The sequence below is a fragment of the Xenopus laevis genome, chromosome 2L (assembly GCF_017654675.1).
Source record: "Xenopus laevis strain J_2021 chromosome 2L, Xenopus_laevis_v10.1, whole genome shotgun sequence".
Classification (NCBI taxonomy): Eukaryota; Metazoa; Chordata; class Amphibia; order Anura; family Pipidae; genus Xenopus; species Xenopus laevis.
In genome coordinates, this window is record NC_054373.1 from 89,681,806 (window position 1) to 89,738,995 (window position 57,190).

Consider the following 57,190-nt stretch of genomic DNA (forward strand, 5'->3'; position numbering starts at 1 on the left):
TAAAATGGATGCAAAATAAATCATGTATACACTGTTTAGAAACAGACAGAATTAGTTTCCATAAATTCTCCTTTGCAATTAGCAGCAAGGGCCAGTGTGTCATTTTAACATGCTCCAATCAATTATGTACCCTACAATTAATGCTAGCCTGGAAATTCTAGTAATTCAAGGGTGTCTTTAGTGGTTTGCATCAATAAACACAAGTGAATCATTGCTGAAAGTGATGAAAGTGATTACATTCAAATACAAAGCGGGAAAAACAGTGTACTGCAACTTGAGGGTAAAGTACCAAAACATTAATTAATTTGTGTCCATATTGGTGCACTGTGCAGAAGTTTGTATGGATGCATGTTAGAGTGTGCACACAATTAGACTGCAATTCTGGGCTGCAGGTAATAAAAAATGATGTTTTGCATCTGATTATTGCACTTGGCATATTGCACTGCGTTTGCAAATGAGCCACTACTACTGGATTACAGTCAGTCTGAATGAAAGTCTGATCTGCTCATTCCACTATTAGAGAGACATCTGATGTACTACAAGTCATAGATGTTACTGGGTCCTATAGAAAGCTATCCTTGGGGCTCGAAAAACATTGTAAAGATGATGTTTTTGTTAACAGTGTTTTGAAATTGCAAATGGGCAATTGCCCCACAAACTTCTAGGCCCAGTAGAATGTCATATACCTTGCCACATATCGGTGTGGAAAGCAATATGTGGGCAAGACTTAAAGGAGACTTAAGGATAGAGTTCTTGAACACCTAGCCTGCCTAAATAGAAAGGACATGTCATCAGCAATTGCAGCACATATATTGGATGAACATGGAGCTAATGAAAATTTTGTCTCATTTCAGGTTATAGAGAATGTGAGAATGGGAAAGAGAAAAGGAGACTTTGATAAAGTATTGTCTTAAAGGGAAATCAAATGGATGTCCACACTGGAAACAGTTATACCACAAGGTTTAAATAAGGAGTGTGAAATCAAATATTATATAGATTAAACAGACTTATTACCATAAAAAATAAAGAATAAAAAATAAACAATATAAATATATTATATAGTCTGGAGAGAGATATATACCTGTACATGTGCCCGAGAATAAATTTACAATAAGTTTACAAAATTATATAAAAAATAAATGCTAATGATTCAACTGATTAATTGCAGCAAATAAATGGTTAATTACTATAACCCGATGAACTTAGTTACTGTACATCTTAGTAGAAGTACTATACTCACGTGTTAAAAATGTATATTGTTGGGACAACTTGACAATATGTACATAACGTATACAGAGTTATATGCTTAGCCTTTTAACAGTAATATTATAAAGATGTTATCACAATTTATAAAATCACTTTTATGGAATTAATGTAACTTTTAATTAATTAACTGTCACTTTTAATGAATTTTACACATAACAATTATGAGCTATAACACTAACCTTCACTTTTGTTCCCATAACACTAATGAATTACATATATAGTGTGACATTATGTGTTTTATGTTTCTTTGATTGCACATATTATAAAAATATATATATGGAATTGCATAGCACAATATATACCAATTAATTGATTAATATGTAACACTTGTGTTTTAAGCTATTTAAGTGAATTCTGACGTCACTCTCACTGAACTCTGAGGAAGTGCCCAGTTTGTGGGGCACGAAATGCGTTAGTTCTTCACACTCCCACTCTTTATATACCACGGTGTATGTTTAAATAAAGCCGCTTATTGATATTAATCCTACCGCCTCCCGTGGATATGTCCGCCTGCGCTGCCAGTGGGTATCTTTCTGAATGCATTCAAGTACTTGGCTGGAAGTTACCGAGATCCCGCGATAGCTGCGGCGGACGAGGGTGAGAGGAAGGAGTGGGGAGAGCTCCGCCATCGACTCCTCTTCTATTACCGGTTCTAGGCCCAGTAGGCCCAGTATCTGTTGCCTCTGTTACAGTGGTAGACATTGAATAGAACAGGGCTGCTGCTCATTTCACTTCTGTTCAGATCTGCTAAGAATAATCAGATCAGTGCTATTCGACCATTGATTTGCCCTTTCATTAGTTAACTCCATGTAGAATATTTTGGAGTTACTGAGAGAAAAGCCTCTGAGGCAGTACTAGCTGCTAATAAAGTGTTTTTTTTCCACATGTTTCGGGGCTCAAGACATTTACAGACTACTAACAGTAATCAGTGAAAACACAAACATTTACATGTAGTGTGAATGAGACCGCCCACAATGGGGGTTGTAAAATGTCCATTTTAGTTCATTGGTCCATTAGTTCATCTGTGCCTGTACCCAGTGAACTCCATGTAGAGCTATCTATTTCAGTGTAAAACTAAAAACTGGATAAATAGATAGATAGAAAATGTTTCTAATATAGTTAGTTAGCCAAAATGGTAATGTATAAAGGTTGGAGAGACTGGATGTCTAACAAGACATAACACTACTTCCTGGTTTTTCAGCTCTCTAACTCTAAGTTAGTCAGCGACTTGAAGGGGGGCCACATGGGACATAACTGTTCAGTGAGTTTGCTATTGATCCTTAGCATTCAGCTCAGATTCAAAAGAAACAGGTATGACCCATGTGGCCCCCTTAAGTCACTGATTGGTTACTGCTTGTTAACCAGGGTAACCAGTCAGTGGAAGGCAAGAGAGCTGAAAAGCAAGAAGTAGTGTTCTGGCTATTATGTTAGACATCCAGTCACTCCAGCCTTTATACATTACATTTTTGCCTTAATAACTGTATTAGAAACATTATTTTGCACAGCCTATGTAACCAGTTTTCATCTTTATACTGAACAATTCCTTTAACATTCATTATTATTATGAACGATAATACAGAAAACAACAGTTAACAAGAATGCAGTTGGGCCAGAAATGTAGAAAAAAGGAAATATAGAGAATGCTTCACTTTTATAATAATCTTCAGTAGTCAGCTGTGAACCTGAGATGGTACAGTGGCCCACAGTCACACTCCCAAAGACCTGAAGCAACATCACAGGCAAATCCATCACTGTTCATCATAAGCCAACTTTGGGCCCCTGGCCAGATAAACAACTGTGTCGACAGAATGACATTCTTAGAACCAATGCAAAGCAGATGCTTCCACATTTAAGGACAGCTTAAAGGGGAAAATGTTTTAACATCTAAACCATTGCTACAATATTGGTAGCACTTTGCTTATCTTGAATCTTATCTTGAAGTGCAGGTGCTAATTATTCTGGGCTCTCTGCCAAAAGCCTCTTATTTAATTACATTTCAGAAACATTGTATCTTTTTCTGGCTGGAGTGCAGGAGATCAAAGAGAAGCTCTGTACATTTCAGTAACAATTCAGGACTGTGGGCTGAGCTGTCAAAATCAGGACTGTTCCACGAAAAACGGGACAGTTGGGAGGTATCAATATTCCCTCTAATTTTTTCTTGGCTGTGTGCGCAAATAAATTCTTGTGCTCTCACTTTTTAATCCTGTGTGAGCACTTTTAAAAAACAATGTGCGCATGTCAAAAAATCACACCATTTTTTGTACACACCACAATTTATTGTAAATTAAACCCAAATGTGGCTATTTGGGGGGCTTCTGTGTCCTAAATGTTATAAACAGTTTACCATACTTCTAAGAAACAGTGGTTTGTAAGATCAAATGCCTTGTGCTTTCATCCAAAAAATTCCCTGGCCTGTAGCACACAGATTCCTTTCTCTAATGATGTGTTATATAAGGGGTTGATAACGCAGAAGCATATTGAGAGTAAACTGAGCTGTAATAAGTTTTTCATTTACACAATGTTGTTGGGCAGTGGGAAATACAAACATTGTCATGCAAACAGATAGAAAAAAAACAGTAGGTACTGCTGACCACTCCTTTCAGCTGGTATACATTACTCTTCCTCGTTTTCCTCTAGCCTGCTTCAGCTCTCCTTTGGTGTCTCTGTTGTTGTATTCTGAGGTTCTGTCTGAAGGAAACCCCTTTTTCCTGTTTATATAGACTGGCATCAAAGAGTGGGCTCATACACAGGTGTGAGCTTGTATCCAAAATTGAGGAGCACAATGCCCTGTTACTCCCATTCCTTTAATGCCAGGTGGCACTCAACTTCTCAGGGGCTCATTTATTAAAACAGCATTATGCGCTACCTAAATACAGTAGAACTAGTTCTACTGATATTTTGTTTCCAGGTTTGTTAGGCATTTTAGCCCAGCATTTCACATAAATAATTTTATAAGTCAGTGTCTGTCCCAATGGAGCAGTCTCCATCTAATTTACCTAATAAATGTATCTTTCATTTGGTGATAAATGATGATGATGATTTGGTGGCAATTAACATTAAATATTCTTGAGAGAAAACCAGAACACCCAAACAATGGGAGGGCATATACTGTATTCTCTTGCATTGAACCCAAGAAACCAGCAGTGAAAGGCAACAACTTTGTCACCATGCCATGTACATATGAGCACATAAGTATGGTACACCAAATTGTGTGTATACTACTGTGCTGCAAGACATTGGTGGTATTCTATAGAGTTCCAAAGACAGACATCTCAGCACATACAAAGCAGTAAATGTGTAAGTTTATCCTGGATGATAAATTGCTGTTCTAGCAGCTAGTTAATGGCAGGTTTGTTTCTCTTGATATTTTTTGGAACTAGATCAGGCTGCCTGAATCTGTATTCATTTTGGCAAGCTTCTGATGCAGTAAAGGGACTCTGCCCATATGTTTAAAGGGAAGAATGTGATTGTGTTAAATATAAAGACTATAACGACAAATGTTTTAAGGGTCCAGACCTTAGCCCCTGCCTCATGAAATTCAGGAATTACTGCCTTATATATGGTATAGGTGCTTGTTATAAATCCCTGAGGAGGAAAGCTATCAATAGTGGTTAGCACTCTATTTGTTAATAGAGTTATGCCCATGTCAATAACATGTATAGTAAGTATCCTATAGGGGGCATAATTGTGCACCAACTGTACATGGCCGCTAAAGCTAAATATGTCAGAGACTTTTGGATCATATGTCCTAAATTATGTGCAAAAACATTCTTTTCCCACACTATAAACACAGCATTCATGCACTTCCTCATGTCAGCTGTTCTGGGTGTTATTGGCCAGGCTACTGCTGCCATCTCGCATTTAACATAAACACTTCTGTTAAAGTACAGGTATTGAATCGATTATCTGAAAACCCATTACAGAGAAAGCTTCAGAAAGCCAACTTATCCAAACAGTTCCTATTTTTTACTAATTTCATTTTACTATGCAACAATAAAATAGTAGCTTGTATGTGATGATAACTAAACTGCATTAATACATATTGGTAGAAAACAATCCTACGGAAAGACCCCTTATCTGGAAAATCCCAGGTCCCAAGAATTTTGGATGACAGATGCTGTACCTAAACTATTTTTTATCTTTTCCTGCCTGGACTATGAAAACCTACTTCAGAAACTTCCAGATGAAGGCTCACAATCCAGATGTAGCCATTAGATTGTTAACTAAGATCCCCAGCTTATATTTACAACATCATTTTAATTGAATCTGGCCCTTTAACATATGTTATAATATAATCACCAAATGACACTGAAAGTTGGACATCACTGTACCACGTCACCTTCACCTTTTAGTCCATATTGCTATTCATTCCTAATCCTCTGCCTTCCTTTCATCAAAACATTCCCTTGTTATCCTGTTCCACATTTATTCTATTTATTCTGAAATTCCTTTATTTATCCCCGCCACTCTTTTGAACCATTACATCAGAGGATCAAAACCCTGTGAGTTACATTATCCTAGACATGCATACAGTTTAAACATAATCATAAGATTCTATAACCAGAAGAAGAATGAAAGGGACATTATAATCCAAATAAAAAGGCCTTGTTTGTCAGTAAATATAGTGTCATGTTGCTCAAAAGAGCAATTCAGTTCTTAACGTGTTTAATATTTAAATAATGTTTTTATCACTTGTCCTGCTGACATATTGCACGTAGTGTTAAAACTTCTTCAAAGGGTGAATAAGTGTATAGAGAGTGGTGAAATTTCCCTCTGGTTGACCTTGGTGACCTCTATTTTCAGCCTTGCTTTTATAGAAAGACTATGGGGTATATTTATTAAAAAGTAAACTAGAGCTCACCACAGCCTTCCAGATGTGAAATTGCTGCTCTCTTTTCATATAAGCCATATGTTTAGGGGCATACAGTAGTTATCAAAATGTCTGATTTTTACTATTTGATAAATATGTCTCATACAAATGAAAAGAGGCAGAATTTCATCTCTGACAGACTATGGGGGGGGGGACTCTAGCTTCAATATTCAATTACTATGTCCCAGGATTCTCTATAAGGCCTGTTACTGGGACATTTTCTGGGCTCATTCCCATGTAGGGGGTTATTTACTAAAACTCAAATTTATCTCATGTTTTTATTAAACCAAACCCGACCAAACTCCTATCCACGATTAGTAAAAATCAAGCAGAAACTCGAATCGTACACATTTTTCGAATCTGACATCCAAATTGCTCGATTTTTTCAGGTTGTCGCCCGAAAACCCCAATTTTTTAGATTACCGGACAAAACCCAGAGCAGTATCTTCAAATTGTAGAAAGGACATCTGCCATTCACTTCTAAATGACCTCGGCAGGATTAAGATGGTGGATTTTCGGACTGTGACTTTTAGAAGCTTCAGGTTAAAAAAAATTGCGTTTTTCCCTGGAATAAACTTGACCAGAAAAAAAAATCAGGGTTTAGTAAATAACCCCCTTAAGGTGGCCAAACACGGAGAGATCCGCTCGTTTGGCGATGTCGCCAAACGAGCGGATCTCTCCCCGATATGCCCACCTTGAGGAGGGCAATATCGGGCTGATCCGATCGTGGGCCCTAGGGTCCAGCGAACGGATCCTAACGGTGGCTTTACGGGCGGTGGGATCACGGGACCGCATCAACAAACAGATGTGGCCGCGATCCGACAGGATTTTTAGTCCCATCCGATCAAGATCTGCCCAACTTTCGACCAGATCTCGATCGGGGAAGCCCGTCGGGGGGCCCCATACACGGGCAATAAGCTGCCGACTCGGTCTGTCGGCAGCTTTTATCGCCTCGTGTATGGCCACCTTAAGGTATCACAGACTGTTTGTTGTGCAAATTGGAAGTGAAAGCTTGGATAAGTAAATAAGCACTACATTCAATAAAGATATATAGTGTGACAATTATATGAATTTGAAATCATACATTTGGAACTTGCGTGCAAGTATCAGTTGTTGTTTAACTACAAATGTCAGAATTCCTGTGGGAGCTGAAGGTTTTCAGGGGGGTGGCAACACCCTCCAGATGGAAATAAACTACAGTTTGGTTTTTTTTTTAATTGAAAAAACTTACTATATATAGTGTAAAAAATATTTAAAAAAAAAAAAAATTATACAATGATCTTTGTATTGCAATGCATTTTCACTAAACAATAATCTAGATATAAATAAAGCTACAAAGAGATGGGGGGAGGTGACTGGGCTAAGAGTAGTGGAGTTCACCAGCCTGAAGTTTATTTTACAACAAAACACACAATAAGGGAAGGATGGGGGGGGGGAAGTAGAGGGGTTTTAGTCTTCCTCAACAGGGCAGTCACAGATGGAGTAGTCAGCCTGAAATTGTCCTCCTCAGAATGAGGGTTCCTGCACAGGTTACAGGTTTGCATGAAGGTTCTAAAGTCCACATTGGATAGTCATCAATTGTGCTTGTTAAGGTGGCCATACACGATAAGATCCACTCGCTTGGTGCCAAACAAGCAGATCTTTCCCCAATATGCCCACCAACGGCAAGCAGATATCGGGTTAATCCAAATGTTTGGCCCTAGGGCTTTACAAAGATGAGACTGGGCACCGACAGGACGAGGATTTTATAAACTAGCCGATACAGTCCTCGATCGCCAAAAAAATCAAACCTCGCCGATCAATATCTTGGCCAGATATTGATCGGGGAGACCTGTCAGAAGCCCCCATTCACTGGCAGATAAGCGAATCGGTCTAAAAGACAGATATTGGCAGCTTTTATCTACCCGTGTATAGCCACCTTCGTCAGCCAATCTGAAGAAACATTTTCCCATTCAGACTTTGCAGTGACTGAGGCGAGCCCTGGAATCCTTGGCTCAGATCAACATGTGGATTGTCTTTGGTTTCCTGACTCCCTCCAGTTTGTATTCCCTCGCAAAGTTTGTAACATCCAGGTAGAACCAAGGGGTGTTGCAGTTCTAAGGATAGGAACTGTCCCACTTGTTCCAGATTTCAATGGGGGTCTCTGACCACAGTATCAAAAAACCTATTTCTATATCTATGTGTTTATATAGTGAATAAAGTACCCCCTCTTGTAAAATATAAGGATATTATAAGCTACCGAGGAGTTTCATGACCATATAAAAACACGAGGCCGAAGGCCGAGTGTTTTTATACAGGTCATGGAACTCCGAGGTAACTTCTAATATCCTCATATTTTACAACTGGGGGTACTTTATTTATTATAATACACACATTTCAGTGAGTCATGTGACGGAAATGACATCAGAACTCACCGTTTATAACTGATGACATCAGAACTCACCGTTTATAAGGATATAATTTACAAGATATTCATGGCTTTTGTGTATTATAATACTTTTTATTACGTATCTTTCCTAAGGCTCATTCATGTTACAGTCATTCAAACCACTGCCTGGTTGCTGGACTCTAGCAATCCTATAGTTGATAAAGCAATCCCATAGTTGATAAACTTCAAAACCAGAGTGCTGGTGCTAAACAAGCTGCTAAATAATTCAAAATCACAAAACATAAAAAATGAAGACCAGTTGCAGATTCTCTAAGAATATCACTACATCATACCAAAAGTTCATATAAAGGTGAACTACCCCTGCAAAATTATATTTTCAAATTGACTGAGGCTTAAGTTCTTATCAATGTTCATATGTCCTTTTAAAGTGGTGTGCTAACCCAGGGTACCAAGCAGCTGGTGGTCCCCAAGTTGACTTTACTCTTGGTATAAGTCAATTTAGCATAGTACAGGATACCTATGCTTTTCTGAAGCTGGACATATATTAATAGTTCCACTCAGACAAGCTAATCTTTGCAGAATTTGGCCACAATATGAACGCCTATGTGGATTCATTGGAATCCATATTCTTGTACAGCACTCAAACAACATGATTTTCAAACCTGGATGATAGATATCTAACTGATTTTTGACCACATACATTTTTTATTTTACACAGTCTATCTATTTACCCAGGTTTTATTTTTACACTGAACTGTTCCTTTAAAATCAGCAGGATAAGGTAAAGCTGACCATACACAAGCACATTTAAGAAACCAATTCTGCCCATTCAGACCAAGTTGGCAGCATATCTGGCCAAAAATTGTGCAGATTTATACTGGACAGGTTTAAAAAACCCCGTTGGGATGAGGTCTGCATCAGCTAGTTGATGCCAAATCCATTCTGTAAAATATCTGCTTGTTTGGCAACCTCGCCAGATGAGTGAATCTTTACTTATGGCCACAATAAGAATGGTGTGTGTGCTTCTTGGCCACAAGGAGTTTAGTGCAAGGAGAAAAGATCAAAAGCAATTGAGAAATGCTTTTCTGTTCAGGCCCTTAGGGGTTAGTTCCCACAGTTGTTTTTCATTCTGTGTGGCTATTCTTAATTGTGTGTGTGTTTGTGTAGATCTGCTCTTTATTATCATAAATGGTGGAAACAGTCTTTCTGCTACTTGCTTGCAGGAATCTATTATTTTGTAAATTCCAGCAAACATAACTGATTAGATGCCGTTTCCACTTTGAATGAATGACAAAAAAGCCTAGATAATAATAAAAACAAAACTGTTTCATTACAGAAATTATTTTTGGTTTCTTAGCAAACACACAGGCATAATTACAAAAAGGGAATGAAATTGGCAAACTCTGCCTTAATCCCATCTATCTCTTTGGTGGCTCTAGCACACAGTCATCATCTCTTAATCTTGTTACCACATACCCATTTGCTTCCTACCCCCACAAACAGAAACAAACCAACAAGTTTAATTGGGATAAGAGGTATGCAGGATAGCGCCTTGTGCCTTTTATTCCCTATTGACATGCAAGTGTGCCTATTGTGTGCTGTTTGGCAGTAAAAACCTTACAGATATTATAATAGGTAAGCTGTGAGCACAAATGGAACTTCTGAGACATGATTAGCAGCAGTTTATAACTTTTAACCCAGACCAGACATGAAAATCTAATTGATAAACACCATGATTTGTGTGCTCACACAAACTCCAGTGCATGCTCCTGGCATTAGACCAGACTTTAAGTGAACTGGGATTGAAACTGCATGTCAGACATTAACGATTTATAGGTCTGGTGCCTTCTGAATGAGTTACTCAGGAATATTAATAAACACTTTATTTTAATTCTTAATTATCCTTTTTGGATATTGTGACAATCTACTGTATGCAGTGCTTTTCCCCCCTTTTCCACAAGAGTAAAAAAAAAATAGGGCCTGTGCTGAATATGCTTTTGTGTATTTTAATTCTGAAAAATCTCAATGTTTTTGTTATTTGAGCTAATCAGGACAAACAGGGAGATTAAAGCTACTGCATGTTTGATCCCAGCAAGGTACATAATAATGGTACCAGCAAGCAACATTCACCCTGTATTGTGACTATTATGTTGGAGTAAATATGCAGGGGGGTTATTTGGACACTGACACTGATCTAATTGTCTACTTTGCATGGACCAAAGACAGTGTAGCTTCAATTTCACAGTTTGCCGTGCATTTACAAATTGCAATTAATTAAAAATTACAAAATAAATTTTTTTAGCGATTAAAACAATAGGTAAAAGTATGTTTGAAACAAGCCTTATTCACTAAAGTGATGTTGAACTAGGGGTTATTCTGCCCCTTTAATACATTCATTGCTCATCATTCATATCAGTCCCTGCTACAACTAATCTTACAATCTAAGATTCCTATTGCATTCATAGAATACACTCACACTAAGGGCATTGTCATTAGAATTCAGTATGTATGCGTGGAATGTGGGAGGAAACCAGAGTACCCAGGGGAAACAAATACACACATATGGGGAGAACAAAGACTTGCAAATGATGCTCTGGTCAGATTGAACTCAAGACCACATCACTGCAAGGCAGCAGTGCTAACCAGTAAGCCTTTGTGCAACCTAAATTGGCAAAGTGCCTATTATCTATGTTCCATAACAAGTACAGAAGCAGCAGACTCCCCCTCATTTGAGTCAGCTATAGATGTTCTACCACATACTACAGTAAAGTCCATAATAATTTCAGGGAGATTCTACTGGGACCTCCTGTTGTCACACTGAGTGGTTCCTTAGCCAAAGTATATGTGTGAGTGAAAGATGGATTTTGGTTTGAAAATGCACATATGTGCATGCCCAGTGAATTGGTGGTTCCTCTGTACAGTATTTAGAGTGGCAGTGATATCCCAACATTCTGCATGACATTAGCCTTATACCATTTGCATACCTCCAAACATTTTGGAAATAGAAAAAGGGACAAAAAGATTTGCTGTGTGGAGTGCGGCAACATTTTTTTGACCACGCCCATTTTTGTGGCCATACTCCCTTATTACATTTTATAAAATTTGGCAGGTTATGAAAGTTTGAACACATTTTTGTGTTTTTTTATGTGTTGTTAGAGTTTTGCCAGGCTGGTGGCACAAGATTTGGGGGGGGGGGGATTAGTCACCCAGTGACAAATCTCCTCTTCTTCGAGCGACTAATCTCCCCGAAATGCATTCGTGCCGGCAAGAATGTGAATCGTCTGTGGGATGGCATATGCAGCGCTTCGGTTTTCCGAAGTTGCCTGAAGTTTCCTTGAGAGGCAACTTTGGGCAACTTCAGAAAATGAAGCACTAGGTATGCCATCCTGCCGGCGATTCGAATTCTTGCTGGCGGGAAGGCATTTAGGGAGATTAGTCGCCCAAAGAAGAGGAGATTTTTCACTAGGTGACTAATCTCCCCCGAATCTTACCGTGTGCCACCAGCCTAAATTCTCCCAACAGACCTATTTTAAATAGTGTATATTCTGGACTCCCTGCCAAAAACAATTAAGTAAGAGACATTGTATCTTTTTCTGGCTGTGCAGGAGATCAAAGAGAAAGTCGGGACATTTCATTAACAAACCTGGGACTGTGGGTTGAGCTGTCAAAATCTGGACTGTCACAGTTGGGAGGTATGTTAGTACTATTGTTGCAACAAGATATTTCTTTGCACCTTCACTAGTGGAACTTTCCCCACTACAGGCTCACATGCAAACACTAGTGCCAAATGACTAGAGGTGACAGAAAAAATCAGCAGGCCTGTTGTTAGGGTGAGGAAAGTGAAACTATATGAAAATATTCAGGGGCCAGTTTTGGGTTCTAGTGGTGCTGACTAAAGGTACTCAAGGGGAATCAACATAACAAACCAAGATACAATTAAACAGAATTAACCATGCATTTGGAGTGTGGGAGGAATTCAGAACACCTGAAAGAAACCTACGCAAACAAGAAGAACATGAAAACATTATGAACATATTGCACTAGGGATTAACTCATTTCTGATATATGTGTGTAATAATTAAAGTGTGGCCATACTGCCACTTTGTTTATTGATGGGGGGAGGGCTAAAGAATACACAAGTATAAAATCTTAGCTTAGAGCCCACCAGCACCCTAAAGGGGCCCTATGTTAAAGACAGTGGAAAGGCCAGGCTGCAAACAAAGTACGAGGAGATTTTAAGGTGAACCCCTAGGCCATGGGCACACGGAGCCTAGAGATCATAGAGATTTATACCCAACATGGCCCCGCCCTTATATTATTAAAACCAATTAAACATTGCCACATCATACTCAGTTGTCAGAGTAGGTTTATACAAATACATTGTTAGGGTTCTATTCCTTGATCTGTCTATATCCAGCATAGATAATAACTATAATTATAAAAAAAATAATAAAAAAACTCGTTAAGAAAATTACACAAAGGTAAGTACCATAAAAATATATTAAACAAGGTTAATGCTCCAATTAATCTATACTATACTATTTATTTATTCCCAGCTGCATTACTTTCCAGTCTAATTGGGGTTTTTACTATAGTGTATTTGCAAATATAGACTCCTGAAGACTCGCTTTACATTAAATAAAACACATTACATCAAATTTGTAGTTAAGACCAAGTGGTAAACGAGTATGTTCGTAAAAAATCCAATGAACCTCCCTTTCGCTAAAAGGCCTATTAAGTCCCCTCCTCTCATACCTAGCCTCACTCTTTCAATCCCTTGTACTGAGAAAAAAAGTTATGTTACTACCGTTACATTGTGAAAAATGTTTAGTTATGTTTCTTTTTTCAACTGCTTTTGGATTTTAAATTTGACTGAGGTTCTAGCATCCCATTATAATTAGATTTTCTGTTAAGACATGGCCTTACGCATTTTGTATCACAGCAGATACTTAATCATAGGCTACGATTAAGGCTATGATTAAGTATCTGCTGTGATATGAAATGCATAAGGTCACGCATTAAAAGAACAAAATAAATATACTTAAGTCTGTGTGGAGGAATGGTCCTCTGAGTGCCTGCTCAACTACATAACGGTTTGGATCAGCTCCCTTAGCTGAAGGTTCAGGGCACTGCACCTGAACCTCGTCCTATACTCGGTGAGTTAACTTGGTGACCTTTTTCTAATTAATTTTGCAAAAATACACAGGATGAGAGCAGCAGAGTCTATATGCTATGTGCCCTAGCCCATAGTCTTAAGCCACATGGCTTGTTTCTCTTATATAATATATTGAATAATCATGTAACAATTACAAGTTAACTTTATTAGTGAACTTTTATCAGCCTTGAGGGGCATGGCCACACTCTCGGCTGTAAAAGAAAGACTTATAATATCTATAAATCTTTACAGCAAGTGTTTATTATGAAACATGCACAGAAATCTTTTCTCCATGCATTTCATCTTTGTGTTTTTGCTTATCAGTAGTTTTACAAGATCAGACAAAAAAAGAGACAATTTACAACTTAAAAATAAATGCATATTACATACAGAAACGTTATATCTACAAAGCGCTACGCATTTTAACAGATCCCCTATCTATATTATACTGCATGAATGCAAAAAGTACATGAGCAGTAACCCAAATGTACACAAACACTCGGAGGGGCATACATGATGTTGTGGAAGGTTTGAAAAATACAGTTGGGATGTTTTTAAAGGCAGCATTTATAACCCAATTTTTCTATTGATAAAAAATGTACTGTATTATATATAAAATATATATTAAAAAAACAAAAAATTTGCCAATGTACAATAGTAGATATGAATAAAGATACATGGGGGGGTATATAACCCAGCAGTGTTGTAATAAAAAGCACTCATCCTAGTGGTCCAGTGGTGCGATGGGGACGCTCACTACGCCGCTCCTCTTCAGCCGCCATCTTGGATTCTTAGGGCGCGTGTCTCGTTGTTTATATGGACGCACTGGCGTAATGACGCAGGCGCAATGGCGTGAAAAAGACCCATTTGGGCTTTCAGACCTTGCCGGTTATAGGTTTATCCTGGTGGTGTTTAAGCTTTGAGCTATCTGATTCTGATCTGATCCCTGTTTTGACCCCTGCCTAGCTTTTGATGATTCTACCTTCTCTATCATGACCCTTGCCTGTTAACCGACTACCTCTTCTGCCTAATCCTTCTGATTGACTTCCTGGTTTGACCCTTGCCTGCCTCTGCCTGCCCCGACCCTGCCTGATCTGACTACGATTATGTCTAAACGCCTTCTACCACAACCTTCTGCCCAAAGACTTTGCTTTATAGTTGTGCCCCTCTGCCTGTCCAGAACCTCTCGCCTTGCACCTCTCGTTATAAGACCTGGCGGCATCTGAGCAGCTGAGGGCTCCTCCCGAGGCAAAAGGCGGCTGCTACAGGCAGAACCACAAGCTGAGACCAGGGTGCTTGGCATCGATTCTAGATTTAGGCTGCCAACCTTTACATGTGTTTAATAAAAAAAAAAACCATTTATACTAGCTAAAGAGTGCTAAATTGACAAAAGGTGCCAAAGCACAGTCTTTCTCTAATCGCATGGTGTAACCAGCACCTTAGCGTTAAATATGTTGATGACCTTATTCAAGGCTTTCAGGATGAAAGACAAGTGTGAGTCAAAGCTTCATAATTAAGTCACAACCTTTAAGTACAAGCACCTCATGGATAAATACCCCCACCAGCATATATATATGGACCTGCTGAGGAAGTACAAACACTAACAGATGCTGATTTATATATGAACAATGCTATACGCCAATTAGCACAAACACAAATGTGCTAATGAACATAATTTTTAAAAACACATTTACAGGAAAACCAAGTGTCATAAGCACAACGCAACTACCCAGTGCAAATAAACTGCCATTCACAAGAAACATTTTTTTTTAAACAGGGCAGTTGCATTTGCAAGTCTGGTATGTCCACACACACACATCCACTGTCTGAGAGGGTGCATCTCTAACAGTAAGCATAGCACTATAGTTACCATGGAGACAGACACGAATCCTGCAGTGCACAGAATGGCTGGCCTAGGAAAGGGCTGTGTGTATGTATATTAATCTACATGATAGCAGCAAAACTGGTGCAGGCAATCTCCCCCACAACAACCAGCTAACCATGTTAGTTGTTAAACAGAGACAATAGCATCTAGGAATAAAGTAAATTACGCAGCTTTGAATGATGGTTTCTATCGGCAGCAACAACAAAGCTTATATCTAGAAATTAAATGTTCGGAAAATATAATATTTGTATTGCCACATTATATGATTGTAAAGAATGTATAAACAATCCATAGATTTATATATCAAGCTGAACTACAGTTCACAACCCCCCCCCCCGAGTTACTGTATTTCAGCTTCATCAGGCAGTGCACCCAGGACATCCGAGTAATAAATCAATAGCCTCATGCTGCTTTATTGTACCTCAAGCAATGATTATTGACTGAGGCAAATTTTAGTAACACATACCAACTAATCAGCAACTAGCTTTGACTGTATGTTGGCTAAACTTAGACATTAAAAGAAAGGAAATATTTCATTGGTTGCTATGGGTTACTGAATTGGTACAAATCTGAGCCCAGATGTGTTCCTATTCAAAGTTCACGTAATAGATAAGCGCTCGCACACACTTCTTCTAATATTCACAGATACGCTTGGTGCCCAGTGTTTGGAGGATACGGCAACCTCCCAATCCAGTAGAAATCCAAAACCCTGTGTGCCAGTGTGCTTCTTTTCCCATTCAAAGTTCCCAGATCCAATCTATAGGATTGCAGCTAAATGATTATCTTCCTGTACTGAATACATTTATTGCATTGCAACTTCAAGGGAGTCATAAATCTCTAAACAGTTAATCTACTTAATAATTAGAGTAATGGCCAATTGGGAGATAAGTCACCCCTGCAATGAATTTGCACTACTGAGGGCAACAAATCTCCCAAAAATGTTTCTTCAACAGCAATAATTTAAATCCCTGGTGGTAAAACCTACGTGTAGCAAAGTTCGCCTGAAGTTTCCTAGCGATGCAACTTTGGAAAAATAAAACAATGTGTAGGTTTTGCCACAGGCAATTTCAATAATTGCTGGTGGAGAAGAATTTTCAGGAGATATGTCGTCCAAAGTAGCGCAAATTGATCATGGGGGACAAATCTCCCCATAGGCCATAAACCTCATTAAAGGGATCCTGTCATCGGAAAACATGTTTTTTTCAAAACACATCAGTTAATAGTGCTACTCCAGCAGAATTCTGCACTGAAATCCATTTCTCAAAAGAGCAAACAGATTTTTTTATATTCAATTTTGAAATCTGACATGGTGCTAGACATTTTGTCAATTTCCCAGCTGCCCCTGGTCATGTGACTTGTGCCTGCACTTTAGGAGAGAAATGCTTTCTGGCAGGCTGCTGTTTTTCCTTCTCAATGTAACTGAATGTGTCTCAGTGGGACATGGGTTTTTACTATTGAGTGCTGTTCTTAGATCTACCAGGGTGCTGTTATCTTGTGTAAAGCTGGCCATAGATGTTGAGATTTTTAAAAGATCAGATCCTGATCGTGAGACCACGATCTTCTCAGAACGATCGTACGATCGTACGAATTTACCATCAACTAAAAAGACCAATTTACCAGGAAAACAAAGGGGAGCTGCCTGCTTGGCCCTGCAAACATAGAGAGATTGCACTGGGACCGACAAAGATTTTTTGACCTGGCCGATCAATCCTGACAGATGTCGGCCGAAAAATCGTAAGATGTACGATCGTTCGAATACCACTAACCACACGATAATTGGTCGGGCTTCCCTAAAATCGGTCGTTCGGCAAGAAGAATCGTCGCGTCTATGGGGAGCTTTAGGGAGCTGTTATATGGTTACCTTCCCATTGTTCTTTTGTTTGGCTGCTGGGGGGGAAAAGGGAGGGGGGTGATATCACTCCAACTTGCAGTACAGCAGTAAAGAGTGATTGAAAATTTATCAGAGCACAAGTCACACGACTTGGGGCAGCTGGGAAATTGACAATATGTCTAGCCCCATGTCAGATTTCAAAATTGAATATAAAAAAATCTGTTTGCTCTTTTGAGAAATGGATTTCAGTGCAGAATTCTGCTGGAGCAGCACTATTAACTGATTCCTGCAGATCAGAATGACAAAGGTGTCATGAGAGACATAAAACACAGGCTAAAGGAACTAACAATAAGCATGATATGGCACAATGATGAATTCTCATGTCACAATCCAGACAACTGTAAGCAGATAACTAGCTGTATGTACACTGCATATATCTCACCTGCTCTGGGCATTGATAAAGATTTGTTGATGTGTATAAGTATCCACTCAGTTGCTGAACAAACCTCACCCTGTAATATGCTTCCTATGTATCTCCTTTGATAATGCATTTCTCCCCCATCAACCAAGTTTGTCTGAATTCAAAATGGCCTAAAGTGTTGTTGGGTTATTAACCTATGTGGGGACATGGGCCAGTAGGTATTTTAAGATTTGCTTGGTTACTTGGGTTTTGCAGTGCAAGTGCTGCCAATATGGAGAATGTTTTGCAAGAGGCTGGTTGAAGGGGTCAGAAAACTCATGCACAGGATTAAAGGAACAGTAACATAAATTTATTTTAATAAAAAATTTGTTTCTACATAATGAATAAAACCCACCAAGACACATTTAACTTTAAATTCGCAAAGTCGAAATTCGCAAAGTCCTATACAACGCAGGGAGAAGATATTGAGCGTCGCACGATGGACTACAAAGACAAATTATGGCAAATACAAGACAACTTGTTTCAGTGTGTAAGGACTGACCACAGGTGTGTGGTTGGCAGGTAGGAGCCTATGTGCTGTATAACAAGGGTAATGCAGGAATGGAGCATGATAATAGGCAGATGACGTTATAAATGAAGAGGATTTATTATTGAAAATAAAGAACAATGTAGCCAGTTAAAAATAATAAATAGCAAGCCAGGGGTCAGAGGCAGATGGCAAGTAATCAGAGTCCATTAAACAGGCCAAGTTCTGGACAGGGAGCAAGCAAGTGAAATCCGGGAGGCAGGCCAAGGTCAGCGGCAGGTTGCAGACAAAGGATAAACCAGGGAACTGGCCAAAGTCAGTACCAGGAGATCAGTCGAAAACAGGCAGGGCTCAGGAACAAGGATAAGGACTCAGATCAGGAATCAGGCAAGGAACAAAACAGGAATCAGGCAGGGAACAAGCAGGACCAGCGTAACAGGTTTGTGGGATACAATGATCAAGCAACTGGGAGATGCAGGAAACAGGCTTATAAAGGCCCCAGATTGCTTGATCAAGAACAGATGAATCAAACGAGTCGGAAGGAGGGCACTGTGTAGAAAGGAATGTAAAAGACCCATTATAGAAACTAGTCAGTGCAAGTAGTATATGCTTCCAGTGGCTCACTGAGGTAATGCAGGTGAGTGGAAAGACAGTGACTAGAGTTCAATTACCAGCAGATCCTGACACAGTGTGCTATAAAACTAAAATTAATTCCTGATTCTTTTTTGTTATCAAGCCTGAACCTGGTACTGCCTGTTTACAATGTTGAAGGCTCTTCTTGAAAATGTGTTTTTGCATTCCCATTTGCCTGAAGGGTTGCCTACAAATGATTGCATAAAAAAGAACACTAACTAGACTAGCTGGCCCTCGGCCTACATAGAAATGCAGGCAGAGAATCTGCTCCTCTGCTGCTGTTGTCCTGATCGTTGTGCCTGGACCTGAAAACATTGCCTCCGCTCAGGTACAGGCAGATAAATCGGATCCCCCCCCCAGGAGATTCTGCATTTCGTGCCAAAATCTGCTGCATCTGCACCCAAGCAGAGGCAATGTTTTCAGGTATAGGCAAACCGATCAGGACAGCAGCAGCAGAGAGAATTCTTGAGAGATGCACCTAGTCTGGCACTAGTCTAAGGCCAAAGTCGCATAGGTGGCTTTCTGTGTGTGTGAGAATAACCCAACATGTGATCTGTGGTGTTTATACAAATGGCCTGTAGATGTCACCGTGTTCAGACATACTGTGCATACTTCCTGGGAGCTTAAAATTAAAAGTGAAAGCTTACTGTTGTGTAATGCCTGCATGAGTCTCTGCTAATAAAGCACTGTTATACTCTACTCATCCTCGGCTACCCAAAACATAACATGATCAATAAGCCCTTTATGGGTATAGGCACAACTGAGACATATATATATATATATTACGGATACAAAAAATCTAGTATTTGGATCAGGATTCAGTCAAATCCTAGCCATTTTAGGATTGGGAATTCAAATTATAAGGTTTCTGCTGAACCAAATCTGAACTTTAGTAAAATGAGGAGGATGATGACTATCAAACCTCAAAAGGGGACAGTTCTGTCTGCCTTAAATAAAAGGATCAGCAGCATCCTCCAATACACTATACAAAAGTTGTATATTCTGTTTCCAATATGTAAAATCTAGTTTACTCATTTGTTGAGATAATTAACTCTTTTCATCTATTAATTACATTAGATTTGTAAAAAAAAAGCAGGCAATGCATGTGGAAATTGGATGCCTGGCTGTACATTGTTTCAAAATCCAGAACCAGCAGTGGAGAAAACACAAGCAAATTCGAATTTCAAAACATTAACTGATTACAGTTACATTTAAAACCACTTCAGCTTTTTCATTAATATACTCCTTAATTCCTCATAATGACATTTTCTTTCATTTTCTAAGTTGTGTTATAGTCAGAACTTGTATTCAACTTAAGTTCATGTCCATGTTTGTGAATCTGACCACTCCTCCTCGTTCTGACATAATTGGAAAAGGTCACATTAATTACCAATGGTCTTAAAGGGGTGGTTCACTTTTAAGGTAACTTTTATTATGTTATAGAACAATAAATTCTAAGCAATTTTTCAATTGGTTTTCACTGTTTGCACCTTTTTCTTCTGATTCTGTGCAACTTTCAAATGGGCGTCGCTGACTCCCTTCTAAAAAACAAAGGCTACAAATGTATTGTTATTGTTACTTTTATTACTGTCCTTCTATTCAGGTCCTCTCCTATTCGCATTCCAGTCTCTTATTCAAATCAATGCATGGTTGCTAGGGTAATTTGGACCATAGTTACCAGATTGCTTAAGATGCAAATTGAAGAGCTGTTGAATAAAAAGCAAAATACCTCAAAAACCACAAATAATAAAAAATGAAAACAAATTGCACATTGTCTCAGAATATCACTCTCTACATCATAATAAAAGTATTTCAAAGGTGAACAACCCCTTTAAGCATTAAATGAAAAACACTTTCAATGACCCTATAACCTGTTCACAGACCTTTTATTTATATTCAGATCTCTTAAGGCTCTTACTCACTTGCGTTCTGACCTGCGCTCCCCTGCGTTCCGTTTTTTGGCGTTCAGCCGCAGGGGAGCACAGGAATAGACGCATGTCATTATTTCAAATGGGGCTGTACTCACTCAGGCGCGTGTAGGCGCCGAACGCAGGTTGAGACGCAACATGCTGCATTTTTCCTGTGTTCGGCGCCTACACGCACCTGAGTGAGTACCGCCCCATTTGAAATAATGACATGCGTCTATTCCTGCGCTCCCCTGCGGCTGAACGCCAAAAAACGGAACGCAGGGGAGCGCAGGTCAGAACGCAAGTAAGAGCACTAATGCTGGACACTGGGCATACACTTGCCAATTACCTTGTGACTCCACAGATCAAACAAATGGAATGTACTGTATGTGGTCTGGCAGCACATGTGGATGACCTGATTACCCTTATTCAGCCTGCAGGCCAAATATGAATGTAGAGTACATATAAAGGGCAGGTAGCCTTAAGCAATGTGGCTGTTTCAGACATTCAGGGTCCAGTAAACTCCATTGCTTGTATAGCCTGACAGTGTGGGAGAATGTCGGCAAATGTAGATATGCAAAATCTGGAGAAAAATCTGTTACCTCAAGGGCTTAAAAATAGATAGCGTCTGCTCCCTCTATTAAGTCCCTGATGGTGATCATGAAATAGATTTGCCTGTTGGTCCAAGAGACCAAACATTATGCTTCTGCTTTACCACATATATATTAATTATTTCAAAGCACTTATGCACACAGTTGGATATTTATTAAAGAGTGAAAACAGAGTTCACTGCAGTTTGTATTGGGATAATTTCACAGCTCTATGTTCACTTGCACAGGATTTTTAGAGGATATTTAACAAAGAATGATAGAACAAACTCTAATTTCCTGTTTGGCTATGCCCCTTTAAAAGCCTATACAAATGAATAGAAAGCTGGGAAGTTCCCTTCTGGTAAACTACAGTGAACTCTATTTTTACAATTTGCTTACTATGCTCTGTAATGTTATTTAAACAGCAACACAAGATCTCCATGCAATACAATGAACTGGAAACAGAAAGTTATTAGGGACTCTGAAAGTAAACCAGCCCTTTATAAGAATTGCTCATCTCTTCCACTTTCAGTTGTAACCATTCAGTAAGGGAACTTCCAAAATTCCCATGCCAACTGCATAGATCAAATTGGCTGAAAGTGAAGGGCTTTAAACTGCCTTGTTTACAAAGCATTTTTTTTTTATATAATTATCTTGATCTGTTACTTTGCCCTAGTCATCACTTTCACTTTCAAATTCATGGGGATTTCTATCAGCACTTTAGGTAAGGGGATCTCCACTTGGTTGATTCCCCTACCACTGTACAGTTTGATCCTGGTGAAAATATTCAGGTTATTTTTTTTCTTTAAAGGAGACATATAGGATAAATGAAACCCCCCTAATTGTGTAGGTAATAATGTATACTATATGGTGCTGGTTTTACTTTTGGCTTTAAATTAATATTGTCTTCAAAATTAGCCCCTTTATTGGAGCTCCCCATAAATGTTCTCTGGTCCCTGTTTCAAATCAGAGGTGGGCGTCTTAATGGTCCCTGCCAGAAGCACAGTAGGAGGGGGACAGCCAATCACAGCCTTGCAGTCACACAAGCTTCAGTTCCCTATCAGGTCAGCCTAGCTGCTGATTGGTTCCTATCCTACAGTGCAGTGTCCCGATTGCCACCGGCTCCCCTGCACTGCCTGGGAAAGGAAGCAGCAGGAAGTGGAACAGATTGGCGGGTTTTTGCAGAAATTTTCAATAAAGTAACCAGAAACACAAGTTTTTAAAGCACATATCTTCTATATCTAAAATAATTGAATGCACTGGTACATTCTTGTTTTTTATATAATATGTGCCCTTTAAGTCCAGCATGTTCTTTTGCAAATAATGTCATTATGCTTATGTGTTGTGGGGATAGTTATGAACTTTAATAAACCACAAACACATTGCACATAAAGAAATGCAAATTGCTTGGTTATCTGTCCCACTCTCACACCTTCTTTCGACTGGTGTCTGTGTTTGGTTTGTCAGACTGAGTCACACGATAATAAAGGTGCTTATCACTTTGGACTCAGACACACACATATGCATACCAATACAGTCACACAGCCCAGCAAATACACATACTGTACATGCTAATATACACACTGCATGACAGGAAGTGTCTCCATCTGTGGAATGTATCCCATAACCTCCAACACTGACCCCAGGCTGAGACATGCTGTTTATAGACTGTGCATAATGGGACTAAACTGAGCATAGTAGATCACTTGCAGTACATAATTTACTGATAAATTCACAGCATGTTCTACATTTAGAAGCCTTGGATTATTATTTTAATATTTCTTTAACAGAAAAATCTTTCTTTTGAGGGGGCTGGGGGGCGTACAATGGCAGCGTGCAAAGCTCAATGTAAAGCAAAAGTTGCAGCAGGATGCCAACAGGAAAAAAGGAGCTGTCACTCATTTACAGTCAGACTCCAGACCATATTTTCTAGAAGGGGTTTATTTTTTTCTAAATCCCTCAGCCTGTTGGATACACTGGCCATCAAACCTCCCGACAGAATCAAGCAGCAGTTTATTGGCCCCTGTATGGGCCCACCGATGGGCTTCCCCGACAGATAACTGGATAAAAAAAAACCCAGTTGTTAAAATTGCCACCACTTTTAAATACTTAGGCTTACACATTCATAAAGACCCATCCTTGTTTCTCTTACACAATCTACAGACGCTTTTAGCCATATTTAAAACGACCTTAGACCACTGGACACAGTTACCTCTCACACTCATCGGTAGAATCAATATATGTAAAATGGTCTTTCTGCCCAAGTTTTTATATATTTTAAGCAACACACCATGTCATATGCCAAAAAAAAAACTTTGTTGGATATAGACTGTACCCAGTCCTCCTTTATATGGGCAACAAAACACCTACACTTTCCCGTGCTTTCTCTAAATGCTTCACCGGAGCAGCTAGGCCTAGCATCTCCTAACTATGAGTTATATTACTTAGCCTCACAAAGCACACACATAGCTAACTGGTGGATATTTGACACTGAAAATCCAGCATCAACCTTGGAAGCACTCTACTTTACCTCAATAGAAAGCCTTAAAAATGCTTTATATAGAAGCAGGAAAGATGTAAGTCCTAAGTCCTCTACTGCCGGTACTTGATGCTACTAAGAGAGCCTGGGATGCCATGCTGCACCTAACCAACAAAACAGGGTCCATTTCCCCAGACATGCCACTATGGGGCAATAGTACTCTTCTGCATTTTTCCGTTCATAGAGGCAGGGTTATGGGCTAAGTTGGGTGTAAAATGTGTAAAACACCTGTACACAAATACTATTCTGCATACTCTCCCGCTTCTACAAAAGGCTATCTCTCGCCCCAACTTGTCTGAGTTTCGGCACATGCAGATATCACATTTGTGCTCTACCCAATTCCCCACACCACCGCTGATACAGAGTCCAGACATAGAGAACCTGATATCTCAACCTACCAAGACCAAACTCCAATCAAAAACATACAAATTGCTGCTTACCAGGAAATATGACCCACGACCTAGGGTAAAATGTAAGTGGGAAATTAGCGGGATCCAACTGGATCCAGATGACTGGTAAGAAGTTATTGACTCTTTGTACCAACCTCTTGTAAGCACTAGGGATAAACTTATACAGTTTAAAATTATCCACCAGACATATCTTACCCCACAAAAATTACATGCCATGGGTAAGCGGGACTTACCAAACTGCCCGACATGTAGTGCGCAGTTAGCTGACTTTATACATTTGATGTGGAGCTGCCCTATGGTGCAGAGGTTCTGGCAACAGGTCACTCAATTTATGGGCGCAGAACTAGCCTTACCACAGGTACTCAACCCTACCACATGTTTGCTGGGATTAGTAGATTCCATGGTACCCAGAGTAAGAACTAGACACTTAATGAAACTGCTTTTGTTCTACGGGAAAAAAACTATAGCATTACACTGGATGGGACCATAACCACCAACCTTGCAGAAATGTATTGCTCTTGTTAACTCTCAGTTGGAACTTTACAAACGCACTTATATGGCAAGAGGTTGTCCGGGAAAATTCGAAGACTTATGGTCTCCATGGACAGAATCACCTGCAACTTCGATATGATTGACTTTCACCACTCCAGCCCCCTTATTGCTGTCTATTATTTCCTTTTCCTTCCTTTCTATCTCTATACCCTTTTATTTTTTTGTTGAAAATCAATAAAAAGCATTCTTTAAAAAAAACAAAAAAAAAATTAGTTGAAGATAGGACCACAATGATTTGTTTATGAGGTCCTCGCTCCGACCATATGTATTCCCATTGTTGTGATCTGTGATCCTTGGGCCCAACAATTGCATCAGTTCAATATCGCCAACCTCAAGATGGGCATATTGGGGAAAGATCAGCTCGTTTAGAAATCTCACCAAACAATCTTCAAGTGTATGGCCAGCTTTACTCTGAAAACCATCATCAGAGCCTCCCGGTTGGAGGATGTTGTCTTCTCTGATCCAATTGGAGCATGTGCAAAAGTCTAAGTGCATGCACTAACTTGATCGGAGAGGAAGAAATTTGGTTCTGGAGAGCTCTAAGGAAGTGTGGGGACCTATGCACTTATATGGCCATGCCTCAGATCCACTCACACCCTGCTACCCTGGCTGGAAAGCCTCGCCATTTTCACAGCACTTTAGGGTCCCCAGTTTGATTGGGCCCCTGACATGAATTCTGCCTTTCCTCCCCTGATTCCAGGTCCTCTTTACATTGGGGTAATGTATAGTAACCCCTTTGCTGCTTGTTCCAGCTTCCAGAGCAAGACTGGCCTTCCCTAATACCAAAGATTCTTCTTGTGGACCCAGACCCTATTTGGCCCCAGCCTAAGAGAATTCCCATTACCCCAACCTTGTTTCCACAATGGACCTATATAAAACTTATACCATGTAACATTATCTATATCAAATTGCTTTGAGAGTAAACCTAGAAAGTCAAGTTCTTTAGTAGGCCATAGACAGGCCCAGGCTGTGAATCTTTATATTCTGGTTAGGGGCTGCAGTAAGATATCACTATTATTGGGCTGGTGGGGGCTGTTTGGGTCTCTGTGTACTTGAAATGCCAAGGCCTATTTTGAATCCCTCTCCAGACCTGGCCCTAGGTGATCCAGGCCAACACTGCCAGCTAGGAAGAAGCGAGTCCCACTGGTCTACATGTACTAATTTCTAACTCTTTACAAGGCACGTTTTCAGTCTCTTGTTCTACAAACTAATACCAGATGTCAATAGTGATCCTCCCAAATCTATGCTATTGCCTATTATGATAAAGGGCAAGAAAATGCAGAGTGAAGCTGCAATGCATTATGCCTGGGATTGCCAACAAAGGTGCCACATAAGGAAAAACGTGTTATATATATATTGTTCAGGCTGCTGGGAGTTGTGCTTGAGCAACAGGAAGGGTCGCACATCCCTGTTTTTATTGGGCCGTACTTTCCTGCTTCTGCTTCTCCAGTCAGATACACGGTTGTACCTAATGCCTCTCGCCTTTGAATCTTGCATTTTCATAACCATCCAGTATAACAAACGGCAGCTCCCTCAGTTTATTAAACAAATAACAATAATATTCGCGTTTTATTGACGTTTCTCTATTTCTCCCCCCCCAGATATCAATTCTCTTAACTTGCCCACGCACCGCTTTTTTCACTCACTATCTGTCTATGTCGCCTCAGCGAAAGGGAATATTTATAATGTAATATTTTGCAACTCGGTGACATTTTTCAAAAAACCAAATGCAATTATCAACTACTGCGCCGCTAATCTGTGAATTACGACACCCCTCCCCAATCTACTTCTTTGGTAAACCCCTCAATACCACATAGCGGGTTAGAAACCTTGGCCCCACCCCCACAGTCCGTATGCGTTTTATTGGCTGAGCTAGTCTTCTCAATCGCATTCTGCTTTTCCAATTGGTTGGGCTACTCCCAGTGAGCCGACATAAACCTATAAAACAAAGGAGCGGCTTCATATAGATACAGCTGTGCCGAGCGCTCAGTGAGGTGAAAGAAGTGTGTTAGAACGGTGTGTTATCGGTTCACATTTGCATCCCTGTGTGGAAATCAACAGCGCGGAAAATGGGTAGTATAGAATCCAAATCCAAGAGTGTAGATATCAGCACCGCCAACAAGCAGCCAGAACAACAGGTAAGACTCGGGTGACTACTGAATGGAACCCCATGGGCGTTGTGAAATAGAGGCCCGTGCTGAAAGTTTAGGGAGACAGGGTGGGGTTGTTGGGCGCTGTCTGTGTGAACGGCACGTACTTACCCTTGTGTTTCCCCCCAAAGGAAAATGGGCATGTGAAAACCAATGGCGACGCCCCCACTAAGCAGAATGGCGAAGCAGCCCCAACCAATGGCTCCGCTGAGCCCCCTGCAGAAGCTGCCGAATCGGGAGAAACCATCGAATCCGCACCCCCCGCCAACGGGGACCCCAAGCCTGAGGATCCACCAGGAAAGCAGGCGAAGAAAAAGAAGCGGTTTTCCTTCAAGAATCTGAAGTTCGGCAACAACCCCTTCCGCAAAACCAAAAAAGAGCAGGCGCCAGAAGAAGAGACCCCTGTAGATGAAAGTGCAACAGGGTCCCCCCAGGAACCCGAGACCAAGGATGGAGCCGCGGAAACATCTCCCGAAGCAGCTCCAGAGAATGGTGAATGTGACACAGCAGCGCCCTCTAGTGATAATACAGAGGAAGTACAGCCTGAGCCTGCTGCCCTCCCTCCTACTGAAGATTCCCCTAAACCTGTAGAGAGTGAAGCCAACACAGAAGCCCCCAGCGAACCCCAGAAACAGGAGGAATAGGAGCGATGCGGGCTCCTCTTTAAAAGACTTTAATGCATCGAGCCTTCCCTCTCACGCACCCCCTGCCCTGTCACCCTTGGAGGGAAAATATACTCTGTATGTAGGTATGGGGCGGTTTACATTTCCTTGGACAAAGTGTAGTTGTCTGTGTCAGAATTAGTCCTCCCTGCATATAAATGTGTATCAGTAGAAACCAATGCTTCTTTTGGCAGTGGCATTTACACATTTATACAAGAGCCCTACACCAGTCAGACCCAGAGTGTATTATATTCGGTGATGTGGCTGCTCCCATTTATGTAACAGTGGAATTCTGTAGGGAAGGAATGTTCTGTGCACACAGCAATCTATGGACCTATTCTCTGTCTAAGGAAAGATAAATGAAACAGGGTATGATCCTCTAAACACAGTGGGTGGGGGCAGACCTATATTGTGCCAAACGCTGCCTTCCTCCACCCTTCCAAAAAAGTTCCTTCTCTGTACCACTTGTAGTCCCTAGAGCAGAAACTCTTGTGTAGGGTGGGATCACTTCCTGTGGGGGCTGGCATTGCACATCATCTGTGCCACCACTTATTCTCTTGGGTAAGCCTGTCACAGCTTTAATCAGGGATGGATGTGTCCTATACAATAGATTCTGCTTTTTAATATCTGGGCTCCGAATCCCAGACAGATTCCCATATTCTATGTCCCCCCCTTGCACATTTCTCTACCCGAGTGTTTGTCTCCAGACTGGAACTCATAGAACTAACTGTGTAAATAAGCTGAAATGGCAGTTTCAGTCTGGCGTGGGATGTGTGACTTGTGAGAGTGGGTTTATTTCTGTAAATACTTTATTTTTATTTTTTAATGGTCTGTTGATGTGGTGACTTTTCTAACTCGAAAGTTGTATGTTTTCATTGTGATATTTTAAAAAGAAATAAATCTTAACCCCCTTTATTCCATAGTTTGTGATCTGGCTTCATTGTGTTATTGCTGCTCATGTTAACGGGTTAGTGTTTAAATGTTGCCCCTCAAAGATTCTATTACATGTAAAAACAAATGCTATTTAAAAAAAAAAAAAAGCTGTCCTGTGATTTTGGCATAGCAACAATACAGATAAATCTAGTAACAACAAATCCATTCTGTTTCATCTTTAATAAAGCTTCCCTGTGTATCTTTGTTTCCCATTTTCATATGTATAAATATGGTGGGGGATGGTATCTACTTCCTCTCTATAGTGTGTTAGACAGCCATTTTCAAGGCAAACATTGCTGCCTGCCTTTCTACCCCCACTGTCTGTTATAATTGCTTCAGACGGTGTTGTTTGCAGCAGTATTAATCACCCACTGATTCTTCCCCACTATTAAAGCTGGGGGATGGGAGTTGGGAATAATTTGGGTATGGTGATCCCATGTTTCTCGTGCATTGGCTACCTAAACCAAACTTTGCATAAGTTAATTCTCCGTCAATAAAGGGAATACATAATCACACAGTGAAATTGCTGGTTGTGAAAATGTACAATATACACCAAGAAAATCAATGAGGGCCTTAAAGGTTCAGCAGAAGTAGGACTAATTGTTTACAATGTGCCTTCTGGACCCCTCAAACACTGGGAGATTCATATCACTACAGCTTGTGATAGTCCACCATTTGCTCTGCTGAAAGGGGCATCATATCCCAATATACACCTTGTTCAGAAACAAAATTAAATAGGGCTTGGCTGAAAACGTATTTCTTTCTAATCTCTATGTAATGATAAACCTATGGGTAGTTTTATATTTAGGGGCATTTTTATTATGTTGAGTTTAAAAAAAAAAAAGTGAAGTTTTAAAGTTGCTCAGTGTTAAGTTGCCCTCTTTGCCTAGAGTGGTAACAAAATAATATTGATGCCAAAACACTTGAGCCCTGCCTAAGAGCAGTGGTGGACAAGTGGCCTAAGTGTAAAAATAATAGATTAAAATGGGCAATATTAGCTTCAGCTGGTACCTTGCCAGGGGAGGCAACAAACTGCCCATTGAAATTCTTATAAACTAGCACTAGTCCAAGCACACACATGTAGGGTGGAGCTAGCTGGCGGTGATTGGTTATCTAGAGAAACTTGTGATCCATAATTCAGTACAAGCCAGGATGAACGCAAAGCTTTGTGAACACTTATCAGTCATAGGCTGAAGGCTTTTTATTTTCCACCAGGTAGGGATGCAGTGAATCCACTATTTTAGGATTCGGCTGAATCCTTTGTGAAAGTTTCAGGCAAACTGAATCGGAGCCCTAATTTGCATATGTAAATGAGGGAAAGAGAACCACCTGATTTTTTGGCCAGGCACTATGATTTGGCACATTCCTACCTCCAGGTTGCTGATGGCAATCAACAATAGCTGACACATGGTTGTTTACTTGCACCTAGCTGTCACTGTGCAGAGGAGATTTTGGCTAAAAAACAATCCACATGCAGTGACAAGTGGATGCAAGTAAGCTGAATGGCAGGAGGCGAGACAGTATTGGGCTGGCACTATGGTTTCCCTGCCAGTAGAGGATCCATGACCCTTGCCAATACCATATATATTAGGGAAGAGCGTATGTTTGAGCCAGAGACACTGCCGCCTACATATAAATCTGTTCTCTAATTATACTGTTTCATCTAAGTATTTTATCAATATTGTAATGCAGAAATTGCAGCCCCACCCCAAGACACTTCTGCATGAGAAAAGGTTAGAAACTCACCCAAGAATAAAAGGCAGGCAGGCCCATGGAGCACCCCCCCCCCTCTTTAAATGACATTTCTGTAATATGGTCAGATTTTCTAAATAATTAGTTAAACTGCACTTTGATTTCAGGGTAGTTTTGTCCTCCGTCTTTATCAAAGGGAAAAACCTGGAATGAGTTCAGGGCAAAAAAAAAAAAAAAAATTATATATTTATATATAGGTGCTTTCCCATAAGCAAAGGTGTTTCACTGTTCATACCATGGGATTTCCGGACAACAGACGTGGTAATGAGTGATTCACACATTTATAATGCTTTACAAAGCATAATACTGATAACTGTAAGCGTGCATTAAGTACTCCCTCTTAAAATATAAGGATATTAGACAGTAAATTACAGAGGAGTTCTATGACCATATAAAAAAAATATACAGGCAGCCCCCTGGTTACATACCAGATAGGGTCTGTAGGCTTGTCCTTAAGTTGAATTTGTGTGTAAGTTAAAACATATACATTTACTTATTAAATGCAACTTAGATGTCGGTCTTAACATAGTATTTATTTTTACCTTTCTGTGCTCTGCAGTGGACAACACATACCAGAGGGGATTGGGGCAGGTGGTTGGTTTATTGCTAAATGCAAATAAAAGTCAAGCAAACCATAGTATGTTATGTAACAGCCCCATCTGCAAGTGTGAGTTGTATGTAAGTCGGGTGTATGTAACTTGCGGACTCCCAGTATATGCGCCGCTTATAACCAATGACATCATCAGGCACAGCTTATAAGGATATCATTTACAGGATATGTATGGCTCGTGTATTATCATATAATACACAAAAGCCATGAATATCCTGTAAATTATATCCTTATAAACGGTGAGTTCTGATGTCATCAGTTATAAACGGTGAGTTCTGATGTCATTTCAGTCACATGACTCACTGAAACTTCTGTATTATAATAAATAAAGTACCCCCACTTGTAAAATATGAGGATATTAGAAGTTACCTCGGAGTTCCATGACCTGTATAAAAACACTCGGCCTTCGGCCTCGTGTTTTTATATGGTCATGAAACTCCTCGGTAACTTATAATATCCTTATATTTTACAAGTGGGGGTACTTTATTCACTATATAAACACACAATATCCAAATCCCTTATCCAGCCCATTTGTTTGTAACCCAATCACTCTGTCCCTTGTAATTTTGCAAAGTGACAATACACAGATCAGCATTTTTAAGCCAAAAATGTAGGCCACCATGTGCTATGATACAATTCTAGTTCATTAACCCTCTTTTTTTCCCCCCAATAAGAAAAACATGTTTGTATAAATGTATTAGCATACTCCCATACTAGGTAACATTCGAGGGGCAGATTTATCAAGGGTCGAATTAAAAATTCAAAGTAAAAAAAAATTAGAATTTCGAGCCATTTTTGTGTACTTCGACTAGGGAATAGTCCAAATTCGATTTGAATTAAAAAAAAAAAAAAAACGCAAATAAAAATTCAACTTCGACCATCCGCCATCGGATATTTGGTGTAAATTGTTGGACTGATAAATCTGCCCCTCAGTATTCATTTGAAGAAATGCTTTCAGTGGAAGTGACAGAGCGTGGGTGATCTTCCTTGCTGACTACCACCGATCTCTATCTCCTTCCTCTGTATTTAAAAGATAGTAAAACATCCTACAGCAGGAAGAGTGGACAGGACACATCATAGCTAGGGTTTCAAAGAGGTGCTAATGACTTGCTGCAACAGGCTTACATATATTAATCTACTATTCTGATCTGAAAGGAATAAATACTGCTTATCTGTCCAAGACATTAAAGGGATCCTGTCATCGGAAAACATGTTTTTTTTCATAACGCATCAGTTAATAGTGCTACTCCAGCAGAATTCTGCACTGAAATCCATTTCTCAAAAGAGCAAAGATTTTTTATATTCAATTTTGAAATCGGACATGGGGCTAGACATTGTCAATTTCCCAGCTGCCCCCAGTCATGTGACTGGAGAGAAATGCTTTCTGGCAGGCTGCTGTTTTTCCTTCTCAATGTAACTGAATGTGTCTCAGTGGGACATGGGTTTTTACTATTGAGTGTTGTTCTTAGATTTACCAGGCAGCTGTTATCTTGCGTTAGGGAGCTGCTATCTGGTTACCTTCCCATTGTTCTTTTGTTTGGCTGCTGGGGGGGGAAAGGGAGGGGGGGTGATATCACTCCAACTTGCAGTACAGCAGTAAAGAGTGACTGAAGTTTTATCACAGCACAAGTCACAGGACTTGGGACAGCTGAGAAATTGACAATATGTCTAGCCCCATGTCGGATTTCAAAATTGAATATAAAAAAAATCTGTTTGCTCTTTTGATAAATGGCTTTCAGTGCAGAATTCTGCTGGATCAGCACTATTAACCGATTAGTTTTGAAAACATTTTTTTTCCCATGAAAGTATCCCTTTAAAGAGGTACATCACCTTTAAATTAACTTTTAGTATGCTACAGAATGGCTAATTCCAAGTAATTTAAAATTGGCCTTCATTTTTTTTTTTTTTTTAGTTTTTCAATTATTTCCATTCACCTTCTTCTGACTCTTTCCAGCTTTCAAATGCTTTGCAAGGCTACAAATATAGAATAACTTTCTATTCAGGCCTTCTGTAATTCATATTCCAGTCTCTTATTCAAATCAATGCCTGGTTGCTAGGAGAATTTGGACCCTAAGAACCAGATTTCCAATATTGCAAACTGGAGAGCTGCTGAATAAAACACTAAACTCAAAAATAAAACAAAATGATAAGAATTAAAACCAATTAGAAGTGTCTCACGCTCCACATCATACTAAAAGTCAACTCAAAAATGAACAACGCTTTTTAAGGGTTATAATCTATTTTAAAAAGAAACCAGCATGTTTATGTGAAAAATTGCCTCCTTTAGCAGCAATCATAAAGATAAGATGGCATAAACTATTCAACATGTATTTAGGCCAACATATTCTGCTGTGATGAATGTAAATGGCAACAGAAATTTCACAACACAGAAGCATACACTGCCCTGTGTGCTTTAAGGGAACAGCTGACAGTTTTAAGTAGCTGTTTTTTCTAATTTTAAGAGATACATACAGGAGAGATCTAGCATTTACGTCACTCACCCTAAAGGGAACCAGCTTCCATATTTTGGGGTTATTTTTGGTGATGGAGGGCATTTGCCAGTTATAAAACATCAGCATTACAATACCCAGCAAAAATGGAGACACATGCTCCTCCTGTGGAAAGTATTGAAAACTTTGACAGGAAGTGCAATCAGAAAAAACAAACTGTAAGGTATAAGTACCAGATTTTATTACAAAGCTTTTCTACAACTCAACCATAAAAAAAAAAAAAAAGAAATTTCCCATCACAAAAATTGGACATAAAAATTCTCCATTTTCTTCACTCCATGAATCCAGACACTCTCCAACCCACTAAGATTAAAGGCAGAAACCCAAATTGCAAATCCCCACAATCCCCATTATAAGGTAACTGTGGACCAGGTTTCCACACATCTAAAAATCTGCTTCATGAACTAATCTGGAGGAGGGTTAGCAGCATTAAGAGTACAGGGAATCCCTGAATAGTTTAGTTTAAGAGGAGCTTCAGCTTCCCCCTCCATCCCTCAAGGTAACCCTCTCAAATTCATTTGGAAGACGGCTGGAACCCACCTCCTTCTCACTGCCTGATCCTGAGCATAAGGTGTACATATTTCCAATGTACTGTAGCAAAAAAGTCTTGTAGTCTGACAGCAAAAGTGTGTATAGAAGGGAGCAGGGAAATAAATCCGTAATGCATTGCACCACCGAAGATTACAGAGGCACAGGAAAACATGGAAAGTTTTTGGTCAAAAAAAAAAAAAAAAAGCCAAAGAGCTGGAAACATCTGGTAAAAAGGTAACAGATGTGAATCTTAAAAAAAGGTAACAGATGTGAAGCTTAATCCACTACAGCGACCACTTCACCCCCCCTCAACCAGTGGGACAGAAATAATTTAGAATGTGTGGACTTATATTTCATAGTAGGGCTCTGTACAGGGCATATACAAAATATAAAACCATGAGAATTAGTTTGGTCTTCGGATTTTCTCCCCATAGTTGAAGGATCAGACTGATTTGGTCTCTTCTTTTACCCTGTGAAAAGATTCAAGAAAACACACGGTCATTATTAGCATAAGGAAAATGCACCAAATACACTGTAAACCAGTTAGTTCATCATCATACAAATCAGCCATTTCACTGCAAGTCTGATTCAGGCCCCCTGACGCCACCTAATTATGAATGGGCTTTATAATTTATTATTCGTTCACGAGCTGTGGCACAGCAGCTGCCATATCTGGTAAAGTGTTTCAATAAACTTTAATGGAAACAGAACCTTCTCACTCTTGATCACCCAAGATGCTTTTACATTGTAACCTACTAAGCAATATGCCTCTGCTAAGTCTTCATCTGAGGAAGGGAGGTAGGATGTCCCCAAAATATTGTACATGGCATACACTGTGTCTAACTTACAACAAAATATTTGAAATGTCATGATTTTTATGATATCTTACACTGTGTATATTGCAAGTAATTCACTAGCGGTTAAAGTTTTATTCTTGAACCAATAAATGTGTATTTATTTAGTTGTAATGATGGTGTGTAGGCAGCCATCTCAGGTCATTGTGCCTGACCATGTGCTTTCAGAAAGAGCTAGCACTTCAAAATGGAACTGCTTTCAGACAGACTATAGTTTCTTCTACTTAATGTAACCAAGGAGTAGCAACTTGGGTTCTTGTTCTGTTAATAGGATGCTGGGGGGTAAAGGGAGTAGGGTAATTCAATTACCGTTTGCTATCCGTCTTCTCATCTTTAGCTTTCTCCTCTTCTTTAACATCTGTTAAAATAAATGTTACACAGTTATAACACACGACATGAGACTGTCTCGACCTAGTTTCATACAAAGGTTTTTCTTCATGTCATACACTACACAGGCAAAAGTATCCAGACAACTCCGCTTCCAGAGGCATTTTGGAACTAAGCAGTGAATGTTAAAACAGAGGTGAAGAATTTGTTATGTTTGTTTACAGAGGATCAGCTACACAAAATCTTCACATTTCCATGTACAATGAGCGAGTGGTCTTTGCTCCAGATCCTTTTGTCCATATAGTGTGTCTATATTCTAGTACAGTGCTGTCCAACTTCTGTGGTACCAAGGGCTGGATTTTTTCTGGTCTACGTAGTGAAGGGGAGCTAATGAAAACCAGTGTTCACCATTAACAGTTTTTAAACCACAATCATGTTACCACAAGAACTTTTAAGACCATGTCCACATTAATGGTGGTAGCTGGGGCTGACATCATAAATTGCAGGGCCCCATACGAAAAAAAAAAATTTCCTGGGCCCCCTGGGCTGCGCCCACCACAAGCCTCACCTACAGGTCTGCCCTCCCCACACTAAAAATAAATAAATAAAACACATTTGTTGCTATGGTTCCCACATGTTAAAATATTGGTGGCCAGGCCCCCCCCCCATTGAAAAAGAACATTTGTGGTCAGGGCTCCCCCCCATTAAAAAATATTGGTAGCTAGGAGCCCCCCCCCCCGGTATAATAAAAAGTAAAAAAAATAAAAAAAATAAAAAAAAATCACCCCCCCCAGAAGTTAAAAAAAAAAAAAAAAAAAAAAAATTGGTGCCCAGGGCCCCACCACACAACAGGGACCACAAAGGGTTACCTTTAGGGGGGCCCTGCCATGTTGTACTTCATTAGTGTGGCCCACATGCTGTCAGTGAGCTGCCAACTACAGAAGGGAGGAGGGGAGCACAGATGGCTGCATCTTCTTGCAGTGACAGCATTTTCTTCCCTTATTGGTCACAGAATTTCAAGTCCTGGTAAAGCTGCATGGTGATTAGATGAGCTGGAGGAGAAGTTCAAACCTCAGCTATCTAATCCCTGAGAAGCTCAACCGGGACTTAAACTCAGTGACCAATAAGGGGAAGTAATGGACAGAAGATACCTCCCCTTGTGCTCCCTTCCCGAAATCAGCAGCTCTCAGAAAGCAGGGGGCCCGGCTAATCAAGTTCGGTGTGGCCGGGCCCCCCTTACCCTGGTGGCCCCCCCTACAACTCTCCCCTCTGTCCCCCCCCCCCGATGGTAGCACACCAAAAAACAATGGTTGGTGCTCACTGCAGGGATATCAGTAATATGTGAAACACATTTATTAAGTCATGTCCTATGGATAGCAGAGCACCCCCAGCACATTATTAAACATCTTGGGGGTCCCCTAATAAGTATTTCCAAATACCAACAAACCCCCACCCGTATGGCACAGACAGGGCGCACAGGGCAGGCAGAATATAGCAGGAGACCGGGAAACCCATCGGGATCACTCAAAGATGAACAGTTCATACGGTGTTACATACAGTGAACACTTTCAGTCTGGTTCGGAGGTGTAAAAAATACAGGGATTTAGGGCAGCCAGTTGGACAGCACTGTTCTAGAATGGACAGTTTCTAATGGGTTACAAGCAGAGGCTTTTCTTTTATTTACCTTTCTTGTCCTCTCCTTCCTTTTCCTCTTCAGTTTTAACCCGTTTTACTTTTTTGAAATTGGCCACGTTTTTGCGACCTCCCTCCCCTTCATCCTCAGAATCTGAGAACTCCTCATCACAGGCAATCCTTTTATCTGATGACCGAACTGTAGGACAGGAGCAAATGCCAATGAGAACCAATGATGTATAAGAGCTGTAAGGAAAAGTTAACGGTAGTTGTTGCTTACTTGAAATACGCTTGTCGGGATCATCTTCATCTTCTTCACCACTGTCATCGTGTATGGAGTCCTCTGCAACGGCTTGCATCTGAACTCCAGGAGCATGGGGGAGCATGCGCAAGTTCTCAAAGAGGCGCTGCCTGCAAAACAAGTTTCTTGTTTCATACACAGCTTGACACTTACCCAACTGCTGCACATACATTCTCTTTCACTTACTTAATTTTCTCCAGATATTCATTAGTGTTCTGATTAGTCATGTTGGATGGGCTGATGTGAAGCTTGAAGTCCGGACCAAAATATTCAAAATAATCATTATATGGAAGCTCTGAGGGTAGAAGACACACCCATTAGGAACACACAGCTAATTGCTTGAAGCAAGAATACTACTTAAGATAATGAGAATTATGTATATTGTTAAAAAAAACAAAAAAAAAAAAACAAAGACATAGCTCAGGGACAGGCAACCTACAGAGCAGCAAGACATGTTACAAATATGAAGGTTAACATTTTGCAACAGGTAGTGGGCATTCAAGACCTTCAACTTCTGCATTTTTACACATAAAATGCCAAAATTATTTTAAGACGACTGATTATGCCACAAAACAAAAATTTGTAGGGACAAAGCATATGGGGTGTTCGGTCACATAGATTTGTCGCTCAGAGGGGCAACACCTCCCCACAGGCCAAGAAAACCCAATGTAATGGCATGATTACTTGATAATAATAATTTGATTTAACATTGGTGGTGTTTTAGATTAGAGAAAACTTAGACAACCCTTTCCAGAGGAAACTATTAGATCATAAAGTTCCAATTGCTCAGCTGCGGTCTATGGGGAATGTATTAGTTAAGACTGGGATGACTCAGTGGGGCTCATTTATCAACAATGGGGAAATTTGCCCATGGGCAGTTACCTATAACAACCAGTGATTAGTTTTTCAAAGCCAGCTGCAAGTAGGACAGTGAGCAGCAACCTGATTGGTTGTCATGGGTTACTGCCCATGGGCAAATTTGCCCATGACCCCCAGTGAAATGCAAAGTAAATTAAGAATTCTCCTGACCACTATTGTCAAACCTTTTACATGTCAAGGGCTAATTGTTCAGCCCAGCACATAACTGAATGAAAGATAAACGGTAAAACAAGTGCAATTCCTTGAAATCAGTCAAATCTTGGTTATGAATTCTCAGAATACCCTGTGCAGGTATCACTATAAATGCTCAAAGAAACAAATCAACAGAGCCCAGCAGTACAAAACCCTTTATTTGGGAAGTATATACACTTGAAAAACAGCTACATCTTAAAACACCAGACTCTGTCCTGATTGAATGACATTATCCCTTTAATAGGATAAGTCTATGAATCTTTTTAGCAGATTCCAGGCAAAAAATAAAAATACTTTGTTGGACACAACTTGATTCATGGTCTTAGCATTGCATGCAGATTTCCAGAGTACTCCTATGGCTGCAAGCATATATGACCCAGGGAACTTAGTTACTTTGTCTTATTCAAATTACAAAGGCAGCCCACAAACATATACAGTATCTGTAATTCCTACCATTGGGGATCTCAGAGTCCAGAGCCACAGCTGTTTCATATGTCCAGCAACGAGCCACATTCCGGATAGTGTAACCTCCACCTCCTAACATCAACAGTGGCAAGTTAAAGGTCTTTATAAACTCCACACACTTCGCATGTCCTGAGGAAAGAAAAGTAAAACTAGAAAAATGAAACCACAGCTGTGTTGCGAGAACAGTACTGCAAACTTTTGAAATGTAAATGAAGAGCTTTTGCAGTTGTAACATTGCATAAAATCAGAGCTGTAAAATGCAATTTTGGGTTCCTGGAGTCATCAAAAATGTACAGCCTCTGAATAACTAAATACAAGCACTGAAAATAATCAAATCAGATTTAAGAGCTTCTATAAAGAAGGATATGGCAAAAGAATACTTTACTTAATTTTGGATTGTATTTAACAGCTACTCTATAGCTCTATGCCAGATTCAATTGATATACAAGTTGTTTGAGCCCCCCCCCCCCCAATTGTTTTTGCTGTATGTAGTTAACCTTTGATTTGGTATTACCAAAGAATGTGGTTTCTATTTGAGATTCGGCAGCGATAAAATTCCTTGTATGTTGTGTACATAACTTTTTTCAATCAATATGTAAAATACATTAGTATATTAAAGGATCAGTAACACCAAAAAATTAAACGCTTTAAAGTAATGAACATATAATCTGTTAGCATGCACTGGTAAAAGTTGTGCGTTTGCTTCAGAAATATGGGGCAGTTTTAGCAGTGCAAAGCAACAGTACATAATATTTTAATTACTTTGATATACTTTCAGTTTTTTTGGAGTTATGTACTGACTCCACAGACCTGTATAAAATGCCAACTTTTAAAAGACAAAAAGTTTTAGCCACTATCTTTAATCATTTTAATCTATTTTTAGAGTAGCGCATACTCAGACTTATTAGATATTACATAGCACTTGCAAATGTGTGCCACATGTGTGTATCGGCTAGTTTTATGGGCTGGTCTTACTGCTAAGGGATTCTTGTAACAAACTGCGGAGAGGATTTTGTTTGTGCAGGCCAAAGCAACAGTTGTAAGAATTAGTTCAATACATTTAGGCTTAAAGGTGTTTTTCACCTTCCAAAACTTTTCAGTTCAGTGGTTTTCAGATAGTTCACCAGAAAAAAACAAAACAAACTTTTTCAAATTGCTTTGCATGTTTTATTTTTGACCATTTTCCAAAATGTAAGAAGTTTAATGTTCCCGTCTACGGTATTTCAAGTCTGGCAGGTCAGTGATCCAGGTGCAGATTCTGAACGATTACAACTTGATACAATAGTTGCTAATATTTCATAGATGCTGCTGAGAGATTTATCAACTATCATTTCAACTCTAACAGCTGCCTTTACTGAAACTCAGGGATTTTGCTCAGCAAGGCCAAAGATAACAAATGTATCAACGAAAAGTATCAAATGTATAAATTCCTTGCCCCCCTCCCCCATTTCAGGGCTGCTTCAGAAAGACATGGTGATAAATGAAACTTTACACTTGAATATTAGAAACACTGTTACAAATAGAAAGTAATTGAAAAAAAAGTCTATTTCTGGTGAACTACCTGTAAAAAAAGCGTTTTGGAAATCACCAATGCACTTAGGCTTCTGTAGAAGCCACTAGTGCAATTTACTCTGCAATATCCTGGTCTTAATATGAGAATTTTGTTTATAGCAATAATGTCATCTTACCATCAGACAATCTGATTCCTGACAATTACAATTTCAAACACACCAATTCCTGCAGTAGCTGCTTGCTACTTATCACTTTGTATTTAACTGCACCATTGTTGTATTATGCCCCTTATTAAAAGGCCTAATACTGAAAATCATGCTCACCCTTAATGGTCAAATTGAAGCATCCAAGTCTATCCCCAGATAATGAATCTGCTCCGCACTGTAAGACCACTGCACTGGGCTGAAACATTTCCATAACTTTGGACATTACCTACAGCACAAAAACAACATGAGAGGTGTGCTACAAAGAAAAAACAATTTAGGAAATCTAGGAAATCGACTGATACTTACTGGTTTAAAAATTGCTTCATAGGACTCATCGTCAATCCCATCCCGTAAGGCATAATTTACAGCATAGTATTTGCCTTTCCCTGCACCAATATCCTGATCAAATGAGAAGGAATTTTTTTTTTTTTTTTTTTAAAGGTATTTTGAAATGTATTTTTCAATTCAAAATCATTTATTGAGCAAAGGACTTTAAACATGAAGATACTTGATAGTGATTCAAAACAGTCTAATTTTCAAAATGTTCTAGAAATAAGTAGCACTGAATAATTCAGATCATGATTTAATAAAAAAAAGAAAAACCCTAATTATCCTGCATTATAAATTTTTGTTTAAAGATCTAAATTAAACGTCCGTTTCTTGTAAATTTTCAATACTTTGAACCAAGCTTTAGTTGTTTTTCCCCTCCTTTCCATACTCACTCTCAGATCTCCAGTTCCAGGAAAATACTCTCCATACTTATGGAAGGACACAGTCATAACCCTATCGGTTGTGTAAAATGCCTCCTCAACACCATCACCGTGGTGAATGTCTATATCAATATACACAACTCTCTGGTGATACCTGAGAATGGCAAAGGAAAAAGAATCAGTTAACTGCATCAAATATGCAGTGCTTAAACAGGGAAAACGAATGGACCGTGGTCCTTACATACTTTAGTAGTTCCAGGATGGCAAGGACAATATCGTTGACATAACAAAAACCAGATGCCTCAGATTTCTTTGCATGATGAAGGCCACCAGACCAGTTCACTGAAATGTCAGTCTGCTGTTTGTTTAGTTTAACAGCACTTGCTGCCATAAAAAAAAAAAATTATATTTTGTATTGTTAATCTTATAAAAACACACTCTTCGTCCCCCTTCTAAGGGACGATGCATTTAACCCCTTTTAGTAAAAGCTGTATTTTTATTGCTTAAAGGCATGGATTTACATAGCCAAAAGACATTCTAGATAGCAACTGAATGTTCTCTTATCTGGATTCACATACCATAAATTACTTCAGGTCTAATTCTGACCCAAAATCATGTTTAGAAGCAATTTCAAAGCCCTACAGTCCACCTAGTATATTAATATTTGTAAATGTTAATAGACAACATAAAATATATTTTAAAAAATGTCCAGAGCAGCTACTGGTAAATAAATATGACCTAGAAGATCTGGACATACAAGACCTACACACATTCTACTGCCAAGATTTTCTCTTAAAAATAGAATGCATCAAGAGGTTACAGACAAAACCATTTGCTCTATAGAAGTGCAACAGAATTTTGAAATGGAATTTGGACAATGCATCGCCTAGTAACGCAAAATTGTCTAAAAAACATTTGTTTCAAGACAAATGGTAATCAAACCCATATAGAGATAGAGGGCTATACATTACAACATTAAACGTGTTTAGTTTTAGATCAGTCAGAACAGAGATTAAGGAAATATCAATTTTAAATGAATATAATGAAACATGTACTTGTACTCACCTACAGAACCCCCTGCAGAGAGCTGGCAGAACTCAAATAGGCCATCAAACACAGGACAGTCCTCACCAACATTAACTAAATGGAGAGGGTTGATGAAAGAAAAAAAATATGCTCAATTTGTGCACCCTTAAGGGAAAAAAAAAAAAAATTTGTTTGGTTTTCATTTGACTCACATCTCTGCATCTGTTTACTGTATTCGGACATATTGTCTGGTCGTATGGAGCGCAGGAATTTGATATAATCATCACTGTGATACTTTGTCATATCCTCGGCGCTGGCTTTGTGGGGCCTCTGTAGTACGACAAAGTGAGGAATAGAAAGAACATATACAACCATCCCTAAAGCATGAATGTTCTTCAGTGGATGCAGCCATGTCAGACAGAACAGGCTAGTTTAGATTACAATTCGTTTAGTTATATTCTGATGAGCATGAGACAAATGTATAACCAAACATGAAAGAGGGTTTTTGCGGGGTTTTTTTTTCTCCCCAAACATATTTAAAAGTAAAGTGCAGGCAATAAATGCCAAGAACTGCTATGGTTTCCTACAGAACTAAGTATGGCGGACAGAGGTAAGTATTGGTGCAAAATGCAGGCAAGGTGTTTTAGGCTACAACTGATTCTATAACATTCTTGTACATTTCCTACTGATTAATAAGTTGACAAAACTACTACTGAGAGATAACACTGTCAAAATAGAAAACTGGGATGCGTGCATTACCCAAATTGCAAATCCATTCACGGTTAATTTTTTTTTTTTATACATCATATTCAATGTCCCTTTAGAACCCTTGTTTTCCCACACTGAACCCATGTGCCTCATACTCACAAAGATTTCCATTTTTCGGTAAAGTCCATAGTTGAGCAGCAGGTTGTGTGTCATGCGAATTCTATGAGGTTTCATGGGATGCCCTTGACCATAATAATAATTTCCAACATCACCTACAAAAAATAAATGAAGAGGCACATGTTACTCTGCTGTTCAACAGGTTCCATTAGCCCCCCCCCCCACAAGTATTATAATGTCAGAATGAAAATTTGGCATGCTGCTAGACATGATGCCCATTTCCCAGGGGTCCCCAGTGATGTGACTTGTGCTCTGATAACCTTCAGTTTCTCTTTACTGCAAGTTGGCATGATATCACCCCCCTCCCAGTAGCTCATCAACAGAACAATGGGCAGCTATCCAGAGAGCAACTTCCTGACACCTCTGCTCAAGGGTTCATTTGAATTGATAAAAGTGAAAAACTTTTTTCCTGCTTGGGTGCTATTCTCATGTCTAACACTACATGGGGCACGATTTTGGAAAGTGGTTGTTCCTTCTCAAAGCTCAGAATCAGGCACAATACACCAAGATGGCTGCCTCCACACCAGTATTACAGCTAAAAATAAATTTCTTGGTTAAAGGGATCCTGTCATCGGAAAACATGTTTTTTTCAAAACGCATCAGTTAATAGTACAAACAGATTTTTTTATATTCAATTTTGAAATCTGACATGGGGCTAGACATTTTGTCAATTTCCCAGCTGCCCCTGGTCATGTGACTTGTGCCTGCACTTTAGGAGAGAAATTCTTTTTGGCAGGCTGTTTTTCCTTCTCAATGTAACAATGTGTCTGATTGAGACATGGGTTTTTACTATTGAGTGCTGTTCTTAGATCTACCAGGCAGTTGTTATCTTGTGTTAGGGACCTGCTATCTGGTTACCTTCCCATTGTTCTTTTGTTTGACTGCTGGGGGGAAAAAGGGAGGGGGGGTGATATCACTCCAACTTGCAGTACAGCAGTAAAGAGTGATCGAAGTTTATCAGAGCACAAGTCACATGACTTGGGGCAGCTGGGAAATTGACAATATGTCTAGCCCCATGTCAGATTTCAAAATTGAATATAAAAAAAATCTGTTTGCTCTTTTGAGAAATGGATTTCAGTGCAGAATTCTGCTGGTGCAGCACTATTAACGGATTCATTTTGAATTTTTTTTTTCCCATGACAGTATCCCTTTAAGAATATCATTTTAAATAAGAGTGAATTATCTACAATTGAAATTGTAGAAATGACAAGGTGAAAAAATGAAACTTTAGGATTCTGTAATTTTTCATTATGTCTTTCTGAAGCAGCAGTTGATTGATACATAAAATACATTTCTTATATTTGGCCCTGCTGAGCAGAATCCAGGTTTCATTAAAGTTATAATTGATACAACTGTGGCTAATATTCCACAGATGCCGCTGAGAAATATATCAACTAAATGTAGAAAATTTAACAGTTCAGTTCATATGCACCTGGATTTACTGATCAACACCAGGGACATCAAACTAAAGGAGACATATGTAAAAAACAATGTACCAATGCACTGTACTAAACATAGAAGGAATGTGCTGAGAAAGAGTGTGTTTGGGCAATAATTTGAAAATTTCTGAAAAACCCCCACTAGCCCTGCCCATCCATTACATTTTCTGCTGCTTCGTTTCCCAGGCTGTGCAGCACTCTGCTCTGTAGGACAGGAACTAGGCTGACCTGATAGGAACTGAAGCCTGACTTTGCTTGTGGCAAGGGCCCCTCGTTTGAAACATGGACAGTGACCATATATCTATAGTTAGCGCCAATAAAGGGGCAATTTTTTAAAGATAACGAATTTTTAGCCCAACATGAAACCAGCAACATATAGTATTAATTACGGACTACAAAATTGGGTGGGGGGGGGTTCATTTATCCTATATGTATATGGAATGGCTCACAGTAAATAGCAACAAAATGGGCAATTGGCACAAAAGGATTCCACTAAGGGCCTCAAAGTAAAAATAAAATACATAAAGTCTTTACGTTACATAGTTAAATCAGGTTGACATTTTTTTTTTCAATTTGCCGCATTCTGAATTCAAATGGGGGTCACTGACCCCATCAAAACAAATGCTCTGTTAAGTTATTGCTGCTTTGTTTTATGCAACATTCTTTGCAGACTCTCTCCTATTTATATTCAAGCTTCTTATGCAAATCAATGCATGGTTGCTAGGATAATTTAGACCCTAGCAACCGAATTGCTGGCATTGCAAACTGGAGAACTGCTAAATAAAAGCTAAATAACAAAAAACACAAATAAATAAAAAACTGTTAATTGTCTCAGAATATCAATCTACATCATCAGAATATCAATCTACATCATACTAAACATTATGTCAAAGGTGAACAATTCCTTTAAACAAAAAATCATGTAACTGGAAGTATGCCTTTGAATTGGGGATGCACTGAATCCACCATTTTGGATTCAGCCGAACCCCTCGAATCTTTCATTAAAGATCTGGCTAAATACCGAAACACGTCCTAATTTGCATATGCAAATCAGAGAGGGGGAGGGAAAGAGCTGCACGTAGTAAAATTATTTAATTTTACCTTATTGTTTTGTGACGAAAGTCACGATATTAAGGATTCAGTTCAGCCAGGCAAAAGGATTTGGCCGGATCCGAATCCTGCCGAAAAAGGCTGAAAACCGAACCCTGGATTCAATGCGTCCTTACTTTTGAGTTTAAGTTTAGTATGATGTACAGCAGTGATCCCCAACCCCTTGGATGTTGCTCAAAGCAACTTACGGAGCACTCTGAGTGGTGTGTTGAAAATGTATAAACTTTAATAATGCATTTTAAAAAGTAATTTCAGCGTATCAGCATACAAAACATCAGATCATGCGCTTTACGCGTTTCATGGCTTCTCGCCACTTCTTCAGAAGCAGAAGCTCCCAATGGTCTCAAAGCATGGGCTTATTTTTGAATTCTAGGCTTGGAGACGAGTTTTGGTTCCATAAAAACCAGATGTACAGCCAACCAGAGCCTCCTGAAGCTGCCAGTCCACATGGGGGCTACCAAATGGCCAGTCAGAACCCTTATTTGGAACCAATAACCCTTATTTGGAACCAATGCGTTTGTTGCCACGAACTCTTTACATCTAAATGTTGCTTATGGATAAAAAAGGTTGGGGACCCCTGATGTAGAGGGATATTCTGAGAAAATGTACTATTGGTTTACATTTTTATTATTTGTGGCTTTTGAGTTATTAGGCTTTTTATTCTGCAGTTCTGCATGTTGCAATTTCAGCTATCTGGTGGCTAGGGTCCACATTACACTAGCAACCATGCATTGATTTGAATAAGAGACTGGCATATGAATAGGAGATGACCTGAAAAGAAAGAAGAGTAATAAAATGTAGCAACAACAAGAAATGTATAGACTTAAACTGGCCACAGATGCAAAGATCCAATCGTACGAGTCAACTTACGATCGGACTTTCCCATCTCCCTACCTGCCACTAACCATAACGATCAAAGTCTTACCATTCAGAGCAAATATAAAGTTGTAAGAACAGATCAGTCGATGTTCTGCCCCTGACAGCAACCGTACGATAGTTAAAGCCAGTGACAGTCTCCCTCTGAAAATCGTACGATCGGCAATACACGCAGAGATATTACCCGCAGCCGACAGAAATCTTCTAACCTGTCCGATCGACCAAACGACCGATCTACACCGGACGAAAAATGCCGGGACTCTCCACACACAGTCCGAATATCGTACGAATCCTCGATTCGTACCATCAGATCTTTGCGTCTATGGCCAGCTTTACAGAGTATTTGGTTTTAGATGGGGTCAGTGACCCCCATTTCAACGTTGGAGCCAGGATAAAAAGGCAAATATTTAAAAATAATAAAGACCAATTAAAAAGTTTCTTAGAATTACCCAGTCTATTACATACTAAAAGTTAACTTAAAGATGAACCCCCCCCTTTAAGGCATCACCCGTGCAGTCACTATGCACAAAGGAGTCTAATGCACAAAGGGGTAGTTGTATGTTTTGGCATTATGCAAGCATTTACTTGATTATTAAACAGCCCCCCCCCCCCCCAAGTCTCATCACTAGCACAAATTGTAGCTATGGGAGACATTCAGCCTGAGGCTTTTTAGCAGTTATTGTCCTAGACTAGCATTATGTACCAACAACTAGCAGAGCACTACAGTTTGGACATTCTAGCTTCAGCAGATGGGCCCTTCAAGGAACAGTAACATCAAAAAATTAAGTGTTTTAAAGTAATACAAATATAATGTAGTGTTGCCCTGCACTGGTAAGACTGCTGTGTTTTCTTTAGACTATTAGACACTATTTTTCATATAAATAAGCTGCTGTGTAGCCATGGGGGCAGCCATTCAAAGGAGAAAAGGCTCAAGTTACACAGCAGATAAGCTCTGCAGTACATAATGCTATATGTTATCCATTATTTAACCTGTGCCATATAGACTTTTTTAATTTCCACCATTGCTACTCAGCAGCTTTTTATATGAACAATAGTAGTGTTTCTGAAGCAAACACATCAGTTTTACCAGTGCAGGACAACATTACATGATAGTTTCAATATTTGAAAACATGTTTTGGTGTTACTGTTCCTTTAATTCTGCACGGAGACCATGAGGCCACTCAGAACTACTGGGAGTTGCAGTTCATCATTAGCAGATTAGCTGCATAAACTACCCAACATACAGTATTTACAAATGCCCAACCCTCCATCCAACTATACTTCCCGGAGATCTTTCATCGCCATCCCAGAAAAGACACCCGGTTCGGGCTCCATGCGAGGCTCCCCGGCTGAAACTGCATCGCCTCGGGACCTAAAGATCCAATACAGCAGAGGAGCCACACAAGCAAGTTCCTTACACGATTGAAGACCAAAGTCTCTCACGCTAACGACTTTAAAACTATTAATCATTTTATTTTCCCTGTATCGCGCTGTTTCCGGTCTCTTCCTTTCAATTCACAGCGCGGTTCTCTTGCTCGCTCCCCTCCAACCACAGTTCCCTATTAACTTGTGTAACTCGACACACATACCCACCGCATTCCCTTTCCTTACCATCATAGTAGTAGCACACTTTCTTCTTTGTTCCTAGAGTCAGCGCCATTTTCCTTCCGCGTCTAAGACCTACTACTACTTTGACCGGCGCGGAGTCAGGATACGTGCTTACAAGGCCCGGCCAATCACAGGGTGGACCGCCCACTAATGACGTAAGGGGAACGCTTCTTCCTTTCTTCTGAGCTGGGTAGAGCAACCCTATTGTAGAGTGCATCATCACGAAGGGGCGGTGCTTATATTGTTGGGGGTGGGACTCATTTTAAACAAAGTTACTTTCTCTTTGGGGTCAGGCTGCCTGCTGCTGAGGATGGCTAACTGCTGACCCATACCACTGCGTCTCTCGGTGGGCAGAAAAGACACCTGTAAGAAGTGGGAGCATTTTGCTATGTTAACCGCCTATAATGGCGGTGCGCTGGTGGATAATTCCCATGCTTCTTCTGGTTCCCGTCTCCAGTGGCGCTTGGGAGGTCTTATCCCTGCCATTCAGTTTATACAACTTCTACGAGTGTGGCTTCAAAGTTGACATAGAGGGTAAGCGCTGGCTCTATCATCCTACACTGGGTAACACTCTCAGGGCAGACTCTCCTTTTCTGCCCTAGAAGAACCGAAATGTCTGAGTTTCTGCCAAGGGTGACAGCCATGCAGACTTTGATTTGTGTCATCATATTGTGTGGAAATACTGTATTGTGCCAAATATTAGCCTAATATGGCAATGTGACTTGCTTTATTCTGTGTGTATATATTTCAACTGTATATTTTGTGTATGAGTAGATGACATTCGTTGTGACAAATGCATTCCTGCTTCATTGTTTTAGGAGGCACAACCAGAAAAACGAAATTCATGAACAAATACTGCTTTCAACTGATCTTACATTTTACTCTAATGAAACGTGTTCAGTTGTGTTTATATGTAGTGGAAAGTTGAGTAGAAGGACATTTTATTTTATTATCCAAGAAACAGGTTTTGGCTAAAGGGCCCCATTAAAGGAAAACTATACCCCCAAAATGAATACTTAAGCAACAGATAGTTTATATGAAATTGAATGACATATTAAAGAATCTTACTAAACTGGAATATATATTTACATAAATATTGCCCTTTTACATCTCTTGCCTTGAGCCACCATTTCGTGACTCTATCTGTGCTGCCTCAGAGATCACCTGACCAGAAATACTACAACTCTAACTGTAACAGGAAGAAGTGAGGAAGCAAAAGGTAGAACTCTGTCTGTTAATTGGCTCATGTGACCTAACATGTGGTTTGTATGTGTACACAGTGAATCTTACGATCTCAGGGGGCGGCCCTTATTTTTTAAAATGGCAATTTTCTATTTATGATTACCCAATGGCACATACTACTAAAAAAGTATATTATTATGATAATGGTTCATTTACATGAAGCAGGGTTTTACACATGAGCTGTTTTACTCAGTATCTTTTAATAGAGACCTACATTGTTTGGGGGGTATAGTTTTCCTTTAAGTGATTTATTGCACAGATAGTTGTAGTTGCACTGGCCACCCATTTTTTTCTTTTCAGTGTCTGATGGGAGCAAGTCAGGTGACTGCCACATAGTGTTTAGTTTACATATGAAAATACATGCATGACTTGGTACAGAACTCAGGACCTGTGCCAGGTAGAACAAAAAAATCATGTCAGAAGCATACATTCCTGATCTCATACACTCCCAACCATTTGGGAGAGGGGGGACTGCAGCACTAGAACTAGTACACAAACACCAATGTATATGGCTGTTGTGCTTCCAAACACAATATCATTAGTACAACAAGCAATCCCAATCAGCCCTTTTAGTTGTTCTTTACTCTTTGTCAGCCACGCTGACAGTTGGACGTTTACTCATCAGATACTGTAAAGAACTTTGCACTCCTTGGTGGGAAGGAATGGCAACATTAAGATATTCCATAATAATGTAATTTTTAGGCTGTTAAATGCTTCACAGGGCACTAGAGAAAACATTTATACTGAGTGCAACTACAAGACCACCAGTGTCCTATTGTGCACACTGTTCTGCATGCTTAATCCATATAATTAAAATTTGCATAGGAGATCTCTCCCTACATGCAATATCATAGTTTGTGGATACCACTAATTACCAACACCTTTAAAGGGTTAAAGGAATATTTATTTCTCAGGACCTTCACAAGGCACTTTAAGGTGCAGTATACCGCTTGTTCTATAAGAGTTCATTTAAGAGGGCATATGCTGAACATACATTTTGCCTGTTTTAATGACAAAAATATCTATATATTTTTATTTCTTGAGATAAACAGGGAAACTGAAATTACTCCATGTTTGTTTCTTGCACAGTAGAGATATAGATTGCCTGTTAACAGATATAACCCCAGCCTAAAGGACTTCTGCTAATCTGCAAGCCAAAATAGTCCTAACAAAGGGTGGGTTGTATACTGTTAATATAGTTATCTATCTGACAAGAGCCACATGGAGTAGTTTTGATTTTCTAGTTTGCCATGTTTAACTCGAGAAATAACAAAAAACATATATTTTTTTGTGATTAAAGAGGGGAAAAAGTTTGCTCAGAATAAGCCCTACAGTATTTATTGAACTTGTGTTGTGCAAGTTCAATAAACGGTTGCCTATTTCAATTGTTTAAGAGTGCTTCTTGGTATATATTGGAGATGTATATTTAAAGGGGGTCTTCCAACCAAAAACACGTTTTGTGCATAGTGAAATAAAATGTAATTCTAAAAAGTTTTCCAATGTACACCACTTAAATATGTAAAGGGGTTTTAATGTTATTTGTATACTCTATTGCTATTAAAATGAATATGTCTGATTATCCAGAATCGCATAGGTTCTAAATATGTGGGAAACTTGTTTTTCAAAAATGCTTTTTTATATTTGTTAATGGGAATCTATTTTGGGTCATTTACTCCTGCATTAAACTAACCTTGTGCTTCTTGAATCTTCAGCACTGGACTGTGACCTTGCACGCAATGTTTTTGGCCAGCATTTAGCCCAGGAGCTTCTCTTTAAATCTGTGAAAGAATTTATAGAAAGTGATAACCCCAGCAAGCCCTTGGTATTGTCCCTCCATGGCTGGAGTGGGACGGGGAAAACGTTTGTGAGCTCTCTTCTAGTGAAACATCTTTTCAAGGAAGGAAGCCAGAGCCGCTTTGTACACTTCTTCTCTCCAGTCCTACATTTTCCTCGTGTCCAGAATTTAGAGCAGTACAAGGTTAGAAGAGTAATTCTATGGAATGTGTTAACCAAAATGCTGTTGTGATAAGCTCTTCTGTAAAACATTTAACCAAATAAACGTAACTTTTAGTATAATGTAGAGAGTGATATTCTTAGACAATTTGCAATTGGTTTTCATTTTTTATCCGGTTTACATTTCAGCAATCTGGTTGCTAGGGTCCAAATTACCCTAGAAACCATACATTGATTGGAAAAATAGACTGGCATATGAATATGAGGGGGCTAAATGGAAAGTAATCAAAAGTAGCAGTGGCATTAAGAGTCAGAAGAAGAAAGCAAATAATTAAAAAACTATCAAATAAATAATGAAGACCAATTGAAAAGTTGCTTAGAATTGACCATTCTATAACAAATGGCACACCAGGTAATTCATTGAATGGCAATCTGTGAGACACTGGGTAGGGCAATTTTACATGTGGGGTTCTCCAAAAGAGAAAAGTGGTTGTGCAATTTGAACTTCCAGTTCAAATAAATAAGAGGCTACTTTTACCATAAGTTCGCCAGGAACAACTGAATGCTGAAGCAGCCGTTCTTGGACAGTCCACACCTGTGGTGACCATTATTTTTTATTCTTTTGAATGGCAAGGTGATATGAGGTGATAAAGGACATTTTGATGGTTGTGGTTCTTCATGAGAGCACCACAAAGGTTATAGCATTCTGTGTGCCTTAGGCACAAAGGGCAATAATTATCCCCAGAAGTATTTTTTAGCCTGAAAACTCATGAGTTATCCCAAATGAAACGATATCAGTATAGGTATTCTTCTGTAGCACTGCTGTTTATATAGTAGAGCTTAAAGGTATAGTTGCTTGGCAGTACCATATTTGTTTAATTCATTCTGTTGTTTGCTTACTTAGGTGGATCTTAAAGGGTGGATCCAGGGAAACCTAACTGCATGTGGCCGTTCTCTTTTTGTATTTGAGGAGATGGATAAAATGCACCCTGGCTTGATTGATGCCATTGTTCCTTTCCTCGGCACATCTTGGGTAGTTTATGGCTCAAACTACAGGAAAGCAATCTTCCTCTTCATAAGGTGACATATTATCAAGCATGTGACTAACTGGTTTAAGAACCTCTATGTAAAATGTACAAACTGCAAATATAAGCACAACCAACACAAAAAAGTGTTTAAATATGTCTTTCACTAAATTTGAGTCCAATTATGTAAGCATTAGTCAGAATTAGTGCCCTTGTGTTCTCAGCAAGAAACACCATACCAATCTGTTAGCAGGATCCATTGAGCTGGTTTAGGGTTAGCACACATGGGGCATTTTATTGCCTGTGCTAATTTGCCACCAGCACAGCTGACATAATATCTGACAATTATTTGACACATAAAAATACTTTAAAGCTGTACTGGCGGTTTTCTAAATTGCTGCTGTTTCATCCCCTGCAGCTACAGTAGCTTGACTTACTAGGCCCAAATTACTGAGAAGCACCTAAGATGGGTGCTGCCTGCTTTTCTTTCCACGTTGGATCGTGCAGCAGCCAGACTTATAACCTATACATTATTTTGGTTGACTGAGAAACCACTTTCCAACAGATTCATTCACTACCCTGCACCAGGGGAAGGAAGAAAGGAAAGTGAGTCGGGCTGATGGTTGAGGCGCTAAGTATCCTTTGAGTCCTTGGACAAGCAGAGTGCCATAAAATTTAAGAGACATACATAGCCTGATGGAATGTATGTTATAAAACACCTTAAGCAATGTAACCTGCTGCTTGGGTAAAACATTTCTTTAGCTTTCAGGCAAAACTTACTTAGTTTGTTCATACATGAAAAATATTTCTGGGGGTTCTTTGGTGAGAGGTTGCATAGCTAATTTAAGATTTTGCCAGAGATGGTGACATAGTTCTTTTGCCAACAGTAGTTTATTACACACAAATTTCACTGTATCCCTTTTGTGTTTCTATAGCAATGCTGGGGGAGACGATATTAATGAAGTTGCTCTAGACTTCTGGAGACAGCGAAAGGACAGGGAAGATATTCGGCTGCATCATCTAGAATCCGCTATTTCTAAAGCTGTGTTTTCCAATCCTAAACGTGCGTACATAGTGCACCCAAAGTAATTTTTTTTATTAAAGTTATACTAATGTTGAATCTCAAGAAGCTTGTACACAGCTATATTGCCATAACTGTCACTGTTCTATTTGGCTCCCTTTTTAGGCTGGCTGAAGCAAAAATATGGATTTACAACTGCACATTCACATTGGGGGAAAAAAAATTATAGTAGAGCTTGATAAGTGGCGTGTTACCCAGAAATATGCCCACCCTCATTCTAGATCTAGTTCTTTCCTGTATGTACATTGGGTGCTACACTAAAGGGAAATCATTTGGAAAAATTATACATTGATCACCAAACTGCATCATTTTGAAGCTAGGGGATATCGGGGGATGCTCCTGTGCTGACCACTGCATGCCTTTTATATACAGTGCTGGCTATTGCCTATGCATTATAGCTATGGCCACTCCTGTACAGTATATGAGTATATGGATATACTGATCATTTGAAGCAGGAGTTTGCAGTCTTGGAACTTTTAGCATAAGGTACAGTGTTGACATGGGCTTTCTTAGGGCTGGGACACACTGGGGAGATTTAGTCGCCTGGCGACTAATCGCCGCGACTTTCCACGACCAATCTTCCCTGAATGCTTCCCCTCGCTCTGCGCCTGGCTAAAATGAAAAATCACCTGCGCTAATCACACGCGGCGATTCGTTTTCCGAAGTTTCCTCGTGAGGCGACTTCGGAAAACAAATCGCCGTGTGTGATTAGCCCAGGCGATTTTTCATTTTATCCAGGCGCAGAGTGAGGGGAGGTATTCGGGGAGAAAAGTCGCTGTGATTAGTCGCCAGGTGACTAAATCTCCCCAAATCGCCCAGTGTGTCCCTACCCTTAAAGTGGTTTTTCATCCTAAATGCTACTTTTAGTATGATGTGGTGTGTGCAAGCTTATATAGCTTCTCTTTTGCTCTCCAAATATTCTCCCCTTTTTTTTTTTCTTTGCATCAGATGGCTTCTGGCAGTCCCAGATCATCAATCAGCATCTCATAGATGTGATAGTGCCATTTTTGCCATTGAGACCAAGCCATGTGCGACAGTGTGTACGGACTGAGATGGTGCAGCAAGGACTGGAACCTGAAGAGGTGCTTGTTAACAATATAACAGACAGCTTTGTTTATTTCCCAGAAGATGAAAAGGTTTTCTCATCCACAGGCTGCAAAACTGTTGCTTCCCGGATAAATTATTTTGTGTGATCTATCTAAGAAGTGCCTGGAAATAGTCCATCTTAAATCAAGCCATGCAGTTATAAAGAAGATACCAAAAATCTCCCATGGTATAGCCTAGAAGTTATCTCTGCCTCCAAGAATATCACTTTATTGTTAATATGTATTTAAATTATACAGCACTTGAAAATGACATCACTGTACTACTGTCTTCCATCCAAGGAACAAACAAAATGTTATATCATCCCAGTAGTCCATTTATTTAAGGGGAGGAGAATGATAGCCTAGACCTGCTGTATAAATGTGTATTTGTACTAAGCAGTAAACTGGATTTCATAGTTTAGATTAAAAAAAGTTGAACCTGCCAAACTTCAATTCCATTATTTCATCAGCATTTAGAGATATCGATAAATTGAATTTGGTAACTGCAGGGCATAAATTTATTTTATATACTTTGCAGATACATAGTGAAAACGTTAACGTGACCCAACGAAGACAACTCTTTTAAAGACTGAATTTATTTTAAATATATTTATTATAAAATAATGTGTTTAATTACTATGACACTTCTAAAGCTGGACCTGCACTGAGAATAAGCCATTCTGCTTAATGATGTGTATCTTGAGTTAGGGGCAGATTTATTAAGGGTCGAATAGTAAATTTGAATATTCATTGTTTATAAATAGTTTTTTCGTGTCAAAATCCACACATTAGAATTTTAATCCCCAATTCAAATGTAAATTAAAATTTGAGATTTATCACACTTCGAACATGGAAACAGTTCTAATTTGAATATTTGCCACCAGCTGAGTTAATTTACAAGTCAATGGCAGAGGTCTATTGAAACATTTGAATATGTGAATTGCCTTCCTGACATTCGAGTTTTTTTTTTTCAACGTAAACTCGATCTGATTCAAATTAGATTACAATTTTCAGGACTATTCGATCAAATATTAGAAGTATTTTCTAAAAAAATAAATAAATAAATTTTGAAAATCAACCTTTGATACATATGCCCATTAATGTTGGCATTGGTGGTTTCCACTTCCAGTTTTTTAATAGTGAAATGCAGCTGTCAGACGTAGACACAAGTGACAAGAACTCTATTCCATATTTTGCACAATAAACTTGTTTTACATGTGAAACCGTCTCATAGTTATTTGCAGTGAAATCCTGGTATTCATTTGGCAAATATGAGTGTAGTCAACAGTAATCTCTTATAACTGTATGTCCGCAACGACAAGCATACACTGTCACCGTGAATCAACTTCTGATCAAGTTCCTTTTATTTAAAGAAGAAATCAACCTTTTCTGAAAAAAACCCATTCCCCCCAGGCTAACTACCCCCCCCCTGGGGAGATGCTCCATACTTACGTCTCGTCGTAGTTTCTTCCAGCAAAGTTCCATGCGTCCATCTTTGCGTCTGTGAGATCGGTATTTCTGCGTGCAGTTGGAGCAGTTTGCGCAACACGGAAATTGCCGATCCCGCAGTCATCTTACCAAGGACACAGAAGATAGACGTGTGGAACTTTGCTGGAAGAATCTGCGGCGAGGGGTAAGAATGGAGTATGGGGCATCTCCCCGGGGGGGGGTCTACCTGGGGTGGGGGGTATGGGTTTTTTCCCCACAGGTTGATTTCTCCTTTAAGATTACTAATTCAAGTGTGTGGACAGATTTAAAGTAAGTGTTTTATTTTAATATGCAACACATACAACAGTCTTCAGGCTTATGATTACTGACCAATTTTTATGATCTTTGGTTTGTTTAGCTGGTGCCATTGTAAGGCTTTGGCATAATTGCATGATATTTAATTGACCAAACTAGCAAATGTAGTTGATTAATTCCTTTCATTTGCATGTGTATGGGGTCAGTTGAAAACTACAAACCATTTTGATGTGTTTTCAAATAGAACAATATCTGTCCATTAATTATCCTGAAAGTCTACATGCATTTTACCTGCAGATAACTATCACTGCAAGAGTGATAATACTGTTTTGGTAAATAAATGACACCTTTTTAAGTAGAGTATGCTGCAAATTTTTCAGAACACATAGCTGGACCACAGAAGAGTCTTAAATACTGTAAAATTATTTTATCTCTTGAAGCAGTAACCAAATGAGAAAGCATCAATTGAGACATTTATTCGCTATAGTGAATGCAGCAATGTTGAAGTAACTCTCATTAGTTTTTGAAATATAGGGTTGCTGATATCCATTGCAAGTCCATGTCTTACTGGTGTAGGTTATTGTAAATGACAGGCCTTCGGTACCAGATTGTCCTCTTCCCAAATCTGGCAGACTAATATATTGTTTGTGAATGGAACAAAAGCATTTGCCTTTGCTCTGGGCAAAAATCACCACTTTCTGAGGACTGCATTGAGCAGTGCATGAAGCTACTCCACATACTATCAACAAAAATGTATAATTCCCCTTTAATTATATATATATATATATATATATTTATAGACCTCAATACAACTTTTCATTGGATATATGCAATAGTAAGGGTTTCTTAATCTTTTTTTTTTTGTTTTGTTTTTTTCCCCTGTGGCCCCATGTGAAATTTAGAAGTCCGCTTACAGT

At 39.4% G+C, this 57,190-nt stretch overlaps 3 protein-coding genes across 3 annotated transcripts; 2 read left to right on the forward strand and 1 right to left on the reverse strand.

Annotated features, from left to right (window-relative positions):
- The first annotated feature begins 26,953 nt into the window (after window positions 1-26,953).
- Window positions 26,954-28,701, forward strand: marcksl1.L (MARCKS-like 1 L homeolog). The gene is given in 2 exon segments (NM_001114802.1): window positions 26,954-27,112; window positions 27,256-28,701. Coding segments are annotated over 2 exon segments (582 nt in total). The 5' UTR covers window positions 26,954-27,043; the 3' UTR covers window positions 27,769-28,701.
- Window positions 28,702-33,755: 5,054 nt separating this feature from the next.
- On the reverse strand, window positions 33,756-48,313 carry hdac1.L (histone deacetylase 1 L homeolog). The gene is given in 14 exon segments (NM_001088022.1): window positions 33,756-34,592; window positions 35,286-35,334; window positions 36,988-37,134; window positions 37,216-37,346; window positions 37,423-37,531; window positions 38,761-38,901; window positions 40,608-40,716; window positions 40,797-40,889; window positions 41,213-41,354; window positions 41,446-41,584; window positions 42,266-42,340; window positions 42,439-42,556; window positions 43,094-43,206; window positions 48,148-48,313. Coding segments are annotated over 14 exon segments (1,443 nt in total). The 5' UTR covers window positions 48,197-48,313; the 3' UTR covers window positions 33,756-34,564.
- A 143-nt stretch (window positions 48,314-48,456) lies between these two features.
- Window positions 48,457-55,753, forward strand: tor2a.L (torsin family 2, member A L homeolog). The gene is given in 5 exon segments (NM_001094001.1): window positions 48,457-48,678; window positions 51,099-51,364; window positions 52,244-52,419; window positions 53,300-53,427; window positions 54,394-55,753. Coding segments are annotated over 5 exon segments (945 nt in total). The 5' UTR covers window positions 48,457-48,548; the 3' UTR covers window positions 54,639-55,753.
- Window positions 55,754-57,190: the final 1,437 nt, after the last annotated feature.